This window comes from Microcaecilia unicolor, chromosome 12 (assembly GCF_901765095.1).
Source record: "Microcaecilia unicolor chromosome 12, aMicUni1.1, whole genome shotgun sequence".
Lineage (NCBI taxonomy): Eukaryota > Metazoa > Chordata > Amphibia > Gymnophiona > Siphonopidae > Microcaecilia > Microcaecilia unicolor.
In genome coordinates, this window is record NC_044042.1 from 71817377 (window position 1) to 71889465 (window position 72089).

General features: G+C 44.0%; 1 protein-coding gene across 1 annotated transcript; it reads left to right on the forward strand.

The window, feature by feature from the left end:
* The first annotated feature begins 13079 nt into the window (after positions 1 to 13079).
* Positions 13080 to 39763, forward strand: CASC3 (CASC3 exon junction complex subunit). The gene is made up of 13 exons (XM_030220842.1): positions 13080 to 13279; positions 16973 to 17000; positions 17116 to 17156; positions 18073 to 18237; positions 19866 to 20017; positions 20112 to 20288; positions 21125 to 21855; positions 31363 to 31424; positions 31948 to 32056; positions 32141 to 32239; positions 36661 to 36881; positions 37242 to 37364; positions 38045 to 39763. The coding sequence occupies exons 1-13, from the start codon at positions 13121 to 13123 to the stop codon at positions 38072 to 38074; spliced, it is 2097 nt and encodes a 698-aa protein (XP_030076702.1). The 5' UTR covers positions 13080 to 13120; the 3' UTR covers positions 38075 to 39763.
* Positions 39764 to 72089: the final 32326 nt, after the last annotated feature.

Consider the following 72089-nt stretch of genomic DNA (forward strand, 5'->3'; position numbering starts at 1 on the left):
GGCAAGTCACTTAACCCTCCATTGCCCCTGGTACAAAATAAGTACCTGAATATATGTAAACCGCTTTGAATGTAGTTGCAAAACCTCAGAAAGGTGGTATATCAAGTCTTATTTCCCTTTCTCTTTTGTTATTCTTTCTTGCAACAAAATCAATAACATGTATTTCAACAACAAAGGGGCCTCAGTGTATGTGACTCTGCCTATGTACAGTGCTTGCACATGAATGGTGCTGTGATCCTGGGGGGGGGGGGGGGGGGGGGGGGGCAATGCTTCACACTCGCCTTTCCACACTGCTCCTTATTGATGTCCATGCCCTCATGGAGACATTTGGTGGGGGCAGGTGGTGGTGGTGGACCAGTAGCTCTGACCTTGTACAAAGGAATTGGGCTCCTTACGCAGTGACTGAGGAACGTTCCTCCACGTGCAGGGGTATATATGAACATTTTGCACATGGAAGGGACGTCCTGCCATTGCCGCAGACATTTTCTTGATATGTGGAACAGTTCTGCCATTGCACATTTTGCATAGTGTATTTTCAATTGGTGGAAATGTTTATCTCCGAACTTCGATGATGTTTGCAGTGCGTCCTCTTTCTAAACGTTTTGTATTAGTTTTTCAAACTTTGGAAAACATTTAGTTCTTCCTTCCATTATGGACTTTTATATGCTTTCTGATAAACGTTTATTTCACAATTTGAACGTCATATTGAAAATGCCCCTCTTAACCTCCTATTGTCCCAGGTACCAATTTACGTTATGAGCCCTCTAGGTGAAGGGAAATACCTAGTGAACCTGAGTGTAACCTACCTTGAGTTGCTACTGAAAAGCTGTGCGTTAACTCTATATACATTTAATTTAATTTAGAACATTTATACACCATACCATTCTGGGCAATTTATAAAAACACAGTCATGTTCTAATTAAATAGACTCATACATCAGAACCTTCACTAACACCATGCATTTTATTGTTACAACATCATTGACTATATGATCCCTGAGAGCTTTTGTTATTCAGTAAATCAATTCACCACTTTCCCAGCTATCCCATCCACCCTCTGTATTATTTGTAGCTTTTTCCTCACTTTTAGCATCATTTCAATATTAATACGGGAGTCTCTGCCATATTCTTTGTTCATTAAGGGACTTTTTACAAAGGGTCGGTAGGGGTACAGTGCGTGTAGCATGCACCAAATCGACACTACCACCCGATTAGCACGCGCCCACTCAGCGGTAATTTTGAAGTTGGCAAGCGCTGTTTCCTACGGTAGAAAGTATTTTTCTATTTTCTATCACGGGGGCCCATTCCTGGCAGTAATTGGCAGCACGGCCACATTGGCAAGCGCTGAATGAGTACTGTGCGTGTAGCACGTGAGCCCATATTGCTAGGTCAATGAGTGGCGGTAAGGGCTCATACAATAAATAGCTGTTTATAACTACTAATATGAGTTTTACATGAATCCTCAGACTGCCCTTAAGCATGAATTCACTCAAAATGCTTTAGGAGTCACCGTCCCACAGGTCTACACACACAACCCCTCCCCCTTCACTCGTCCCATCCATGCACATCTTGTTGGATTATTTGTAGTAAATAATTAGCAGATTTTAGTACACACAGCTTCAGCTTTAGAAATGTTAATTTCTTTCTTCATCTCTCTCTCATTCACCCCTGAATAATTCACTGCTGAGTCACTTTAAAGTTGAAGTAACAAAACATCTGTTTACTCACAGTTTGTAGTTAGATTATAATCAGACAGGCTTATATATACATATTACTATACATTTGTATTATCAGCTCCTTCCATGTGCTTAGATGGTAATGGATGCTCACACCACCATAGATCCTCTCAGGTTAGGAGAGATCATGAGCTCCATGTGCTCCATGTGCTGCATGTGCTGCATCTAACCCCCAACAGGAAGTTGCATAGCTATGTGACCTCTCTAAGTAATTCACATCAGAGGTCACAGAGTAATCACAGAGAAATAATAGGTGACAGGCAATGCATGTAAAAATACAATTACATTCCAACAAACCCCTTCTCATGCATAACTGTCATGCAATTATTTATTCATACAAAGTCCAAGCTTTATACGCAGATTCACAAAATGTTCTCTGGGTAACGGTTTGGTCATGATGTCAGCTGTCATCTCACTGGTGTGACAATAGTGTAGACTGATGACCCCTTCTTTCACCAACTCTCGCACGTTGTGGTATTTCGTTGCGATGTGCTTGGTGCGTGACTGAACCTTGTCATTCTGTGACAGTCGGATGCAGCTCTGATTATCTTCCATTATCTGGATTGGTCTCTTTTCAGCTATTCCGAAATCCAGCAAAAGTTTTTCAATCCACATCAGTTCTCTGCACGCTTCCGATACGGCCACATATTCAGCTTCTATAGAAGACAAACTCACAATACTTTGTTTATGACTGGCCCATGAAATTTGTACATTTCCATACATAAACACATATCCACTTGTGGATTTATAATCAGAATGATCCCCTGCCCAATCTGAATCACAGTAACATATTAGTTTTGGATTACTATTGGCTGAAATCTTTAATTTACAATCAATGGTACCCTTTAAATACCTTACCATCCTTTTAACTGCAGTCCAATCTGATTTGGTAGGTGAGCTGACCCTTCTGCTCAAAATTCCTACTGCATTTGCTATATCAGCCCTGTATGTGGTAGCTAGATATAAAAGCTTACCTATGGCTGATCTATATTGGATGTTATCTGGTAAAGGTTCTCTTACTGTTTCATCCTTCAGAAAATCAGTGATCATGGGAGTGCTTACAACTTGGGCATCTTGCATACCTAAACTTTCAATAAGCTCATTTATTTTCTGCTTCTGGCTTAGAAGATAAGAACCATCATTTTGTTTCTCAATTTCTATACCAAGATAGTATGACACATTACCCAGTTCTTTTATCTCAACATTGAGGTTTAAACACTTTACAATGTCCTTGTACTCTTGCTCACTTTTGCTTGCAATGAGCAGATCATCAACAAAAGCTAAAATGTATGCATATTGTCCATTTGTGCACCTAGTGTACAAGCATTTATCTGCTTCACCTTGCTTAAATCCTAAATTTGTCAATATTTCATGCAATTTATCATTCCAACATTTTGCACTTTGCTTTAATCCATAAAGACCTTTGTTTAATTTACACACTAGCTGTCTTTGTTTTGTATTTATGAAACCTGTTGGTTGTTCCATGTACAAGTCTTCAGTTATATCTCCGTGAAGAAACGCTGTTTTCACATCAATGTGTTTGACTTGCATGCCTTTTGAGACTGCAATGCTCAGAAGTGTTCTTATTGTCGTGTGTTTCACTACAGGTGCAAACACTTCATCAAAATCTTCTCCATATTTTTGAAGATATCCCTTTGCCACTAATCTGGCTTTATACCTTTCCACTTTTCCTTGTGCATTCCTTTTTAACTTGAATACCCATTTGCATCCTATAGCTTTCTTGCCAGGAGGTAATTTTGTAAGAATCCAAGTATTATTTTTATCCAATGCATCAATTTCTTCTTGTGCAGCTTTATGCCATTCAGCAGCTTCTTCTGCTGGCATTTTCTCAATCTCATCCCATGTTAAGGGCTCTTGAGCTTCTGCTGACTTTGTTAAGTAAGACAGTCTTAGGGGTGGAACACCTTTGTTTTCCCTGGATGAGCGTCTGACAACAGGTTGGTCTGACCTTTCCGCATCCTCTAAATCTGAGAGTCCTTCTCCAATTGATTCCCCTTCTCCAACTGTACTGTCTTCTTCAATGATCCTTTCTGTGTCTGTTTCCTCTGCCTGTTCCTCGTTAGATACAGATGAGTTGCTTTCAGACATCTGCCTTGGTATGGCATTTATATACACTGGCATGTCTATTATGGTTCTAGTTTCATATTCTGGATGATAAGGCTCATCTGGGATAATCCAGCCTTTATCAACCCTTTTGTTTTCATCAAAATATGTAACATGTCTTATGCCAACAATGCCAGTTTTCAGATTCAAAATTCTATATCCTTTGTGTCCTGGAGCATAGCCAACTAAAATGCCCCTTTTTGTTGTGGAATCCAGCTTATGCCTTCTTTGCTTTGGTACATGAGCATATGCTGTACTTCCAAATGTTCTTATGTGTGACAGGTTTGGCTTCCTACCATGCCATGTCTCATGTGGTGTGCGCTCAGCGCCTTTAGTTGGCATTCTGTTTTGTAGGTACACTGCTGTGAGAATGGCTTCCCCCCATAGTCTTTTAGGGAGATTGCTATCTGACAGCATACATCTGGTCATTTCCACAAGTGACCTAAATTTTCTCTCTGCAACAGAATTTTGTTCTGGTGTATAAGCTACTGTTGTGATATGCTGAATGCCTTCTTGTTCTAGAAATGTGCGCATGCTTTGTGAAGTGAACTCACCACCATTGTCGGTCTGAAGAACCTTTGGTTTTCTTTCAAATTTATTGCTCACCATGGCTACGTATTTCTTCAGCATGTCTGTGACTTGACTTTTCTCTTTCAGCAAATAGGCCACACAATATCTAGAGAAATCATCCAAGAATATTAGCACAAATCTGTTATTTCCCAATGATGGGATATTAAACGGTCCACATAAGTCACTGTGTATTAAGTCCAGCACTTTATTACTCCTATTTCCTGTGTATGCAGGAAATGAGGGTCTCACACCTTTTTGAGTAACACAGTCTATGCATTTCTCCATTTTACCAGCATCTGCACTTATCTGAATGCCGGTGGCTAGTTGCTTACTGTAAAGATCCTGGATCACCTTAGAATCACGATGTCCCAGGCGGCGGTGCCAGATTTCCAGACTACATTTACCATCATTCTTCCTTACTTGCGCCATATGTGAGGCTTCACCTGAAATGTTCAGCTTATAAACATCATTATGCATAAAAGCTTCAGCATACACTTCATCATTTTTAGAGATTGTGCACTTACTGTTTTCAAAATGAATCGCAAATCCCTTCTTATCTAATGTAGATACACTAAGCATATTGCAAACTGCTTGGGGAATATACAAGACATCACTTACAGGAATTTCTTTAACTTCATTAGACACTTTGCATTTTAAGAATCCAATACCCTTTGCTTGGATCTTAGCAGTCCCTGCGTTTGCAGTTTTAAGAATACCTTCCTCTGGACACATTTCCTGAAAGAAATTCTTACAATTGGTTAAATGGCATGTGCTCCCCGAATCCAAAATCCAAGTACTTTCATTTGAATTATTATTTACCATAGTCAAAGATTTTTCTGCCATTAGAAAGCCCTTGTGTTTATCTTTGTCCTTCATACATTTCCTGGTTTGAAAATTCTTTAGTTCCATTGGCTTAGGTGAGCTAGAGGGAGTGTTTTGTGTTTCCTTACACCATTTAGATACATGTCCCTCCTTTCCACATAAGTAGCAAATCAGCTTGCCCTTGGGTGGAGTTTTCCCATAGCTCCGCCTTCCTCTGTTCTTTGCCAAGAAATTTGTTTCATTTCTCTCTGACTTGCTTTGAGAACACATCTCCTCAGAATCATTTATTATGCATTCCTGCCTTAGTTTTGATGTTGCCTGTTCAAAAGATTGCCCTTCAATGGCCTCATTTACAGACCTAAAAACATCAAACTTTTTTGATAGTGAGGTAAAAAGAAATGCTCTTTTCAATGCATCACACATGGGAATTCCAGAAAGTTCTAGCTTTTGAAATGAAGACATAAGATGCATAATGTGATCATTACATTTACTTTTATCCCTTAATTTGGTTTCATTCAACTCTGCTAACCAAATTGGTTGCTGCTTTGCATATGTAGTTGCATACATAGTTCTCAGCTTACATAAAATGTCCTTTGGTGTATCTTTTCCCTCCACTAATATGGCTTGTTTTTCAGAGAGAGCTTCCAAAAGCATGCACTTCACATAATAGTTTGCATTGTCCCATTCAGCCATATTTTCAGCTGTTCTGTCTTGGTCTAAGCATATATCTAATCTTTTTGCTCGAAGGAAACATATGAATCTTAGTTCCCACTGCCGATAATTAAACTCAGTTAATTTAGGCACCTTGAGAGAATAGAACAATGGTGAATTTCTTCCCTCAGCCATTTTCTTAGCCTTCTGTCTGCTGTGTGGGGGGAGAGAGAGACAGACTGAATCTTTCCTTTAAAACTTAAGAGAAAAATGTGGCCTTTTTTTTTCTGCCTGGTAATATTTCTCTTCTTTTTCAATTCCTGGACCCTGGGCCCATAACCCTTTTGTTGGATTATTTGTAGTAAATAATTAGCAGATTTTAGTACACACAGCTTCAGCTTTAGAAATGTTAATTTCTTTCTTCATCTCTCTCTCATTCACCCCTGAATAATTCACTGCTGAGTCACTTTAAAGTTGAAGTAACAAAACATCTGTTTACTCACAGTTTGTAGTTAGATTATAATCAGACAGGCTTATATATACATATTACTATACATTTGTATTATCAGCTCCTTCCATGTGCTTAGATGGTAATGGATGCTCACACCACCATAGATCCTCTCAGGTTAGGAGAGATCATGAGCTCCATGAGCTCCATGTGCTCCATGTGCTGCATGTGCTGCATCTAACCCCCAACAGGAAGTTGCATAGCTATGTGACCTCTCTAAGTAATTCACATCAGAGGTCACAGAGTAATCACAGAGAAATAATAGGTGACAGGCAATGCATGTAAAAATACAATTACATTCCAACACATCCATCCTGAGAAAAAAGGCCATGAAAATTCCCCAGCACTGAACACTCCACACCTCTCTCAAATGGCAACTTTATAACCCCAAATTTTTTAAATATGGAGTGCCACAAGATGCTCTGTTATCATCACTGCTTTTTCATCTTTATATGCTCCCAGTCATCAATATTACATTAAAACACGGAAATCAGATCCATTCGTTTACTGATGATATTCAGTTACATGTTTCATTGGGATCAGCCCGAGAAGGTCTATTGGTGGATCTGTCTGACTGAAATAAAGAATTGGATGATATTGAATTAGTAGCAACTGAATGCGTCTAAAACAGAGTTCTTGTAGATTTGTCAGTTTCCACGTCCATCTTTATTTTGGGAACTGCTCATTTAAATCCAATTGTAATTGAGATATTAAGAAGCTAAGAGTGCAAAAGACCTGAAGCAAAGTGTGCAAAAGACCCGAAGGCTAAGCACATGGGTTTTCATAGCTGAGACTATACTGCATGATCTCAGAAGAAGTAAATAGCCCATTCTTCTGCAGATAGCATTAGTGAGAATTTTATGCATGAAGGACTTAGAACTTTCTTTTAGCTTTTTAAAGGACATGGGTCAATGAAAAAAAAAAAAACTGATGTGATTGTGTCCCTGAAAACAGAATTAAGGGGGAAGTGCTGTGGCTGTGAAAGGAGAGTAATGTGCTTAACTGTAGAAATGTAAATAACACTATACCAACAATATTTACATGCAGAATATCATTCCAGACATGCAACTCCAGGTGCCAATATAATGTTTTGTCCATGGACAAGAAGGGCCACACATAGGTGATGTCACTGCCTGATGTGGCTAGCAGACATGCTGTAGCAGAGCCCAGAAAAGCTAGAAGCCAAGGTGCCCCCCCTCCCATGGTTAATGATCCATTTACCACCTTAGTATTCAGATTATATAATCTGCTTCCAGCACTCACACATGGATCTGCTACACCTTGGGACTCATTTTCAAAGATCTTAGACTTACAAAGTTCCATAGGTTACATATATGGGACTCATTTTTGTCTGCAATGCATCCAAATCACAAAGGGGCATGTTGGGGCTGTTTGAAGGTGGGATTAGGGTGTGCTGAACACTTGGACATTTTACAGGTATAATGGAACAAAACAAAAATGTCCAGGACTAAAACCTGGTCTAGACCTGTTTTCAGAGCGAATAAGGCACAAAAAGATACCCTAAATGACCAGATGACCCCTGGAGAGAATCAGGGGTGACACCCCCCAATATCCCCCCTGTGGTCACTAACTCCCTCCCACCCCCAAAAAATGTAAATAAAAATATGACTTACCAGTCTCTATGACAGCCTCAGATGTTAAAGGCAGGTCTATTAGCGCAGCATACAGTGGTTAGTGCAATACACAGTGGGGGACCCAGGTACTGTCACATTTGTAGTGGAAACTGTGACCCCATCCCAAAGTCACCCAAGCCCTACTGTACCCAAATATAGGTGCCCCCTTCACCCAGAAGGGTTATTGTAGTGGTGTGCAGTGGGGGCAGTGGGTTTTGGGTGGGTTTTAGAGGGCTCAGGGGACAAGATAAAGAAGCAAAGGTGAGATGTGTACTTGTGAGCATTTTTATGAAATGCACAGAAGTGCCCTCTAGGGTGCCCCACTGCTCTCCTGGGATGTCTAGGGGACCAGTCTGCTAAAAATGCTGCTGGCTCCTCCTACATCCCAATGGCATGAATTTCTACATTTTTCACTTATTTGGGGGTGTTTGTTTTTTCCAAAAATGGACAAAAAAACAGAAAATGTCCAAAGCACAAAACCTTGTTCAAAACAGTATTTTCGAAAAAAAAAGATGACATTTTTCTTGTTCAAAAATTACCTTCTTTCTTATTATTTATTTGTATTTTGGACGTTTTGTGCAAAACGTCCAAAATCGAACTTAAACATTATATCAAAAATGTCCCTCCACAGGGCTCATTTTCAAAAGAGAAAAACATCCAAAAAGTGGCATAAATCTGGTCTTGGATGTTTTTCTCATAAAAATGTCCAAATTGGTATTTTCAAAACCAATTTTTAGATGTTTTTCTATGAAGTCCGTCAGAACTGCGTTCAAATCACAAGGGGGTATGCTAAGGGATGGATCTGGGCATTCCTAACAATGTTTTTTTTTTCTGGAACAAAACAAAAACATGCAGGGCTATAAGTTGAATGTTTTGGTGTAGACCTGTTTTATTAATGAACTAGTAAAAAAGCCCCGTTTCTGATGCAAATGAAACGGGGGCTAGCAAGCTTTTCTTCAGAGTGTGCATGTGGGAGTGTGTGTGTCCCTGCCCTCTCTCCCTTCCCCTGTGCTGTCTGTCCCCTCTGCTCTCTGTCCCCTCCCAGTCGAGTCCTTCAGTGTTAAGTTTCCTGCTGTGCTGTGTTTGTGTTACAGAGAGAGTGCGGGCGTCTGCCCTCTCTCCCCTCCCCCCTTCACTGTTACAGAGAGAGCGATTTCGTGCTGTGCTGTGTTTTCCTTCACTGTGTTACAGAGAGAGCGAGGGCGGGGCAGACACTCATGGGGAAACCGGATATCTCTGCTGCTTCACACTTCCGGCTGGAGGCTTCATTTAGAACGTTGGTGGTGCCTTTTATATAGAGAGATAAGCCACAAAAAGTGCCCTAATGACCAGATGACCACTGCAGGAATAAAGGAATGACATCCCCTTACTTCTTCAGTGGTCAGTGACCTCCTCCCACTCTTCAAAGATGTAAATGAAACAGTGCATACCGACCTCTATGACAGCTTCTGATGTTATGGTCAATCCTATTAGGGCAGCAAGCTGGTTCCTGGAATAGCCTAATGATGTATGCAGTTAGTTCACTGTAGTGAAGGTGACCCAGGCCCATAATCCTCTCTATTACACTTGTGGTGGAAAGTGTCAGTTTCCCCCTCCCCCCAAAACAAACCTATTGTACCCATACATTGTATTACCTCTTTGATACTTTGTACCCATACATTGTGTTATTTCTGTGATACTTTGTACCCATACCTTGTAAGCCGCACTGAACCTGCTATTGAGCGGGAAAGAGCAGGGTATAAATGCTATAAATAAATAAATATAGGTGACACCTGCAGCCATAAGGGCTATTGTAGTGGTGTATAATTGGGTACAGTAGGTTTTTCATGGGTTTTGAAGGGCTCACCATACAATATAAGAGGGTACTGGTGGTGAGATGTATACCTAGGACTTTTTATGAGAAGTCCGCTGCAGTGCCCCCTATGGCGGTGGTGGCGAACCTATGGCACGCGTGCCAGAGAGGGCACGCAGAGCCCTCTCCCTTGGCACGTGCGCCTGTCACTGGTCCGCCCACGCTCCCACCCTCCCTCCAACCCAACAAGTATCAGGCCGCCCGCCCGTCCTCCCTCCCTCCCAGCACCAGGAACCCCCCCTCCTCCTGTGATTTTAAAAGCCTACCGTTCCTCGGGGTTAAAGCAGCGTGCAGCGCCGGCAGCGAAGGAGCGCGTGTTCTTCGCTCGGCGTGCCTTCGGCCTTCCCTTTGGTTTCTCAAGCTCTGGTCCCGCCCCCTCATAGGCGGGACCAGAGCTTGAGAAAGCGAAGGGAAGGCCGAAGGCATGCTGAGCAAAGAACACGCGCTTCGCTGCACGCTGCTTTAACCCCGAGGAACGGTAGGCTTTTAAAATTTCACAGGAGGAGGGGGGTTCCTGGTGCTGGGAGGGAGGGAGGACGGGCAGGCGGCCTGATACTTGTTGGGTTGGAGGGAGGGCGGGAGGCAGGCCTGGTGCTGGGTGGGAGGGAGGCCTGCTGCTCTGCTGCTGCTGCTGCTGGGTGGGAGGGCGGCCTGATGCCTGGTGCTGGGTGGGAGGGCGGCCTGATGTTGGGTGCTGGGTGGGAGGGCGGCAGGCCTGGTGCTGGGTGCTGGGAGGCCGGCAGGCCTGGTGCTGGGTGGGAGGGAGGCCTGCTACTGGGTGCTGCTGCTGGGTGCTGGGTGGCAGGGAGGCCTGATGTTGGGTGCTGGGTGGGAGGGAGGCTGCCTGCCTGCCTGGTGCTGGGTGCTGGGAGGGCGGCAGGCCTGGTGCTGGGTGGTGCTGGGTGGGAGGGAGGCCTGCTACTGGGTGCTTCTGCTGGGTGAGTGGGAGGCCTGATGTTGGGTGCTGGGTGGGTGGGCGGGAGGGAGGCTGGGTGCTGCTGGGTGCTGGGAGGGAGGGCAGCCTGGTGCTGGGAGGGAGGGCAGGGGGCAGAGGAGGGTGGCTGGACATGGGTGGCTGGAGGGAAGAGGAGGGTGGCTGGACATGGGTGGCTAGAGGGGAGAGGAGGGTTGCTGGACATGGATGGAGGGCAAGAAATGAAGAAGAAAGGAGGAAAGTAAAGAAATAAATGGAAAGGAAGACCTGGAAACGGAGTTAAGAGAACAGATAGCAGCAGAATCAGAGACTGGACCAATATGGATAGAAAAACAAAATCACCAGACAACAAAGGTAGGAAATAATCATTTTATTTTCATTTTAGTGTTTAGAATATGTCCAATTTGAGAATTTACATCTGCTGTCTTATTTTGCACTGGGTATACTGGAGCTGTAACAGCTTACAGAAATGATTTATAATGAAAAAAAATCATGTTATTTTTTCCTCCTATACTAGTATAATATTTTCAGTGATGTCTGTTTATATGCGCCATGGCTGGTGTAGGGGGTGTGGCTATCATAGGGGTGGAGTCATATGTGGTAACCCCGCCCATAATGAGTATCGGCACTTTGCGATAAATAATTCGATTTTGGGTTGCTGTTTGGGCACTCGGTCTCTGAAAAGTTCGCCATCACTGCCCTAGGGTGTTCCACTGCTCTGCTGGTATGTCTGTACCAAACAACATGTAGGAAATGGTAATTCTCAAAGAAAAAAAGATGAATGTCTTTCTGGCCTTAGCAATTGCAGGGTCCTTTGCAGACCAGTTTAGTGCCCCCCCCCCCCCTCCACCAAGACTTAAGATTTTAAATGGCCAGCTGGTGAGAGGAGCATCAGTGTTTAAAACCAAGACTACCCCAAAATCTCCAGCCTGGAACTGGGTAACTTGGCATCTCTGACAATTACCAAGGGGAAGAGGAAGAAATGGTGGAGATGGAAATGGAAAATAAGCTTTAACTTTTGGTCAGCTGCCAGTTGCAAAGCTGACTCAGTTAATCATTGGGCCCTACGCAGTTGCTCCTTACTTGGCCAGTCCTGCCCTTGTAAGGATCCTCAAGTCTAGCCAGCTGAAGACATTATTATAAACATTTGTATAGCGCTACCAGACGCACACAGCGCTGAACACCTGACACAGAGAGACAGTTCCTGCTCGATAGAGCTTACAATCTAAAAATACAGACAAGACAATTAAGGGCGAGGAAATTACTGGGTGAGAAGGAACAAGGATAGGGGAACTGAGTAGTGGTTAGGAGCCAAAAGACATCCTCCAAAGATGCTCAGAACTCTCTGCTGCAGTTGGTGGCAGCATTCCTGTGTTGTTAATACAGAATAGCCAAGTTACCCAGTTCCAGACTGGCCAGTCCTGGTCTTGAACTTGCATCCCAAAAGAAGTGCTGCAAGACCCATAATGCATGACCAGGATAGGATGGTCAGAAATCCAGGAGTACCCAAAATCTCAAGCTTCGAACTGGGTAACTTGGCATCTCTGCTAATGACAGCAACCGTGCATGGCCAGTTTTTGTGCCGAGCTTGGCAGCAAGGAGCTCTTAGTGCCTCCGGAGGATGTAAATTTCAGCTATCTAGCCTTGGGGATCTCGGCCAGCTCAGGTAGGTATTTTGTAGATTTTCAGCAGGTAGGGTATGGGGTGGAGCCAGGAGGAGGGGTGGAGTCAGAGGACATTTCGGGCCTACCCATTTTCCCCCTAGGCCCCATGTATAATGTGCTGTCTGGCGACGACGCTAACTGGCTAGTGCAAACCTATGTGCATGTTTCCATGGCAACTGTTGCGCTCTCCTCTGTTTATACGCTTCTTTTTCATGCAAATTATTTGCATAATTGTTTTTCCAAACGGAAGCCCTGCTCGTCCATCCTATAATAACGGTTCGAGGCTGTCACCACTTTCAGATAAACTTTACATTGTTAAACCTCTCTTCACTCCAGCTTAACCGAAGAATATAATCTAGTCCTACATTTGCTTCAGTACATGCACAAACTTGTAGTTCTGAATTTTTGCCACTGAACACCACCCCAAACACATCAGAACTACAAATCCCGGTACGCACTGCGATGAAGAGGGCGTGCAGAAACGCAGCAAATCTGCGGACCAGACTAAGGTGGGAGGGGCGTGGCTTCCGCTGCTGCTTTCGCTCTACCCTGGGATGTGTAGTTCTCTTTCTGGGGGTACCGCCTCCCGAGTCCCTTCCCAGCTTGCCCCGCGCTGAGGCGGGAAGATGGCGGATAGGCGAAGGCGGAGGCGGCAGCGCGCTTCCCAGGATAGCGAAGAGTCCGGCACCGAGAGTTCAGGCTCCGGAGGTGGGCCTGTGGTACCGGTAGTAGCCTTAGCGACCGAAACCCCCGCAAGGAAGGAGGAGGGGGCCGAGTCTGAGTGTGTGAGTATCAGCGCCTAAGAGCCGAGTTCAAATCGAGCCTCGGGCATGACTCTTGTGCCCGCGCGCCGCGGAGGTCAATGGTGCTAAGATGTCTCTGATCCACCAACTAACTGTTCGGTTGAATCATTTCTGGGCAAGATCACCACCTCACCCTAAGGAAATCAGACAGTGAAGCACACTGATCCACTCTTGTGTTTCTCTCCCCGAACAGCAAGAAATGGATCTACTTGTGACCCGGCCTGCCCACTGTTTCAGACAGGATTCTGCCTGGATCTTTGGTGTGATTCAGTGGCGCGTCTTATCTTGTTTCATGCATGGATATAATAGTATGGTATGGTAAATGAGGACATAAAAACTGAAATGGCCCATCCACTCTGCCTATTAAGGTGGTTAGGGTTGTTACTGTTGTGCTTTGCAGATTACCCCATGTTATCATTTAGGGTTATAGGAACGTGGTTTATGTTTAAAATAAAATCAAAACCAAGATGGGGACAGCCTGTTTGGCTTGAATTAAGAGTAGGTAGCAGCCCAGTTTCTGATGCAGGCTAATATTTTATAATAAGGGTAAAGAACACTCTTAAAATCAGCAATGACATAAATCCTATTTCAATTGCTTATCAATGTTTTTGTGGGTGTGGCCATATAAAATTGAGTGATACAGGCCTTTTACCCCCAGAGGTGCAAAATAACTATGCACCTATGTCCATCCAGGTTGCTACCCCAAATATGGGTTTTGTGACCTCCGTTTGGAGTTACAGTCCACAGTTTGGGAAGCTTTGGTTTATGCAATCTATTTTCATTTTGTAAAAAATTGGTTTTAAAGCAGGGGTTAGTGAGTGCTATTTCTCCAGGATTATATGCTTGTACCAATATTTAGAACCTGCCAGCATTTCTACGACCCCTGAGGCAAGCGGGTTTGTCTCACCGAAACACGACCCCCATGTCGGGTCTATATGGTACCAATAAAGGTGTTTCATCCTGGATATTCCTTACATATACTCCCAGAGCTGCTACTTCTGTTGTCTTCTCTACTCTTTATGTCCTTGGATTTTCATAGCCCTGTCATCTCTCCCTTCCGCTGGTCCGATGGACGCTCACGTTGTTTATTTGAGTCAGCCTGCCTTTTTTTTCTGTCCTGGAGCTGGCACTGAGTCAACCAGGGAAAGTTTGCCCATTTCTCCCTCGATCAGCGAAATATCTCTGACTTGGGAGCAGCGGTCTCGGTCAGTTCAGCCAGGGCAGCTGAGTCATTAAGGGGTCCTTCCTGAGCATGGTGCTGTTGGAAGGCATCAACACCGAGCTTAATGTGGGGGGATGAAGCTGCTAAACTAGCACCATAAGATCTACAGCAGCAGGGAGATGCTTTAAAGCTACTACTTCAATAAATTTGTGCTGTTTCTAGTAAAACAGTTTCTCTGGAAATGGATTTAATGCAGATGTATAAGTGGGTAGATGCTTTGGAGACTAAAATGAATTTTTGTGGTAGAAAAATTAATATTAATGTAAGATTCTTTGAATATTAGAAGAAGAGTTGAGAACTTGGAAAATGTCCAGAGGAGACATTCTCTGAGATTTATAAATAGTAGCATAGTAGATGACGACAGAGAAAGACCTATATGGTCCTTCCAGTCTGCCCAACAAAATGTTTCTAAGTCTCTTATATTTAATCCAGCTAATATGTTAAAGAAGTACTTTTTTGAAGTACTTAAGATTCCTGAAACAGCATGTCCACCTATATCTCAAGCTTATCTTCCTCCCTTTGAGAAGACATCATTGGTCAGCCTGAAGAAGGATTACAGCTTTATTTTGATTCTTTAAATCCTATAGAAGTATTAGAGGCGCCAACTGATTTGGTGGAACAATCAGCATCACTAATAGTAGCCTTTGTTTTAGATCCCGCTGAGATTGAGTTTTGAAGGGTTTTTGGGTTTTTTTAAATGACGGAAAAAACGTATTGGTGGGATTATAAATATTTTTCTTGATGTTGTTAGAACAACCCAAAAGAAAAGGAAACAGATTTTATTAATAAGACGGGGTATTGCAACTGGGGGCTCGCTTTTGACTAATTTTCCATGTAAGTGTTTTTTGAAATGGCAAGGGTTTAAGTACATCTTTGACCCACAGCAATTGACTATCTCCTCCTAGGTCTTCTTCCCCTCCTACCTCTCCTCCAGAATAAGGAGATAGGACATATAGTCCATATATAATTTGAACAGGTAACTTCATCACTTTGTCCTTTGAAACTTGTTTATTCTTGAACTGACTGGGTTACACTCTCACTTTAGAGGACTTGGTGGTAGTTCTTGTAAATTTGATGTATTTTCTTTCTATTTTCTTGACAAGTAAAATTGCTTGATTTGTAATTTGATGTATTTTTCCAATTAAAAAAAAAATAGTTTATGCTTAAAATCGCATTTTATCACAAGCCCATAATGGATGTGCATGCAGCTCCCTGTTCAATGATAAATAATGTTGGAAATGCAAAAATTATTTGCACAGAATAGCAGATGTGGTGCAAATCCAGGTGCTGATACAGATTTTTGTATACAAGATATAGGTACTTCTAGCTCTGACTTATGTGTGCAGCCTGTTTGCACACCATTTGTTTACTGCATTGTGGAGCAAACTTTTTTTTTCTTCTTTACACTTGCGTTAGAACATAGTAACATAGTAGATGACGGCAGAAAAAGACCTGCACGGTCCATCCAGTCTGCCCAAGAAGATAAATTCATATGTGCTACTTTTTTTATTTGTACTGTCCTCTTCAGTGCACAGATCGTATAAGTCTGGCCAGCCCTATCCCTGCTTCCCAACCACCAGCTCTGGCACAGACCGTATAAGTCTGCCCACCCACCACCGGCTCTGGCACAGACCGTATAAGTCTGCCCAGGACTAGAAAGCCATGTTCTTTGTCATAAAGCATATGGAATAGACTTAAAGATCTCAATATGTATACTTTGGAGGAAAAGCAGGCTCATGGAAATATGATAGGCATTTAAATACCTTCATGGCATAGATACACAGGAGGTGAGTCTCTTTCAGTTGAAAGGAAGCTCTGCAATAAGGGGACATAGGAAGTAACCTAAAGAAATACTTTTTCACAGAAAGGGTGGCGGATGCATGGCACGGCCTCCTGGTAGAGGTTGCAGAGACAGATTGCATCTGAATTCTGGAAAGCTTGGGACGATTACATAGGATCTCTAAAGGAGAGGAAGGGATAGTAGATGTCATGGATGGGCAGACTGGATAAACCGTATTGTCTTAACATGTCTTTATTTTTCTGTGTTACTGTGTTGGACCCTTAGTATGTTTGAGGGCAGAGGAAATTGTTTACTACAAATAAAGGTTCATGGCACCAGGTGCCAGCCTGATTCTAGCTAAGCAAAGACCTGCCAAGTTCAAAACCAGTTAAGTAAAAATTTGTTGTGCATTAAAAATCTTTATCTCCATTTCAGAATCTTGCTTTACAAAATTCACTTCTTGTCAAAGAAGGTTAGTAGTGACAGCCTGTGACTCAAACAGATATTTTGCAAAAGTGGAAAACAAGGGTCCAAATCAGATGAAAAGATTGATTTATTAAGGCTGAAAAGGGAAAATAAGGAAAAGCTATAGTAAGACTTGTAAGAAATGTGCATGAACAGTACTCAAAGTAAATGGCGAAGTTCTTCAGTCCTTGTTCTCTCTCTCTTCTAGGAAAGTGAAGATGGTATAGCAGAGGATGGTAAGGAGCTCTCTTAGCAATACTTAATTTGGGAGTGTCCTGTCTCAGCTTTTGAAGAGACTTAACTGGCGTTTTCTTGTCAGAGCTGACTCTTTATTTTTGTCTCCATTTTTAGCTGTTCTCTCAGATTATGAAAGTGCAGAAGATGACTCTGAAGTGAGTATAAAATGTCTTTCTCATCTGCATAGCATTGCTGCTCAGGCTCCCTGAGGAGCCCGTGCCCCAGTGCTGTTTAACAAGCTCAGCGCAGAAGAGTGAATTGGGCTATGAATTCTTGGTGGTATTGTATATTAGCTCAGCATCTCTTAAGTATATTAGAGGTTGACTGTTAAAAGTATTCGGAGATTAAGGCAGGCTCTGTCTAAAAGCACATTTTGCAGAAATGATAATTTATTTTTAAAGGGGGTGCATCTTGCAGTGTGCAAGCAAGGTTATTGTTCTCTGCTGCTACACAGTGCATCATACTGAAATGGTTGTTTCTCAAACAAAGTATCTCCTTAAACACCCCTGATTATCAGTATTCCAGTGGGGGACTTAGAGGACATAAGGTTTTAAGGGGAGATAGGAATAAATGTCCATCCCCCAGTCATTTAAAACTTAATATATCACTTGAGTAGGCCAAAGTGGTTTACAATACTATACAAACATGTCCAAACAATAAAAAAATAAATGCATAAGTAAATACAAGGAACTCCATAATGTGATAGGAAAGACCTGTATACATTCATATAGAAATCATTTGCTCTGAAACCTCAAGTACATGGTACTGAGCCCTGGCTTTGGGGAAGGATAGTGAACTGAGGAATGTATCCTCACACATTCAGCATTAAGGCAAGGAAGAAAGCGGGGATGGTGTCAGGCTCCCAAAAATAGTTGTCTAGGATCGGACGTTTTTCTCAAGGTGTTTTCATACTCCCAACTGTTCCTTCCTCATTTTGGAAATTGTTATAATGTTTTACAAATGCACATCCTAAATGCAATAGCAGCCCTGATTATAAAATAGTGATCCTTGACTTGGCTCCTTCAAGTACTGTGAGGCAGTGTCAGCACGCGATGCTTTATCTTCTTTTAGGGGGAGGATGAAGAGAAGCATTCGAGCGAAGAGGAGCGCCCAAAGGTAGTGCTGAAGCGAGAGGGCCAAGCCGCTCAAGAGCCTGCCTCAAAAGAAGATGGAAGGGAAGCAAAAACGGAGCCGAAAGGAGCTGTCACTGGGGAGAGACAGAGCGGTGATGGACAGGTAGCTTTTAGCAACTTGTTTTGTCTAAGATTCGCATGTTTCATGATCTCATTGTTTCCAGTGCAGCCATTTCTTTGGCAGACCTGGGTTGGTGGTGTGGGTTGGCAGTAATCTGACCCGCCACTCTGCCTTTTATTTTCTGTGCCTGTGTTTATGAATTCTCTTCCTTGTGAATTGAGATTGGAACCAATATTCATTAAGTTTAAGGCTCAACTTAAGGCCTATTTGTTTACACAAGCTTTTTGCTTTATAAGTTTTGTGTTGGGTATGGGTGAATTACCTTAAGTGAAATAGATATTTGATATCATGGAATGATTATGTCATAACCAAACTCTGTAAGCCACATTGAGCCTGCAAATAGGTGGGAAAATGTGGGATACAAATGCAATAAATAAATAAAATAAAGATTTAATATGTTTCCCCTGTCTGTTTGGAATTCTTTTCTGTTTGTTTTAATTTTATTAATTGTATTTAATGTTTTAACATGTTCACTGCTCTTGTTATTCACCATATTAAGAGTGGTATAAAGCTCTAAATAAACCATAAACCTTGAAGTATGAGGGTATGAATCTTGGGGCTTACATAAGTAACAGAGATAAAAGACATCTGAATGTGACATATGAATGTCACACTTAATTACAGTCTGTCCAGTTTTTTTTTCACTGTGGCAGCCCAAAGGGTTTCAGATTCATCATGTCAAGTCTGTTTGCTGTTCTAGATTTGTTATTTAAGAATGCAGAGGGCAACATCCATAATCTGAGAGTGGGCAGTGTGACCAGCCTGTGTTTAATACTTGAGAGAAACCTGCCTTTGATCTTATAAAAAGATGTTCTTAGTATATGAGGTGTGTGATAACCTTAAATAGGAAATGAACCAAGATCCAAAGTCTTTGAGAAGATAGAGAGAAAATGCAGAAGGCCTTTACTATTCTGTGTTGAGAATGGAGAAGTAACCTACTGGTTAGAGCAGCAGGCTGACAACCAGGGAAGCCCAATTCAAATTCCTTGTGATCTTGGACAAGTCAGGGAGGGTAATGGATTTGATATATTGCCTTTCTCAAGTACAACCAAAGCAGTTTTATCATAGGCAGGTACCTTCTCTGTTCCTAGTGGGCTCGCAATCTAAGTTTTTGTAGTTGGGGCAATGGAGGGTTAAGTGACTTGCTCAGAGTCACAAGGAGCCACAATGGGAATTGAACCCAGTTCTCCAGGTTCTCAGCCCACTGACTAACCATTAGGTTACTGATCCACTGCCTCAGGTACAAAATTAGGGGCCCTTTTACTAAAGCTTGGTGCGTGCTAATGGATGATAGCATGCTCTAAGTGCCACATGGAGCCCTTAGGTATAAAATAGGAGGTGCAGTATTTAATGCACTCATGTGCATTAGCACATGCTAAGCTTTTAATAAAAGGGCCCCTTAGATTGTAATCCCTCTGGGCACAGGGAAAATATACCTAGAGGCATATTTTCAAAGCACTTTGGGAGGCTAAGTTCCATAGGTTTCTATGGAACTTTGGGAGGCTAAGTGCTTTGAAAATATGCCTCCTAGTGTACCTGAATGTAACTCACCTTAAGCTACTGCTGAAAAAGGTGTGAGCCAAATCAAAAATAAAATTATCTTTACTCAGGAGAGCACAGAGCCTGCTGAGAACAAGGTCAGTAAAAAGTCCCAGAAGCCCCTGGACGATGACGAGGACAGAAAAAATCCTGCTTACATTCCTCGTAAAGGGCTCTTCTTTGAGCACGACCTTCGGGGGCAAATCCAAGAGGAAGAGACCAGGTAATGCTTTAGGAATAGAATTTCTCTTGCCTGTCTTTAGGGGAAGGGCTGCAGACCCAGTAGTATCTCACTGTTCCACCTGACTTCTTTTCAGGCCAAAAGGCCGCCAGCGGAAGCTTTGGAAAGATGAAGGCCGTTGGGAGCATGACAGGTTCCGTGAAGATGAGCAGGCGCCCAAATCTAGGGAGGAGCTGATTTCCATGTATGGTTATGACATCCGGTCAGTGAACAGCACCGAGGACATCCGGCCCAGGAGAATGCGGAAACCACGGTGAGCTAAAGTGAGGTTGTGCGTGACCTCTCGGGATTCCTTCAGAATCTTAGGTTACTTGGTAGCCGTAACCACAATGCAGAACTTCAGCTGTTCATTTCATTTTGTATTTATAGGCCAACTTCCCACTCCTGAAAAGGAGGAATTAGTCCCTTTTAGAGATTTTTGTGTTATGTTTTTGTCTAAATCCATCTCCCACGTACTACCACTACTTAACATTTCTAAAGCGCTACTAGGGTTATGCAGCGCTGTACAGTTTAACATAGAAGGACAGTCCCTGCTCAAGGAGCTTACAATCTAAAGGACAAATGTACAGTCAGTCAAATAGGGGCAGTCTAGATTTAATGAATAGGTATAAAGGTTAGGTGCCGAAGGCAACATTGAAGAGGTGGGCTTTGAGCACTGAGAATGGCCGAATCCAGCTCACATAAATTCAAACAAAAGAAAAATACATATCCTTTGAATAACTCTCCTTGTCCAAGAAACTTTTAATGAACTTCTTTGACAAAGAAGTTGGCTGTAATTTTGGGAGTAGTGTCAAAAGCTGGATACGACTGCTCTCTGAAAGCCGTCTCCTATTCACAGCATGGAATTGTCCTGTCCTGTTGGAGCTGGGGTAATCTGTGACATAACTTCAGGCTTTGATGCTCTGAAGTCTCAGCAGTGGGACTTTTGAAAGCATCTCGGTTACAACAGCTTAATTAGTACAAGGAAGGGCACTGGTGCTTGTCATATGGGCTTGAGGTTTGTGTGCCGGAGAAACTGGCTGAAAATGCTAGAACTTGGTACCAACAATCTGATACCGTGAACTGGACATTTATTTGTGTTTTCTTTAGATTTGGAAGCCCGCCAAGACGGGAGCAGAACTGGTCCAGTGAAAAGCCAAACCGACCCCCTCCTCGATATCAGGGCCCCAGCAGTGAGCAACCCCCACGTAATTTCAATACCAGGAACTCCGGGGGATCTGGAAGAGCTTCCCAGCCCAGCAGCTTTCCACGGGCAGGAGGCTACAAAGAGAACCGGTCCAACTTCCGAACCTCAGAATCCAACGAGCATCGTGGCGTTTACCCCAGTGAACGTGTAAAGTCAGAGCACAGTTCCCATCGGACATGGAGCAGTGAGCAAAATATAACAAGGGCACCTTCCCCAGATCCAGACACTCTGCCTTCCAGTCAGAGCGACTCTGCTAAGAAAGAAGAGATCACTTGTGAAAACCAAACAGCGGCCCCGGTGGAAACTATACAACAGCCACCTCAGGACAAGCCCATAGAAAAGAAATCCTATTCCCGAGTGAGGAGGAGTAGAATCAAAGGCAGTGATGCTGTGAAACCACCTGAGGAACCACCTCCAGCAGAGGAACCACCTCCAGCGGAGGCACCAACCCCAGTGCCGCAGAAACAGGTTCAAATGGTGCCGCCACCAGCTGTGAAGAGTAACAGCTGGGAGGCGCCGGCAGATCACAGCATAGGTGCACTTGAGCAAGAAGTGGCTGAAATGACTGTTGGTGAGCAGAGCTGGAGCCCTTCTGTGGGACAGCCGCAGTTCATCCAGCCTCGGGAGCTGCAGGGTAGGCTGTGGCTTGTGCATTAGCGGGGGTGGGGTGTAAGTTGGGTCAGAGAGGGTCAGCATGTACACTCTGAAATGCTCTATTTTCTGCACTGACCGTTGCTATAGTTTTGGTAGAGACCAACTAAATTTTTGTTTCAGATTTGGGTTTCAGTCCGGTTTCGGTGCCGAAACTCCCCCACCCACGCATCTCTCCCATAGCCACTCCCCAGGCCTGTTCCTGCCCCCTGCCATTGCTCCATCGCAGTGGCTGCTGGGACCTCCCATGGCAATCTCGACATCCATTGTGATGGAGCAGCAACACTGGTCAGGAACGGGTGGGATTCCTTTCTGCTCCCAAAAATGCCACTAGACCACCAGGCCCTTCCCAAGGCAGGCCCGTGGAGGGCCTTATGGGGTGGAGGGCAGATAGGGAGGCTGCCATGGGGTGGGGTCAGCTTATGAAGGGGACATTTTTGGTTCGGTTTGGGAGAGGAAGAAGTGGGTGAGTTTTATTTACGGGTTTGGTTTCTGCTGAAACTGAACGGTCAGCTTCAGTTGCAGATTCGACTTCAGTAGAAATCAAAGATCCTGGGTTTGGTCAGGCTCTAATTTTTGGGTGGTATTGTTACCATTTCTTGCAAAGCTTTCACCATTGCTCAGGTGCACATCTGTTCAGATGTCTTGTCTCAGATCTCCAGCTGCGTGATCACCTTGAGCTGGCTGTGCTACCTTGTCCATCCTGGTTTTGTTACTCCTGATTTCAGAAGTGTTTTCAGTCTGTAGTCTGTTAACGACATTTCATCCTGTAGAATAGAATGATTCACAAAGCCAGATTATTCCATAGCCTCCCTCTAGACCGTCAAAGATGATTGTGCACTCCTACCAGCAGGTGGAGACTGAGAACCACTGAGTTTCAGATATAGGTATAAGTGAGCTATGCAGTCTGTTCTCACTCAGTCTGGGCAGATGATAGTAGTGGTAAGCTGCAGTCCTGTTTGGTGTTTTGGTCCCTGGGGGCAGTAGGGGTTGTTTTCCCTTTTCGGGGTTTTTAATGCCTTTTTGGGCCTCTGAGGAGATAAAAGAACTATTATTCCAAAACAAAGTTGATCCCAACTCTCTCCCACTCTCTGCTTCTGAACTGGGGTTGAGGCCCTTGGGCACCTGTGTTCCCTGGGAGTGTCGCACATGGGTGACTGAGTCCCTCCCCCTCTTTCGGGTGTAAGAACCTCAGCTGTGCTTTCAATACCAGTGGACAGGTAGTCTTGGGTGCCTGAGGGGTCTGCCCTTGGCCTTTGGCCATGCTTGTTGGAGATCTTTTCCACAACTTGATGTAACAAACAAACAAACCATAGCCTGTTTTGGGGCTTGTTTGAGCTATCTGGCTTTGATTTAAAAAAAAAAAAAAAAGAAATACCAGCAGAGACCGACCCGCTAGCGTGAGCAGTGCAAGGAGTCGGTCTCCTGCCTTTCCCGGGCCATTTCAGTTTTGCGCCACTTGGGTGTCCTGGCAGCAGTGTGGCCTTGTGCTCAACAGGTTTTGCTGAGGGCGCCATGAGTTCACAGCGCCTGAAGCAATGTGTGGCCTGTTAGCTGCGTGCTGTAGATTCGGTGGGACACTGTTCGGCCTGGGCTGGCAAGGGCTTGTCGAGGTCAGCAACAGAGTCGTAGGCGGGTGGTTCTGGTACAGTTGCTGCTGCATCGGGCATACCAGGGGAGCACTCGATGGCAGCAGTTTTGATTTTGGTGGGAACTGCTGCCATTTTGCCCTCTGTGTCAGCTGCCTCTGGCTGCTTCGGTTTATGACTCGGAGTCTGCAACGGTCCCTCAGGCTTCTGGGGTGGATTTTTCTCCATACTTTGTGTTGGCCATGCCCAAGGCCTTTTGCCTATGTTGAGGAGTGGCCAGTTTCTGCAGGGTCTTCAGATGCTGTCCCAGGGGACCTGTTCCTCCCCACTTCTCTCTCCTGCCAAAAAGCAGCAGGTGGACGCGAGTGTGGAGGAGCTGTTTGAGGCTTATATCCTGGTATTAGTTGAGTGTCTTGTTTGGCTCTAGCTCCTGTTACAAATACAATTTTTTTTTTAAAGGGAGCAGAAGTACTTTTCAGAGGTATCTGATTCCCTGTCTCTCCCCACCCAGATCATTGAAGCCTCCTTTAGTAGACAGCATGGTGTTTGTGCCATGTTCTATTCTGGCATTTTTGCTTCCCCCTCCCCCATTAAACTCTGGAATTCATTGCCTGAAAATGTGGTAAAGGAGGTTAGCTTAGCGGAGTTTTAAAAAGGTTTGGATGGCTTCCTAAAGGAAAAGACTTAAATGGTCTTGGGGACAATCCACTATTTCTGGGATAAGCAGTATAAAATGTTTTGTACTTTTTTGGGATCTTGCCAGGTACTTGTGACCTGGACTGGCCACTGTTGGAAACAGGATGCTGGGCTCAATGGAGTGAGTACCTTATAACCTGATTGTCTCAGGTTTAGCACTTGCTTGTGCATGATTGTCTTAGCACCAAAGGAATTAGTGTTTCCTTAGCATTCCTCCGGACTGGCCCAAAATTCAACTGATGGGTTGTGTACATCTTCCAGCAGGTGGAGACACTGACTCTGGAGAGAGCCAATAAGAGCCCTGGCTAATTGTAACTAGACTTAGTATTATCAGGCTCCAGCAGGTGGAGGGTGATGTCTCTCTTTCTTCTGTATTTAACATAATAATCTTTTCTTTTGATTCTGGAATTGAGAGTGACTTAGTTATTCTGTATGCTTAGCACCAGAGGAATTGGTGTTTAGAGACACTACAGTTGGAATTCAGCCTCTATGTATGTCTTCTCAGGTGAAATTCGGTGTGAGTTTACTCCTTTGATTTTCAGAGGTGCCTTTGTTTCCAGTGCACGCCTCATAAGAACATAAGCACTGTTATACTGGGACAGACTGAAGGGCCATCAAGCCCATTATCCTGTTTCCAACAGTGACCAACCCAGGTCACAAATGTGTGGCAAAAAGATCTCAGAACAGCAAAACAGATTTTATGCTAGAATATCCTAGAATATACTGTGGATTTTCCAAAGTCCATCTTAATAATGGCTTATGGGCTTTTAGGAAATTATACAAACCTGTTTTAAACCCTGCTAAGCTAACTGCTTTTACCACATTCTCCGACAACGAAGTCCAGAGTTTAATTACTCATTGAGTGAAGAAATATTTTCTCCGATTCGTTTTAAATGTACTACTTAATAGCTTCTTTGCGTGCCCCCTAGTCCTAGTATTTTTGGAAAGAGTCAACAAGCGATTCACATCTACCTGTTCTACTCCATTCAGTATTTTATAAATGTCTATCATATCTTCCCTTCAGCGTCCAAGCTGAAGAGCCCTAGCCACTTTAGCCTGTCTTCATAGAGCTGAAGGTTTCCACGTATCATCAACGATGACACCTAGATCTTTTTCCTGGGCGGGGACTCCTAATGTGGGACCTTGCATCACATAACTATGGTTTGGGTTCCTCTTTCTCACATGCATCATTTTGCACTTGCTCACATTACATTTCTGCTATTTGGATGCCCAGTCTCGTAACGTCCTCTTGCAATTTTTCACAATCCTCTTGTGATTTAACAACTTTGAATAACTTTGTGCCATCAGCAAATTTAATTACCTCACTAGTTATTCTCATCTCTAGATCATTTATAAATATGTTAAAAAGCAGCAGTCCTAGCACAGACCTCTGGCGAACCCCCCTATCCTCCCTTCTCTGTTGAGAATACTGACCACTTAACCCTACTCTTTCTATCTTTTTTTTTTTTTTTTTCAAAACTTTATTGTAGAACATGGCAGAAATACAAAACTGAAAAGACAGCACAACAATATGCACTCAAATCTTCTATCACAACCAGCCCCTACCCCAACCCCCTCTTGTTCTTTCCCCCCTAACTATATCCCATCTCCACTCTTCCCCCTCCCCCACCTTTCCCATGAAGGACCATGTTCTCTTCGCAGAACCTTTCTCCCCTGCACCCTCTAGCAAGATATAATATTCATGTTAAGATCATTGTGGTGGGCCTGATGCTCCCTTCGAGCGCCATTGCTGATAAATGTCACATGGAAGGAAAGCATTTGGTTGGTTCACAAAGCAGTCAATTCATCTAATAAACATAGTCCATCTTCTTTAGAACCTGGGCAACCGAGGGTAGAAATGGCTTCTTCCAGGCTGCTGCAAGATCCAACTTAATTGCCATGAAAAAGCACTCCTTCTTGATGCCCACTGGCTTGAAATGAAGCAAACAATATTCCACGCTAACCGGGTAAGCATTTGTTGTAAAGTCTGCAGTAGAGAAGTCCAAAAGGGCTGTACCTGTGAGCAAGACCACCATATATGATACATAGTCCCCGTTGCCCACAATGTCTCCAGCAGATTCCAGAGCTGATTTTAAAAATTTGAGCAAGGCGGGTGGGGTACCAGCGATACATTATTTTATAACTATCCTCCATGAAGCTACTAGCAAGTGAAACCTTCAGTAAATACCGAAAGGTAATCTCCCACTGTTTGAATTCCCAGTGCCTACACAAATCCTTTTCCCACTTTTGTATACTACTATATAGGGTCATTTGAGTTAGCAAGGCCTGATATAATTGTGTAATATTTAAGTATTTCTGGATATTGAATGCAGTGGGGTCAATATCAGGTGTATAAAGCTGTGAATAATAGTGTAGGAACACACCCTGTGAATGGATGCACTGTCTGGAGAGTTCCCGTTTCATCCTGAATGCTAGTGATATAATTTTTAGTTTTTTGTTTCTGCAACTTATGTGCTAATAAGCGGCTGGCCTTATTGCCAAATTCAAAATGGGATTGATGTACTCTCTGAAGAGTATCTGCGATCTCTGCCATATGGAACGTCTGAAGGTCCATCTGAATGGCATGAATTGATTGCCCTAGGGCTGAAGTCAATCCCTGTTGCTTCGCTTGTTGTTCCAGTCCCTGTAGTTGAGCCAACAAAGCAGTTTCCTGACATTGTCTGGTTTTAAGAAGGTAAGATTGCAAAACAATGCGTTTAACCTGGATCACCATCTTAAGGTCCTCCCAGAGAACATCCGGAGTGATTTCCCCCATGTCAATAAATTGTAGATATTCCAATATATCTCTATTTGTTGCACATTTTCAGGCATCCTTAAAAGGGCATCACTAAGTTGCCAGTATGTGGTTCGTACTTTTGCAGGTTAATATATCTAGTCCAAGTATCAATGGGGCATGACCAGACCAAGTATATTATGAGATATCAGAAAATTTTGCCCTACGCACCATAGACAGATATCCAAACCAATAGTCTATCCTAGAGTAGGATCTATGTACTGAAGAAAAATAAGTATAGTCTTGCTGAGATGGATGAAAATGGCTCCAGATATCTACAAAATTCCAGCGTGCCAAAAAGCTCTAAAAATGTACTATCACTTTGAGCATATTGCGTCCCCCTGCTGAATTATCTATATGTGGGAGTAATGTAAGATTGATGTCCCCACCCATGAGAAGAAGCTCAACCTCAAGATGAGCAAGTAGCAATGTGGAGACATCTTCCCAGAAGACCTGTGGAGAATTGTTGGGAGCATAAACATTCAAGAGTGTAAAAGTGGTAGACCCCAACTGTAAGATAATGAAAATAGATCTCCTGCCTCTATCCCTTTATAACCTTTTTTATCTCCCACATGTGCGTGAATGAAAAGCCACCAGCACTCCTCTGGTCTTAGTGTTTTTCTTATTAGAGGAAAAATAAATCCGAAGATATTTCTTAGAAACACAAAGATGCTCATGCCTTGTAATCAAATGTGTCTCCTGAATCAGAACCACATCTGCTTTTAAATGTGTTAATTCCTTGAACGTCAGCAGGTGCTTCTGTGATGAGTTCAGCCCTCACACATTCAGGGTCACACAAATTAAACAGACCATACAGTCAGCCTATGGGAACAGAGATGAGGATAGAGGTACTGAACATCAATGAATATCTTACAGACCAAGCCAACCCATCCTGTACGGTGCACACGCCCCTCCCACATCCCATCCATCAACTTATCCATCCTTCCCCTTCACCCCACGTCCTTTAGAAACCACACTCATTCAGCATGAAGGAGGAATCATGTCATCTTACATTGCCCTATATTTTTATTATTTATATAATTTGCTTCATGGAATAAACCTCTTAATCGAAACCAGTACTATTGTTCTGGCAATGGCCTCAAATATAATAACGGTGAACAGGTTTGCTGAAAGCTCATAAAACCTGTGCACGTTCTCATCGCGTTGCAGTCTACTGCAGAATAGGTCAGGCTTCCAATCCCCTCTGATAATTCCACTTAGTAGATTGTTAATATCCAGCAGAAAAACTGTATGGTTGAGAAAATACAAGGGAAAGTCAGCCCTCATGTTTTCTGCTGTGTGTGGGGAGCAGTTCCCAAACTCTGCCTCTTCAGCTGTTTATTATTAGGGACCCTCTGCCACTTAGGGGTCGCTTTGGGGCCTCCGGTATCCTTGGATGTCGCCATGGGGGCCTGAGCAGCCTCTGCTGATCCTGGGAAAAGTGCTTCCCCTCCTGCAAGGAATGCACTTGTTGAAGCTTTCTTTCATAATAAAACAATAAAGTGAGTGGATGCTTACACTTATATCAAACGTCTAAAGACCTCAAGAACTGTTTGAAGGGGCACAGTTCCATGTGCCGTTGGAGTGTGGCTCCTGCCAAATCCTGGTATGCTTCCACCTGGTACGTATTCCATAGTATTTTATCATTGGAGCTTGCTACTTGCAGCACCTGCTCTTTCAGTTTATAATCCTTGAAACAAACAATAATATCCTTGGGCCAATTATTGCGTGGCACCCCCAGCGTTCTGTGAGCTTGGTCAAGGTGTACTTGTTCTGGGGGCAGCTCTTGTTGGCTGCCAGTAAGCATAATGCTAACAATTGTTTGTACCACCTTCTTACTGCTATTATATTCTGGAGTCTCTGGGACGCTGCAGAATCACAGGTTACAATGGCAGCTCCAATTCTCCAAGTCTTCTTGCTTAGCATAGATATTCTGTGCATCAGTTTGGGCCTCCCTTATCTTTTATCTAACATTCCCAAGGCCTCTTCGTGCTCATCCTACTTTTGCTCAACGTCTTCCATTCTGTGGTCTGTTTCTTTAATTTCGCCACATAGGTCAGTTCCATGGCTGCCAGTTCCTCCTGCAGTGCTTTTTTTTTGTTGTTACATTTGTACCCCGCGCTTTCCCACTCATGGCAGGCTCAATGCGGCTTACATGGGGCAATGGAGGGTTAAGTGACTTGCCCAGAGTCACAAGGAGCTGCCTGTGCCTGAAGTGGGAATCGAACTCAGTTCCTCAGGACCAAAGTCCACCACCCTAACCACTAGGCCACTCCTCTACTTGGATTTAATTTCCTTCAACCAGTTAGGTTAGTTTGGTGACCCCTTTTTGCACTGGGTTCCTTCCAGCGCTGGACAGCAGAAGGTGTTGGGCCGTGTTGGCCATGCTCCAGTTGTGGTTCTGCTAGGGGGTTTGGCGGTATGTTATTTCTTTTCTCTCCTCTTTGCTAGTTCTGCTTGGCTGTTCGTACACTGATTTTCAGGGGACTGCACAGCTCACGTATACCTATATCTGAAACTCTGTGGTTCTCAGTCTCCATCTGCTGGTAGGAGTGCATGAAACCCTGTTGATATTCTGCCCTAGTGTGAGGTTCCATTTTAACGTATCAACTGACCCAAATGGAAGTGAGAACAAATAATTCCTGTTCACACAGATAATCAGTTTTTTTGACCTGGCAGTTTTATTTTTACTTCTTTTATACCTTCAGCTCACTTGTAACTAGGGCTGTGATCTAACACTGTAAATCGTTAATTTTATACTCCATCCCATAAAAAGCATCCATAAGCTTTTCATTGTAGCAGCAATCCCAGCCATTGGGTGTCACCTTTGAGTAATGACCAAAACTCCTTCCCCTCCAGAGGCTGTAAATGGCCTGCAAGCAGAAGATCCAGTATGTAGAGAATGACACGGGGGCAAAGTTTGTCTCTGTCCCCGTGGGCTCTGTCCTCGTGTGCAGAAGCCTTGAACAATTATGATTTTATATTTAAATCTTTTTATGAAAGTATAAAAAGGAACAACATGCTGTGTGGCTGTTGTGTATAAATTACAAATAGAAAACAATAACAATGAGCAGCTATAATAACCCTCCTCACCACCACCCTCCCAACCCCAACAGTAGCTGATTTCTACTACCCCAAGGAATCCTAATCCACCATGTTAAACTGTCCAGAGGTACAAAATACAACCCATTCTGTATGCCCTAGAGGGGACAAATATGTCCTATGAAGCACTGTTATGATTTTTTAATCTGTGGATGAATAAGTCATCAACAATCTCAGGATTCAGTCTAGCTCTCCTGTCTTCCACAGTCCCTCCTGCAATAGAAGATGTCTTCTTAGAAGATGTGCTGGTAGCAGGATGTACAGGATCCCTCCCATGCAAATTTTGCTCGTTGTGGCCAGCATGTTTGCTTGTTTTTCCAAAAAATCAAAATACCGTTGTCTGCATCACTCAAACATAAGTAACAGTCCAGTTCATTAACAGGCTTCAAAGTAGAAAATGACACAGGGACAAAATTTGTCCCCGTCCTCGTGGGCTCTGTCCCCATCCCTGTGAGTTCTGTCCCTGCCCTGTCCCCGCAAGCTCTGTCCCCATCCCTGCGGTTACTGCGGGTTCCCTCCCTGTGTCATTCTCTACCAATGTGTTTATTGAACTGGGGATCTTTTGCATGGCCGTGCACGGCATTACCACCAAGTCACTAGGCCAGTCTTTTGGCTTTGTTTTGCATTGCCTAAACAAGTGGTGATGACGTCTGATACTCAAGGGCCACACATGGGTCAGGGTTTCAGGATAACCCAAATGAATGCATATGAGAGAGATTCTCGTGCATACTACCTTCCACCGTATGCAGTGGCGTTCCTGGGGGGGGGGGGGGGGGGGTAGATGCGGTCCGCCCCGGGTGCACGCCGCTGGGAGGAGTGCCGCGCGCGCCTGTCCTCCGTTGTTCCATGCTTCTTCTCTGCCCCGGAACAGGCAGAGAAGAAGCATGGAACAACGGAGGACAGGTGTGCACGGCACCCCCCCCCCCCCCAAGCGGCGTGCACCCGGGGGGGGGGGGGGTTCCCTCCCGGGGGGTGTCCTTTCACCGGGGGGGGTCCGCGCTGCATGCAGGGGGGGCGCTGCACCTGGGGGTGGGGTGGGGTGCATCGCCGATCCGCCCCGGGTGTCAGCCCCCCTAGGAACGCCACTGACCCTGTGCAGATCTCTCTCATGGATATTCATTGGGAATATCCTAGAAAATGGACTTGTGTGTGGCTCTCGAAGGCAAGAACTGAATGCCACTGGACTAAACCAAGATCAAATTCTTCTTAATTTAGAAATGAAAGTTTACATGACTGGTGATTTTCTTGGCAGTTCAGTTTCTGGTCAGTAGTGGCTGTCAGGTGTAATTAGTGCTGTGCTGTGTTGCAGGTATCCCAAATCATATGCATATGGGAAGTGGGCCACCACGGTTTAACCGAATGGAGGAGATGGTATGTATGAGTTACTGATTCTAAAACTCTGCCCCAAAGAGTGTGCACTCAAATAACCATTTGCAAAAGGCAAGTGAAATCACCTTGACTGGTATCTTGATGAGAGCTCTTTGAGGAGGTTAACCTCTGTCAGTCTTCTGAGTGCTGTGAATGGACATGAGGAACATAAAAGATGAGGCAAGGGAACTTAATGCTAAGCCCAGTTCACCATCAGAGGATCCTCCAGGAGAAATAAAAGCTTTTAAGGAAGAAAAACTGTGTTTTCTCTGTTCTTGCTAGAGAGAATGATAGTATCGCCTGTGGAAAGTTAGTGGCTCATCAGCGTGTGTTCGCATGTTTTATGCTGTGTGTCTCACAGTCTCACTGTTGCACAGTATTGAACATAACATACTCTGATTGGTGTTGCTGTGCCTGCCAGGGCCCACCAGTTCTATGATGCATTTGAGTAGAGAACATCTTAATTTTAGACATTGATGTTTGGAGAATAGGAAGGAACTTATTTCTGTTTCTTTTGCCACCTCAGGGGGTACAGGGTGGCCGTGCAAAGCGCTACTCTTCCCAGCGGCAGAGGCCTGTACCTGAGCCTGCCCCCATGCACATCAGCATCATGGAAGGGCACTATTACGATCCCTGTGAGTCTCTTCCCCTCGTTTGTTTGACAGTTGCTTTCTCGCTTCCCTCTGGGCTTCTGCTGAATTATTTTTTCTTTCTTCCAGTGCAATTCCAGGGCCCAATTTATGCACACAGCGAGAGTCCGGCACCTCTGCCTCCCCAGGGTATGATCGTTCAGCCAGAAATGCACCTCCCCCACCCAGGTAGGTATAGGAGGGAAGGCTCCTTCATTGTTGATTACTGACTGTTGGTTAGCATGTGTTGTGCTGATTTCAGGTAAAATCTTGCGCAGGTTGGTTGTAACAGTGTGTCTTTTTTTTTTTCTGGGTGGGAGTTGGGTACTGATGATTATTTGGATCCTTTCCTCTTGCTGCCACTTTACTGTTTTTAATTTAATTTAAATGTGTTTATTCTTGTTCGCTTAACCATGCACATATTAAATGCAGATTACAGTAAAAGTAAAATAGTATATCACAATAGCCGTAACTAAACTACAGTATAAAATAAAAAAAATGATACAGTTCAAAAAAAAAAAAGACAAAACAGGATTAACCCATACTAGCAAGACTGGCTTCTCATCCAGGGTGCTTTTGAAATAGCCACATCTTCAGAGAATGACTAAGTCATATATTTATATAGAAGGTAATTTTATAGTAATTTTTGCACATATGTGGTCTGTTATAAAATTCCAGCTAGCTTAAAAGTACATGCGTTGACAGGATGGCATATATTTTTGCCAGAAGGCTTGTACATCTGCAGGATTGGCAGAAGTGGGCAGATATTTGATTATACAGTAACACAGTAAATGATGGCAGATAAAGACCTCCATGGTCCATCCAGTCTGCCCAGCAAGGTGGCCAGAACTATACCCGGCACTTTGTGCAGGCTCCGGTAACCCCTGCTTAAACGTTAATTGTCAAGTCTCCACCATGCCAGCCATATAAGCAGCCAAACATGATGGAGTCTTGGTTATAACCACATAGTCTCTTAGCCAAATTCAAACAAGAGATTCCAACAGGCAAAAGCGTACTTCTACAATTCGACATGTCTAGTGCATTTGACACATGGTAAGTCACAACATACTACTAAGCATACTAGAATATTTCGAGATTGGTGGAAATGTACTTAGCTGGATCAAGGGTTTCCTAACCAATAGAACATATCAAGTGAAATCAAATTCAAACATATCACCACCATGGAAAGCAGACTGTGGAGTACCTCAAGGATCACCACTCCTTTTCAACCTAATGATGACCCCACTAGCCATGTCCTTATCCAATCAAGGCCTCAACCCTTTCATATATGCAGACGATGTCACAATTTACATTCCATACAAACATGACCTTACAGAAATCACCAAAGAAATCAATCTCAGCCTAAACATCATGAACTCATGGGCAAATTTATTTCAGCTAAAACTTAATGCAGAAAAAACACACAGTCTCATCCTCTCATTCCAATATAACACGAAGAAACCCACCAACATAACCATCTCAGACAGGCTGAAAATTCTCAGAGTCATAATCAACCAAAACCTCACACTAGAGAGCCAAGTGAAAACTACAACGAAGAAAATGTTCCACTCAATGTGGAAGCTCAAACGAGTAAAACCTTTTTTCCCGAGAGAAATATTTCGCGACTTGGTACAATCTATGGTACTAAAGCCATCTAGACTACTGTAACGGTATCTATGTGGGATACAAAGAACAAATCGTAAAGAAACTCCAAACTGCTCAAAACACAGCAGCCAGACTTATATTTGGAAAAACGAAATTCGAAAGCGCCAAACCCCTACGAGAAAAACTACACTGGTTCCCAATCAAAGAACGCATCGTGTTCAAAATCTGCACCCTGGTTCACAAAATCATCTATGGAAAAGCCCCGGGATACATGACAGACCTCATAGACCTACCAACCAGAAACACATCAAAATCAACACGAACATACCTAAATCTCCATCACCCAAGCTGCAAAGGACTCAAATACAAATCAACCTACGCATCCAGCTTCTCCTATATAAGCACACAACTATGGAACGCATTACCAAAAGCCGTGAAAACAACATATAACCACCTGAAATTCCAGAAATTACTAAAAACTAACTTGTTCAAAAAGGCATACCCTAACGATACAACTTAAATGCTTTAACCCAGCAACACAACAAAACCAAAGCTCATACTGGACATAACTTAACTCTTCTTCTTACAATTCCCCAATGTGTCTGTCACACATGAACTTTACCACAAGCTCACTTTGTATTTGTTTTAACCGGTATTGGCGATCGCCTCTGCGGTACTATGTAAGCCACCTTGAGCCTGCAAATAGGTGGGGAAATGTGGGATACAAATGTAATAATTAAATATCATCCAAGAATTGCTGACAGTATTCAGTTTACCTGTCAAGATATCTTCCACTCCCCCCTGAGCTGCACAGCACCATCACTCGCAGCACATGACAATAAAGTGATCTACAACACTGGAGTTGCCCAAGCTTCACCTGTCTTTTGCCATTTGTGGGACACAAATCATAGAAGGGTGTCCAGCATTGGCTTCAGTTCCCACTACTCTTTCCCAAGATAACACCTCAACAGCCATGTTGGGTTTTTTTGTTTTGTTTTTTAATTAGCTTTTTATTATTTATTTATGAACATTTATACCCCACTTTTTTCCACATCAAGCAGACTCAAAGTGGCTTACAATCAGGGGTGTGCTGGTAAATTGTTAACAGGGGGCTCTCTCTCGCCAGCAAAGTAAAAGAGAATTCAGGAGGGGCCCAAGCCCACATGTTGGGATCCATTTGTTAAAGTAGCCATGGAGAACCGGCTCCCAAAATTCTTAAAAACTTAACAAACGGCTCTCGAGAGCCTGTGAGAGCCTGCTCCAGCACACCACTGCTTACAATGTACAGGAATCAAATACAATTACATTAGATAGGGTAAAAGGAACAGGGTAGGAAGTAAAAGGGAAAGGGTAAGAGAGTCTAAAATGGACTGTGGAAGACCAGATGCTGAGATGGATCAGGGTGGCTTGAACATCTCTTGGCAAGATAATCCATAATTGGGAACTGTAGTAATACCCAGGAAGGAAAAAACCATTGGAATCTTGCTTTGCTGGAATGCTGGAGCTTGCAATTAACAACATTGACTGCGTTTGTATTTCCCGCAAATGCCTGAGGTAGATTCCCGATGCTGAGATGTTGTGGAATGATGTGAGCAGCTTTCAGCGGGGTAATACATTTAAATAGAAAAACAGTGATCAACTTAAAACTAGTCCAGTGAAGCATGGCTACACCTATAAACAAGTAAACCCCAATTCCCTCCCCTCTCCTAACCTACCCTATTATGTGGTGGAGTCCAAAAACCTCAACAGCAACGTTGTGATTAGTATTTTGATAATGGAAAATGCCCATATATAGATGATACATGACCCCCTTTAAAGCGCAAAACCTGTTATCTAGGTGCTGAAGGGTCTGTTCGGGGGTGGGGTCTCTTCTGCACATTTGGTGGTTGTGTCCCAAAGTAGTAGAGTATTGGAAGGCGGGAGTGAAGGTAGCAGAGAAAGATTTGAGGATAGACCCAAAGGTTCTGTTACTGGGAATGATAACTAAAAATCTAGGAAGAGGGAGCAGGAGCTTAATAAAAATGGGAATGGTAGCAGCAAGAAATGAAATAGTGGAACACTGGAGGAGTAGATTGGGGCAAATAGTTGGAAAAGCCTATGGACATGTGAAATGAAGAGGAATGGAAAAGGCTAGTAGCTTATCTAGGGAGAGGGCCTATCTGTTAAGGTTAAGAGGGAAGTGAAAGGAAAGGAGGTGTAGGGAGTTGGAAGAAAGGTATAGGTTGGGGTTCTGGATAAGTGTTTAAAAGGACAGAAATGTACATTAAAAATAAAATTAAAACATAAGTGGGGAAAGCATGAAGAACATGGCTCATGGTAACTCTTTCCAACCTGTGTGTGTGTATATGTATTTTTTGTGTGTGTTTGCGCTACATGTTTGGTGATATACGTTTGGGGGCTCAGGCAGTTTACGAGGTGGTGGGGCAGTTGCATGGGGTTGCTTTTGGGAATGAGGTAGTTGGCAGGAGAGTATATTTTTGGATGTACGTCAGCAGAGTGTGGGTCAGTTGGAGGTCATTTTCATAGGTGGTAATTCTTGTGATGGGGTAATTGCAGGTTGTTTTTGAGGGTAGGGCAGTTTGCAGAGTAGTGGTGCAGTTGAGGAAGGGTAATCTTGGGATGGGCAGTTTCTCGGATGGTGGTGCTTTAGTGGTTGGGGCAGTTACATGGGATTTTTGGGATGTGGAACAGTTACAGGGACTACATTTTGGGGGTGAAGCAGGTTTCAGTGTGCTGGGGCTTTTTGCAGCATAGGGTAGGGAAGGGGGTATTTGTTTTGGTGGGTGGGTAATTTGCAAGGTGGTGGGATGGTTATTTTTGTGGGTATTTTTTAGGTATGGGCAGTTTGCAGGGTATTGCAACATAGCTTTTGGGGGTTGGTGCAGTTTGTGGGATAGTAAAGTTGATGGGAGCGGGGGCAGTTCTGAGGATTGGGGCAATTGTTGGAAAGTAAATTTGGGGGATTGGGCAGCTTGGAAGACTATGCTAACATGCACATTTTTCAGTTCCAGGTTTACATCCGCACCAGTCACCGGCTCCTATGACAAACCCCAGCTTATACCCTCCTCCAGTCTCCCTTCCTCCTGGACAGCCCCCACCACAACAGCTGCTACCACCACCTTATTTTTCTCCGGCTGGGGTCATGAACTTCGGGAACCCTAGCTATCCGTACGCTCCAGGAGCCCTGCCACCACCTGCACCACCTCACCTGTACTCAAACACACAGGTAGTTGGGGGTGGAGGGGAGGGTGCAACTCAGTTACTGCCCTTTTACTCATTTGGATGAGAGAGTTTCCTGCTATAAAGTTTAATTGGCTATTCTTATTCTCTCTTCCAGATGCGCTGTTTTTAGTTCAGTTTTCTTTAGTGGTTCACAGTGTGGGGAATGGGAGACTGGTTGCTCCCATAGCACCTCTTTCTTCTGAGAGCATCCTGTTGATTGCATCCAGCCTGTTGGGCGAGTTTGGATAGATCTAGTGCCTGTTCTTGCATTGCTGTTCATGACGGGAACCAAAGATTCTGATGTTTGGGTCTCACTGCCTGTAGCACTGGATTGATGGCCTATCTTCTTTGTTTTTAACCCCAGGCTCAATCTCAGGTGTATGGAGGAGTGACATATTACAATACAGTACATCAGCAAGTGCAGCCTAAACCCTCCCCCCCACGAAGATCATCTCACCCAGTCACTATCAAGCCACCACCTCCCGAGGTACCCTGCACAACTAGCTTCTGATCTATGGATGTCTGGGTTTGGTAATTCCTTTGGTAAATTAATACTTAGAACCTCTAGAGCACCTTGAGGCTGAGCAGGTTACCAGAGTTTCACAGCCCAAACCTGCCAGCTACTTCAGGGTGGCTGTGGTCTTACAGCCTGGGGTAGAGCTAGGACTGAAGCCCGGTGGCTAGAACATAAGAAGCCACAATGGTCCTTCAACTGTGGCCAATCTGGTCTCTTGAAAGTGTAGATCCCTCCCATACTATTCACTGTCAAAAGTAAGACCTGATAGCTTCTGATGGACCTGTTCTCCAGAAACTGGTCCAAAACCTTTTATTAAACACAGCCATTCTACTCACAGGTTGGGATGACATTTTCTCATTTTGTAAACTACATAGAGATTCTAGGTGGACGATGGCAGTTAATCGCTTGTGTAACTTCTGAGTGTTGGAATGCAGTACCGTGCTTACCATTCAGAGCAGTTGCAGATTCCCTCACCTACCTGAACAATATATTTTTAGACCAGCAGAGACTGAGAGATCTAGGGACAGCAGTAATCAGGCTTTCCTGTTTCACTTCTCTACAGCAGCCTTACAAACATGATTGTAATAACATTTAGCACACATGTTTTATATCTAGTAGTTTAATGATGTGCGGCCTTTTTCTGTTCTCAGGAGAATCACAAGGAGAAGGCAAGTACATAGAGGCTGGCTGCTCAAGGACATACCCTGCAGAGAGCTGTGAGCACATCCCTTCTTCCTTCCAGCCTGACACCACCAAGGCACAGTTACCCGTTTCCCATGCACTCGGCATAGCACGTTATGTTTCTCCCATGCTGTTTGGGGGGGGGGGGGGGGAGTAGAATTCAGAATCCCTCACAGTGAGGGTACCAACACTTCTGAGGGATGGACTTTGTCCCTTGTACAGATCTGTGTTCAGTGATGAGTGTAGATGGTGCAGGCTGTAGAGTAACATCGTCTGTTCAGCCAGCCAGCCACTTCCCTCTTACTATCCAGTTCCTAGATGTAGTGGCCAAGGGTGAGCAGGATTCGATCAGAGTGTCACAAACTGCAGCCACATGGGTTCATTGTTAAAAAGCGACTGCCCGCATTTCAGAGGTTGGATTAAATGGTCTGCCTGATTAGAAGATTCTTTTTTTATTTAACTTGTGCATGGGAGTTGGGGTTTGCCTGTTTATTTTTTTTCCTCTTTAGAACGTTACTTCTGTGAAAGGAAACCTACACATTAGGAAAGCAACATCTTTACTGTCTTGGTTCAAAGTTATCTTCCTGACTTGTTTGCTCTTAAATCTGATTGGAGCAAGGCACTGCTGTACTGTTACCACCACTAGAAATGTTGCTTGCTCGATCTTTTTTTTTTTTTTTTTTTGCAGTCTCACCTTTTCTGCCGAAACCTCCTCCCCTTATATCAGGGGTGCCTGAGCCCAGTGTTGACATGTGTTAACACAGTGTGCTGGGTGAAAGAGAGGTGGTGGGGTGATGAGGAGCCTGAACATTCCATTTCTGTATGGTGCAGCATCCGTGAGCTCTTTCACACTATACTGAACAGTAACATGTTTAGAAATCCCTTTTCCCTTGTGCTGTTCTCTGTTGTGCTTCAGGCTTCTTTCCTGTGGCTGTCATTTAATTTCCTTGTGTTACTTGAGTTGTCAGGCAAGTGGCTGTACCGTTTGGTCCTAACCTCCTCTATCACCCCATAATCTGTACACATGTCTTGTGATCAGCCTTCATACTAGTTAGGTTCTACTGTATGCACTGAAAGGCTGTGGGGCTCCCTTCCTCCCATCAGTGGTCATTAACTTTATGCTCAGTGTTGCTGGTGTGCATCTTGCAGCCAAAATCTAGGCAGGCCATCTCCAAACACACCCTCCCTACATGGCTTTCGAGCCAGCAGTGCCATAGCCAAGCATTTGGGTCTGAAAACTAATGGGAGCAGAGCCACCAGCAGTGGAATGAAGCTTCCTGCAGTCTGAAACCCTGCTGCAGGAGTGAAGGACAAAAGAGGAACCTTGGTGCTTTTTATTTCTACTGAGTTATTAGTTGTCTCCCCCTGCTTGTCATTCAGGATTTTTGGGACAGCCTCCGGTTTATCTTTCCATGCACCTGACAGATTTGGGTACACAACTTTTTGTTTGCAGTTGATAACTTGTCTGTTTTGAATTTGAAAAGTCAAATACATTAAATAAACCCTTAAACTTTTGTTTTGTTTGTCTGCCTTAAGGCTTCATAATGTATTTAACACATCGATCTGTTTACTCCTCTGACCTAACAACACTGTGATGGTTCCTTCATTTGAATTCAAGGTCTATATAGTTGTTACCTGTATTTTGTGGTGAGTCAGTGGAAATAAGAATAAAATTTTAGAAAGGTGAATGTCGTCTTTATTTTCATGGCGTCCTGTTTCTGATTTTTATTTATATTTTGAAACCTTGAGCCACAGGTTTCTTTCCTTTTCTCATTGCTGAAAATTGCTTTTCAGTTTACGGATGAACTTGGAAAGTGGAGTGGAGTAGCCGCCTAGTGGTCAGGCCACTGGGCTGACATCCAGGAGAGCCAAGTTCAAATGTGATCTTGGCAAGTCACTTAACCCTCCATTGCCTCAGATACAGAATTAGATTATAAGCCCTCTGAGGACAGCAAAATACCTGAATGTAACTCACCTTGAGCTAAATGTAAATACATTTGGTTTGTGGATGTTCAGGGTGCCTGAGGCCCCAGCACTAAAGATTTACAATCCTTTACCTCATTCTCTTTCTGGGAGTGATTATCCCTAATCTTTACCTGTAGCATTGGCTTGTTTCCTTGATGCAAAAACATGTTAAATGATTGTTCTGGTTACATTCTAAGAAACTAGTGTGAGGTTATTGTCAAAAGCTTGGGAAGGGGTGTCTTCTCATCTTTCTACAGGAGACAGAAAAACTTAATTAGGGATGTAAAAATAAACCAATATTATCTTCTTTATATTTCTATGTAGCACTGTACTTTGAATCCAGGGCTGGTTCATATATCAGTGCTCACAGAGAAGGAAGTCATGCAGTAAACCTCTCTCTCCCCCTTCCCAAGCACCATGAAATGTAACAGCAGGGTCTTAGTGGGGTGCAGAGAAGGGAAACTGCAAGTATCTGCACTGCCTGGGAGTGTGGCAGGATCTGCTTTGGGACCAAGAAAGATGGCAGAGATGGTCCAGAAGAGAAGGAAGACAGCCAGGGTTTCACAAACAGACTTTTATTGAAGAATGACCCTACTCGGCCAAGCTTTGGCATTAGCTTTCCTCAGGGGTCATCACAATCTTCAATATGAGCCCAATTTCTACATCTTGGAATAAACGTTACTACCTCAGTGTCATGTGATAAAATGATACCTTTTTATTGGACTGACAATACATTTTTCACTAGCTTTTGAAGGCAATGCTTTCTTCTTCATGTCAGAAATTAAAAGTGTAGAGGTCCATTGTGACTCACTGCTGTCCGTACAGTGTTCTTTTTGGTACCATCGGCTGTTCTGTGTGTTTAATACAACTGGAGAGGGGGAGACTTTCTTACACAGCCCCCAAATGTGGTGATAGCAGGTTTAACTAGCATCTATTTCCACCTCTATAACCATCAGCCTCTCTGTAGACCAGAGATTTTCAACCTAGTCTTTGGGGCACACTCAGCTAGTTGGCATTTTCAGGATATCCCCCAACTGACTGGATGTTCCCAAAGGACTGGGTTGAAACCCTCTGCTCTAGACTCTGGTCTGATTTCAGGCATTTCCCAGCCCATGATTACCCTTGGGTTCTTGAGCAGCCAGCAGGTGGTGGTGCATAGCAGGCAGAGGCACTTGATTAGCAATGTTTATGTCTCAGATCTTGATCCTTTGATTGAGAAAATCATTTTCCTTCCCACTAGCTAAGGCCTAAGCAGATGCAACCACAGAACTTCTGTGTCCAGAGTTCACTGCCTCGTTTTCCTAGATGAGCAAAGGTACAGACCTGAGAATGCCTGTGGGCATGTTTTAAAGGAACTGGAACCTGTCTGTTTTTAATGTGCTAGAATAACTGGGCCAATTCGCTGGGTTATTGACCTTTATCTGCCCTCGGCTGCTGAATCACTGTATGCAAAAGGCTTGTGCCCTGTTATGTAGAGCTGCTTGCTTATTCCTAGTGCCTGTGAAACTCATCTGAGACCTGAGCTGCTTTGATTTCAGGGTACTGTCTATAATTTAATGTGAGGTGAATTCTTTGGCTTCCTGGAAGTTTTGGTTACAATGATGCTGTTGCAGAGATCCCTTTTAGACATTTGACCCCTTGACTTGGAGAAGAAATGGCTGAAGTCTATAAAATCTTGAATGGAGTGCAATGGGTTAACAATTTGATTGTTTACACTTTTTCAGGAAGTACAAAGACTAGAAACACTCCATAAAATTACATAGTGGCATATTAAAACAAATAGAGAATATTTTTTTCACTCATCGTATAACCTCTGGAGCTCTTTGCCATAGCAAATGGTAAAAGCAGTTAATGTAGCTGGGTTTAAAAAAGGTTTTGGACAAATTCCCGGAGGAAGAGTTTGTAACCTTTATTAAGGTGGACCTGGTTTAAAGCACTGCTTATCCTTGGAATTATGTAGCATGGAGACATGCTGCTTTTTTGGACTGTGCCAGGTACTTGTAACCTGGACTGGCTACTACTGTAAACAGGATTCTGAGCTAGATGGACTCTTGCTTTGACCCAGTACATCGAATCCTATGACGGGGCCTCGGTGCCTTATTTGTTAAAAAATGAAACCATTGCTTCCAGAGACCCAGCAATGGTTAGTGGGTCTCTTGAAGCATTCTTTCTGTATAAACCCCCTTATTTCTTTGCCCTTTCCCTCTTTTTATATTTTACAGTAGACTGGGTCCATGAAACTGAGCCTTTGTTAAGCTTTCTTTTGTTTTTTATATGCCCTTGGCTCCTGCTATCTAGACTCTGCCCACTGATGGGGTTGCCTGGCAACCAACTTTAGCATGGCAACATCCATCAGAAAGCCTGGGCCTCCTGCTCCTTCCCACTCTGGCTCTCGCACATCCTTCCTTGTTGCTGAGATGAAATATAGTGTTTAACGGTTCAGGGATGGGGGAGGCTCCTAGGACTCTGTAATTAGGCTGACTTGATTCCCTGGTCACAAACTCTGTTAAGGCAGACCGTGTGCAAGCAGCAGTGAGATCCCTCGGTTGCAAAGTCACCTTATAACTATTATATGTTTGTGGCTTTGCCTATGACAAATTGTGTGGTTATGGGGTCCCTTACCTCTGGGCTGTGGACAGGGGGGAGGTTAAGTGACATGCTGAACGTCAGACAGTATGTTTGGTGGCAGTAGGATTCGATCTTAACTTCAAAGATATCCTTGCTATGTACTCTGACACAGTTTGGATTCTAGGGTCTGCTTTTGCAAGTACCTTTCAGATATTTTATGCCAGTAACCTGGCCTCTGTCTAGGGCATTCTCTGCATTTGGTGACTTCAAGCCATTAGTTATTGATTCTCACTGTCACAGTGTAGGCTGCAGTTAAAAAGAATCCAGCCTCTGTTGCCTGCCTTCTGTCTGCCATGTGATTAGAAAAGGTGAGTTTAATATTGTACCCAGAGCAGAGTCCCCACCCTGGATTAGCTCACAAACATTACAAGTTCCAACCTGACAATTTACTACCAGGAATTCAGTTGCTAGACAAGGTAACAGCAGCCAGGGAGCTGCTCCAGCCCCGCCTCTGCTGTCCTAGATATGAGGGTCCCTTAAGTACAGCATTTCAGTCCTTATCATAGCTTAGTGGGAGCAAATCTTTAACAAACCAGACAGCATGTGTTTTGTTTTTCTTCCTGTTGTTGCACTAGAACACCATTCTAGTATTTACAATCTTCTTGTCTGCTCACAGCAGGTGGGGTCCCTCTACATCTCCCTAATAACAACAGAGGCTGTGTATCAAGTACCTGGCTTCTTTGATATACTGCCTTTCTAGTCAAATCATTTGAATGATTTACATTTTAAAATAAAATGACATAAAAACATGCACTAGCAGTTGACAAATCCAATATAGTAGAATATGTACCAAAAATAAATTATGATATCCAATTGACATGGTAGGAGGGGACAGGAGTGGATTGGGATTCAGGTAGGTAGGCAGTGATATTTGGCTGAAGATGCTGCTAATTGTTGTAGGGGGAAATGAGTTTTGGGTGTTTAACAAAAAGTTCATAATAAAGATGTAAAGTTTTAAAAATGCATGTTAAGAAATAAAACAATTTAGTCCATTTATAAAAGTTACTAGATATGTGAACTTCTTCCCTTTAGCCACAGTCAGTTTATACATTCAATTTTAGTGTACAGCCCCCATTTAGTGGGAGCTAAGCTAAAATCACACCAGAATGACCTGCCTAAAAAAAGGCCTTTCCATTTCTTTACAAGAAAATTCCAAACTCACATTCCAGAGCTAGGGAGTTACTACCATGAAAGCAGTGTGTTGAGTTGTCTCCAACCATTTCTTCATGGCTTGGCCACTGTTGGAAGCAGGATACTGGGTTAGGTGGACTATTGGTCTGACCCAGTATGGCTATTCTTATGACAAGATTTAATCAGCCACACACATGGGTGACCAAATCGATGCAAGGCTTGTTTATCCTACTGTTCACCAAAAACCTATGTTACAGGTAAGTAACCCCACTATTTTCATATATGAGGGTATCATGTTTTGTTGTAAAGAACAGAGTGAGTGATGTTGTTTGTGTAGGGTGGGGCTTCCCACCCCAAACCTGTCCTGGAGACCCCACAGCCAGTTGGAGGTTTTCAGGATAGATACAACTAATATGCATGAGATAGATTTGCATACATTGGATACTCACTATATATGCAAATGTATCTTATTCCAGGGGAGTAGCCAGACACCCAATTTTGGGTGGGCCTGAGTCCAAGATGGGTGGGCAGAACTCCATTTGTCCCACAGGTGATTTGGCCTCTCCCTCTCACGCCTGCATGCCATATGATCTCTCAAACATCCCTCCCTCTCCTGCATACCTTTTAAATAGCAGATTTTCACCAGCAGCAAGCAGCAACTAATACACACTGTTCATGTTGGCCCCAGAGCCTTCCCTCTGATGCAACTTCCTGTTTCCACATAGGTGGGAATACATCAGAGGGAAAGCAGTGGGGCTGGTGCGAGCAGTATGTATCAGTCGCTGCTCAATGCAGGCTGAGATCTGCTATTTGCAAGGTATGCAGGAGGGACAGTTGTTGAGAGTTTTCGGCTGGTATGGTTTGCAGATCACTGCCAGCCACATCATAGGGGTACTGCTACTGGTGGGCCTGAGCTCAAAGTGGGTGGCCCAGGTCCACCCATGGCTACGCCACTGTCTTATACATATTCATTGTGGATAATCTAAAAATATGGCTGGGGTCTCCAGGACAGGTTTGGGAAGCCCTGGTGTAGGGAATGAGAAAATCTGTAGGATAGGTTGGGAAGCAAGTGCACAATGCTCAAGTGTGCTAATAATTTTAAAGCAATTCGCTGGGTTACTGGTGAATGCTTCATTGACGAGAAAGGGAGTGACATGATTGTATCGCTTGGCTCCATGTATCAAGTTTACAGCCAGGTTCTGAATTAGTTGAAGACGACTGCTTGTGGAAGTTTTAACACCTTGTAAAAGAGAGCTGCAGTAGTGAGGTCTGTTGATTAGAAGTGCATGTACTGAGCTACAAATCACTAGCTTTCCTAAAAGACTATGGGGCTCAAAAGTGCTTTGAAAATGTGCCTCACTATCGGTCTTAACAACATGTTATTGTATTTAACATATGTGATTGAAACGTGATTTTGTTGTCTATAATACCTCCTGAGATCTTAATGGATGTTTGAACAGATATTTGAAATCCAGAAATAGTTAAGTTGCCAATTTATGGTAAATTGGCAGTTCTTGGAAAGATCAATGCCTCATATTTCTCAGGGTTTAACATTAACTTATTGTTAATGAGCCAGTCAGCAATAATAGCAAATCTTGCAATATTGTTGAGTGTGGTTAGATCATCAAGGTTAACAATAGTGAATAGTTCTGCATCGTTCTCATGTAAGAATGCCGTGAAACTGACTGTACCAGACATGAAAATGTTGAGGACTGCTGCTAATATTGAATCCTGTGGAGCACCTTCCAAGAATGAGTACCAATTCCGTTTTCCACCCACTGCCACTAAAAAGTGGCCACTCGGCTAAGAAGTAAGCCAGCTAAGTAGTTCCCTGTAGATCAATATCAGAAAGCCTTCACAGGAGAATATTATGATCAATACAGTTTAATGTGGATGATAAATCTGATGCTATGAATAGTACGCCCCGTGTCTTGATATAAATGACTAAACTTAAATGGTTTCTATGCTGTTGTTAGCATGAAATCCAGTTTGGGATAAAAGCCTTTGTCCTACCCCTATTTTCTCTTTCACCTTAGAAACAACAGAGATTTGATGATGGGCCCTCAGGTAGTCACAGAGGGATCAGCTTTAACATTTTCAAAGATTGGTGAACATTCTTGTAGACAGAAGGTACTTACCCTTGAACTAGGCTGTTACAGACCTTCTTGGATATGAAAGGAGGGACATATTCCTTCATCTCTTCCACAAGGATCAAGTCTAGATGTAAAGGATTTTATGGCAATCAAGGTTTAGTCATCTCCAGTAGATGGTAAATTAAAAGCGTGTAGTGTGCTACAAGGAGCTTTTATAGAGGTGCATCTGTAACAGTTGTGGTTGGAGATTCCTGCAGTCTCGACTACTTAGTTGCAGGTGGATTGATAGCAGGGGAGAGATGTGGAAAAGAGTTCTGAACAGGAAGTATTTTATCCAGGAATGCTGATGCCGATAGATCTGCGGAAAGGTTAATATCAGAGAATGCAGTCAACGGTGGAGAATCAGTAAGATCCCAAACTGCTGCAGAGCCTTGCAGAAGATGAATCAGCTTCAATGAGGGACTTAGCCTACTGCATCTTACTTTGCCTAACAGAGATTATACTTATGCTCCTATGGAACTTGACATGCTCAAGAAACCTATGTTTGTGCCATTGGTGTTCTGCATGTTTCACCAGACCTAAGCCTTCATACCAGGGTGAAAGTGTGTTTGAGCTAGAGAATGACATGGGTTCTGTCTCCGTCCCTCCCCACCCCATCCCCGCAGGTTCTGTCTCCGTCCCTGCCCTGTCCCCGCAGGTTCTGTACCTGTCCTCATCTGCAGAAGCCTCGCACAATTATGATTTTATATTTAAATCTTTTTATTAAAGTATAAAAAGCAACAATATGCTGTGCAACTATTGTGTAGAAATTACACAAATAGAAACAATAATAACAGTGAGCAGCTGTAATAACCCTCCTTACCACCACCCTCTACACTTCCAGCCCCAACAGTAGCTGATTTCTACTACCTCAAGGAATCCAAATCCACCATGTTAAAATGTCCAGAGGTACAAAATACAACCCATTCTGTATGCCCTAGAGGGGACAAATATGCCCTATGAAGCACTGTTATGAGTTTTTAATCTGTGGATGAATAAGAAATCATCAACAATCTCAGGATTCAGTCTAGCTCTCCTGTCTTCCACAGTCCTTCCTGCAATAGAAGATATCTTCTTAGAAGATGTGCTGGTAGCAGGATGTACAAGATCCCCCATGCAAAGTTTGCTAATTGTGGCCAGCATGTTTGCTTGTTTTTTCCAAAAAAATAAACTATCATTGTCTGCATCACTCAAATATAAATAACAGTCCAGTTCATTAACAGTCTTCAAAGTAGAAAATGACACAGGGACAAAGTTTGTCCCTGTCCTCATGGGCTCTGTCCCCATCCCGTCCTCGTGGGCTCTGTCCCCATCCCGTCCCCGCAAGCTCTGTTCCCGTCCCCATCCCCACGGTTACTGTGGCTCCCCATCCCCTTCTCTAGTTTGAGCTGTGAAGCTCATTTCTGCAACGATGCACTTTTTTAGAGGGCAACTGAGAAAGGAGTATGCCATAAACTAGATTGCTCCTGCAGGTCTAGTGAAGAGAAATCATCTAATTGAAGATCAATGCCTCTAGAGAGGTGTCTCTATCCACACTTTGTAATTTCCTAAAACTTCCACAAGCTGAGGAGCGCAAACAAGAATAGATAATCCTAAGGAATGATAATGAGATGCAAGATAGAAAGTTAAGATAAATTGGTAAGGAGCATGAGTCAGTGTATTAACTAATTGAAATAGTCACAAATCATCAATGAAAGTGAGAAAATCCCTTTTAAGGTATGTGGTAGGTCTGTCTTGTAAGCCCTGCCCTGAATTACTGCACAGTCTTCTCTGCTGGAGATAACTAGCTAAACAAAATCGTGAAGGGCAAGAAACAAAAGTAAAAAATGGTTTATGATTGCACTCTTGGAGGACAGACAGACATTCTGGACTCCTCTCTCTGATTCATGGAGCGGCAGTCCATGCAGAGGGGCCTAAAGCCCGTGCCAGGTTTGCCCATGCACTGCGTGACTCTCCTGGCCCGTCTGTGGATGAAGTTGTGGTGATAATATCCTGGAGAATGAGGAATGAAGATTGGAGTCTGGTCTCCTCGGTTTGAAGCTGGACTGGCCACTGGTGTTTGACCTTGGGTATGTCAATGAGCCTCATTATATTGAATTCAAGCTGCACAGAGAAGTACAATATGTTCCTGCACCAAAGAGGTGTGTATCTGAGGAATGGGAAATAAAATAACTTGCACCAGGTTACAAAAGGTGGCAGAAGCAGGAGCTGAATCCTGGTTTCTTGATTTTCAGCCCATTGCTCTGACCATTAGGTCCCCTCCATATGGTGATTTCTGGTGGGCCTCTCCTGTGCTATCAGGGGTTTAGCCGCTTACACACTCTACCCTCCTGCTGTTCAGGGTGGTGTAAGGAACCACCTGTCCTTTAGTAATCAGTGCTCTGGCCACATCCTCATGGTGATTTTCTAGTGGAGACTACTGGACAACCTCTATGCAAATCAGAAACCATTTTATTTTGCAGTTTCTTCATAGAAAGAGGCAGAGCACAGATTTGTGTCTAACCTGCTTCAATATGTTGTATTCAGCAGCCTATCTGTTCAGTGTGCCTCTCCCATTTATTTTAGCCCAGATTATTAAGGGAATATGTCCTCTCCTGATAGGCTGAACATTTTACTTTTGCCAAGGGGGATATAATGAAAATTGTTATTTCTATGTCTTTCTTGTCCAGTGGTTTAATTTTACTCAACAGAGATTATTAAACCAGCAAGATTGGTATATCAAGTTTTAGATAAACAAGATTCCCTTTCAGATTTTTGATTTGTATTTAATTCCTGAGGATATTATTGGTATTTACAACTTCTGATAGCTCCTTGTACTCTCCTCTCCATTCCCACTATAATGAATAAACTAAAGTGCTGTTATTCTGATCATCATCAGAGCCCCCCAACTTCACCCTATCCTACCCCCCTCCACCTGCAGATAGCACTCCGATACATGTCATGCATGAATACAGCATGAATAGCTGAGGAACAGATCTTAATCAGAGCCTCATGCAGGTATGATACTGAAACATATATAAAATGAATACAGCACGGACAACCAAACAGCCCCTGCTCATTCAGATGTCATATATGTAAAGCATTAATAGTGCATGAACTAGCAGTAGAGGGGGGCCAAATTTCTAAAGTGGGGGAAAGTGCTGGGACTATCCATGGACCAGAATGCTAGAAAAGCCAATTGGTGGCAGTTTATCAGTGAATATGGGCCCAAGCCTTGCATTTTATTACCGTACCAGGCCCCACTTCAACCTAAAGATGGCCTTGTATCCAGGGCACATAAGTACATAAGTAATGCCACACTGGGAAAAGACCAAGGGTCCATGAAGCCCAGCATCCTGTCCACGACAGCGGCCAATCCAGGCCAAGGGCACCTGGCGAGCTTCCCAAACGTATAAACATTCTATACATGTTATTCCTGGAATTGTGGATTTTTCCCAAGCCCATTTAGCAATGGTTTATGGACTTGTCCTTTAGGAAACTGTCTAACCCCTTTTTAAACTCTGCCAAGCTAACCGCCGTCACCACATTCTCCGGCAACGAATTCCATAGTTTAATTAAGCGTTGGGTGAAGAAATATTTTCTCCGATTTGTTTTAAATTTACTACACTGTAGTTTCATCGCATTCCCCTAGTCCTAGTATTTTTTGGAAAGCGTGAACCGACGCTTCACATCCACCTGTTCCACTCAACTCATTATTTTATATACCTCTATCATGTCTCCCCTCAGCCCTCTCTTCTCCAAGCTTCTTCCCTCCTCTTAGGACAAGGCCTCCTGCAGCAGTAGCTGCAGTTTCTGCATAAACACCTCAGAACCATGTAACAGTGTGGCTAACAACTGTAATTATAGCCAATTTTAATCTAAACATGAAAGAACCTGCCAAGCGTGCCTGGGGTGGCTCCATCCTTATGTAAGAGCTGTGCAGCACCACCTTCACCAGGAGCAGCACCCAAAGGGCCCTGGGTACTGGTGAGCCGGCATCTTGCCATGTGTTGTTCCAGGGTAGGGTGCACTAGCCTGGAGCAAAGACCCCTCATTCCACCTCTCACCTCAGTCATCACTTCTCAACTCAGAGAACTCGAAAAGGAGGATACTCACCTCCAAAAATGAGAAAGAGTTCTCCAAAAGGACATTCACCTCCAAAATGAGGGACAAAATGAAGGACGAAAATCAGCATGGCAGGTAGATATGATGTAATTTGTGTGGGTGGGAGAGAGGTGTCTGGGATTTCATGCCTGGAGAAGGACAAAGAAAACAGAAGAAAGCCTGCACTTACACAAAAAAAAATCAAACCAAAAACAGCAAAAAGAGGGTGGAAATTACCACAAATAATATTCCAGGGTATCAATTAGAGAGAAAAGTTTATTCTTGAACATATAGCCACTCACAGTGTAGTCTTGTCACAACATATGCTATATGGAAAAATGCATATAGTCATACAATTATCCAATAAAAGTCCAATGTAAATGTAGTCTCAACTCGTGAAAACAGATGCTATATAGATGGACCCTACATAGGCCATGTTTCGGCAGACAAGCCTTCCTCAGGAGACCTTTGCATTATATATCATAAAGTGCAGTCAAAAAGACTTCCACATTGAGATCAACAATTACATAAAAACTAATCCCTTCTTGTGATGTACAAATCGTGTGTAAAAACCATACACATGATTAGAATGCCATAAGAAGACATTAGTTTTCATGTAATTGTTGATCTCAATGTGGAAGTCTTTTTGACTGCACTTTATGGTATATAATGCAAAGGTCTCCTGAGGAAGGCTTGTCTGCTGAAACATGGCCTATGTAGGGTCCATCTATATAGCATATGTTTTTACAAGTTGAGACTACATTTACATTGGACTTTTATTGGATAATTGTATGACAATATGCATTTTTCCATATAGCATATGTTGTGACAAGTTGAGACTACATTTTTATTGAACTGCTGTATGGATGTTTTTGTTTTGTTCTATTATAGCAGAAAAAATGTCCAAGTGTTAGGAACACCCAGATTCCAACCTTATCACGTCCCCTTATGATTTTAACACACTTCTGACGGACTTCATAGAAAGACATCTAAAAATTGGTTTTGAAAATACCAATGTGTACATTTTTGTGAGAAAAACTGTCACGGTTGTGCCCATATTTCGTGCTCTCCTTCCTCTCGCCACCTAGTGGCTAGACCTGGTGGCTGCAATGGACTGTCTGGTTACTGTCACCCGTTCCAGATTTCAGCCTATTCCGGTCCGGATCTTTCAGACTGCCAGACTTGCTCTTTCTGTTTGATCCTACACAGCACCTGTAGTTTCCTGGTAATTGCTTGACCCCACCTGTCCCTCCAACTACCGCCCCATCTCTCTTCTACCCTTCCTCTCCAAATTACTTGAACGCGCTGTCCACAGCCGCTGCCTTGATTTCCTCTCCTCTCAGGCCGTCCTCGATCCGCTTCAATCCGGCTTTCACCCACTACACTCGACAGAAACAGCACTCTCTAAAGTCTGCAATGACCTGTTCCTTGCCAAATCCAAAGGTCACTATTCCATCCTCATCCTCCTCGACCTATCTGCCGCCTTTGACACCGTCAATTATAATTTACTTCTTGACACACTGTCCTCATTCGGGTTCCAGGGCTCCGTCCTCTCCTGGTTCTCTTCGTATCTTTCCCAACGCACCTTCAGAGTATTTTCTAATGGCTCTTCTTCCACCCCCGTCCCGCTCTCTGTTGGGGTTCCTCAAGGATCTGCCCTTGGACCGCTTCTTTTCTCGATCTACACCTCTTCCCTGGGCTCGCTGATCTCATCACATGGTTTCCAGTACCATCTCTATGCTGATGACACCCAGCTTTACCTCTCCACTCCCGACATCACAGTCGAAACCCAGGCCAAAGTTTCGGACTGCCTTTCAGACATTGCTGCCTGGATGTCCAACCAGCATCTGAAACTGAACATGGCAAAGACTGAGCTCCTTGTCTTTCCACCCAAACCCTCTTCTCCTCTTCCCTCACTTTCCGTCTCTGTTGACAATGCTCTCATCCTCCCCGTCTCTTCAGCCCGCAATCTCGGAGTCATTTTCGACTCCTCCCTCTCCTTCTCTGCCCATATCCAGCAGACAGCTAAGACCTGTCGCTTCTTCCTCTATAATATTAGCAAAATTCGCCCATTCCTCTCTGAACAGACCACCCGAACCCTTGTCCACTCGCTCGTTACCTCTCGTCTTGACTATTGCAACCTTCTCCTCACTGGCCTCCCGCTTAGCCACCTATTCCCCCTTCAATCTGTCCAAAATTCCGCCGCACGTCTTATCTACCGCGTGAACCGATACTCTCATATCACCCCTCTCCTCAAGTCGCTTCACTGGCTCCCGATCCGCTACCGTATACAGTTCAAGCTTCTCCTATTGACCTTCAAGTGCACTCAATCTGCAGCCCCCCATTACCTCTCTACCCTCCTCTCCCCGTATGTTCCCACCTGTAACCTCCGCTCTCAGGACAAATCACACCTATCTGTACCCTTCTCCACCACCGCTAACTCCAGACTCCGCCCCTTCTGCCTCGCATCACCTTATGCCTGGAACAGACTTCCCGAGCCCATACGCCATGCGCCCTCCCAGCCCATTTTCAAGTCCTTACTCAAAGCCCATCTCTTCTCCCTTGCTTTTGGCGCCTAACCACCTTCCCCATTCATGATACCAACACTGACTACATAGTTTGTTACCTTTAGATTGTAAGCTCTCTTGAGCAGGGACTGTCCTTCCCCATGTTTAAACTTGTACAGCGCTGCGTAACCCTGGCAGCGCTATAGAAATGCTAAGTAGTAGTAGTAGTAGTAGTAATTGCTGCAGCTGAGCTTCAGCTGCTGCTGGGCTTATTAGCTAGTTTGAAACCTTTCTGCTGTGCCTTTGCATCGCCTAAGGTCCTGAGATTTGTTGGGGTGCTGTGTGCACTTCAGCTCAGTCTGGTTTTCTTGCCTTGATTCTTGTCTGTTTTAGTTAGTCTGTGGGTAGTTAGATTAGGTTGTTGTTTGTGTGCTAGTCCTGTCTCTGGGTTATAGTTTTGTGTTTAGTCTTTGTCTGTTTGTGTCTTTGTGGCTGCTCTGCAGCTTTCAGTTCTATGCAGTGGCATAGCCAGACAACCAATTTTGGGTGGACCTGAGCACAAAGTGGGTGGGCACAAACTTTTCTCTCTCCCCCCTCTCCCCCAGCACTTCCCAACTCAAAATATAAATACTTTAGCTGACGAGGATCCCCAATCTCCGACAGCTGGAGACCTCCATCAGAGATGGCCAGAACTCCTCCCCGCCAAGCCCAGCAGGCAGTAGCAACTCCTCGAGCCACTGATGCCAGCATCCCATACATGCTTAGTTGTCAGTGGCTAAAGGATGCTGCCCCCATCTGCAAAGCCCAGGCCCATCCGTGGCTACACCCCTGGTTCTGTGGTTTGTTCCCTGTTTTAGTGGCTGCTTGCAGCTTTCAGTCCTGCCCTTTAGTTTTCCCTTCCTTGCCCTGCTGCCCTTGTATGTCTCCTTTCCCCTCTGACCCTCAGTCCCTGTACTGCCTTGTTGGGATCCTGTTCCTGCCCTGTCCTATAAGTCCTGCCACCTGCAGCCAGGGGCTCAACTCCTAGTGAAAAGTGGCCATGTGCAGGTGAAGTCTCACTGTTTGTCTGAGTTCTGCCCTGTCTATGGTGTAGGGTGGTTTTGCCTGCCGCTGCCGCTCCTCAGCAGTGGCCCAAGGCTCACAAACCTAGTTCCTGCTTGGAATACGTAACAAAAACGTCCAAATGCAGATTTATGCTACTTTTTGGACGTTTTTCTCTTTTGAAAATGAGCCCCTATACGTTCAAGAATAAACTTTTCTCTCTAAGCGACTCCCTGGAATATTCTTCATGGTCATTTCCACCCTTTTTTAGCTCTTTTTGGTATGTCTGTAGAAGTAGTCAGGCCTTACGATGGAGGAATTGCACACAAACATTAAAAATAAAAGGCCCTGTTTACTAAGGTGCGCTAGTGTTTTTAGCGCACGCAGTATGCAGAATTTTGAAGAATTTTCCAATACTGCAGGGGTGGGGGTTCATGCCTGTGGGAGGAGTCAGGCTTTATGATGGGGGAATTCTGTATAAGAATACAAATAAAGTATGCAGAATTTTCAAACATTGTGTGCAGATTTCTTTTTTTTTTTTTTTTTACATAGAATTCCCCCAGGAGTGGCATTTGTTCCAAATGCACTATTCCAGCCAGAGACCCCTGATCAAGATGAGCCTTATGCTTTATGACTCTGACCGGCATGTATATGTCTTGAAGTTGCTTGTGGATGGATGTTTATGTGAAGACAGGGCTGTTGGGTGGGGGAGGGGATGCTGGAAAAAGGAGGCATTATAGTATATCCCACATTCTCCTGTGCTCTGTCCACACTACCTAAGCTCTATACACTGTCCCTCTTTCTCACCCCTCCTCACACTCTCCCAGAAGCTCTTTCAGCCACATCTTTCACCATTCCAGTCCCACTCACTCATCCCTCCTCTGTACCCACTCACTCCACACTGTGCCATCCTCTCACTGCAGTCATCCCACATTTCCTCTCTCTCCATCTCATAGGCCTTCTGACTTCCTCTCCCCCCCCCCCCCACCAGTCCCCCTTTCGACCTCATAGCTCCCTTCATTTACTCAATCCTCCTGTGGGCCATGTGGCTCCTCCCCACTCACCCACCGACCTCCAAAGATATCCGAGTTCCTTCTTCCCATGTCCCCACCCCATTAATTTTAGGGCTTCCTCTCCCCACTCACTCACACTCCATGGACATCATGGCATCCTCTCCCCACCCATCCTGGAAGATCTCATCAAGGTTCCCCCAGACCTCAGTGCAAAGTCTTCCTGTCAACCTACTGCTGACCCTAGGGCTCTCATCCCCAGTCTCTGGGGACCTTGAAGATCCCCACTTAGCCCTCATTAATGACAAGGTGTCCTTTCACTGCTCTCACTCCATCAACCTCTTGATTTCCTCTTTTTCCATCACATTGCTTTTCATCTCCTTTCCTTTCTCTTGCAGAGGCCACTCTCCATGTCTGGGCCTTGGCCCTTGTAAAGTCCATCTTCACTTTGCAAGCTGTTGTTTATTGTGATTTTCTCTTGCAGCCCATGTGGTCAGAACAACAGGTGTGGGAACTAAGCAGGTGGCAAAAAGTAGGGATGATAAGCTACGCACTGCAAAAAGAAGAGAGAGTTTGCAAGCACCAGGGCCTGGACACGAAGAGGAGGGTGAAAAAGGAAAGGAAAGGCAGGACGGGCAGGTGTAGCAGCAACAGTAGCAGCAGCAGCAGACATACATAAGAGTATTATAAAGAGAGAGTGGTCATCAGTTTACAGAACAGGAGATTGAAGAAGTCTGGTTCTCAGGGAGTGGGTGGAAAAATAGGATGATCTGGTTCAAATGTCGTAGGATTGAACATAGTTGGTGAAAATCTAAGGATGAATCAGTGAGGGCTAGTTGGAAACAAGTTTTGAAAACATATAAAGCTGAATTGAATTTGGCAAGAAGAACATATTACTCTACTTTAGAAGGACTTGAACGACCAAATTTGAGGAACTATTTGGTTTATTACAACATAATTTGAAATGTCCTTTATCATCTAATTCAACTTGGCCTTCTGCAGAGGCATTAGCTGCTTATTTTGCCTCCAAGGTTAGTCATAATCCATCAATCTTTTCAGTCAACCCTGGAATTTGGATACTGTCCTGTAGATTTATTGATTGACCAAATAGATCTAGAAGGTATTCCGACAGATAGGATTTGGTCCAGATTTAAGCTAGTATCTCCATTGACTCTGGGCCCTCTGGTAAATAGACTTTCTAGATTGGGATGTCCATTGGACAGTCTGTCTTCTTATCTGTTGAAAGATCCTTCGTCTGATCTTTTAAATTGGCTTGCTGTGTTTGTTAACATCATTTTAGGCCCATGATGGTTTTCCCAAGAGATGGGTAGTATTATTCTGACTCCAGCAACTAAACAGCCTGACAGAGACTTATTTCACGTCTCCAATTTCAGGCTGATAGCAAATGCTCTTGTCCTCACAAAATTAGTAGAATTTGTGGTTGGGTTCAAATTGTCTGAATATTTGGATAGATGCACCTTACTGCTTAGTTCACAACATGGGTTTCACTGTTTCCACAGCACCAAGACCTTGCTGCTGTCACGAACTACCGAAAGTTAAGAAGGTGCTGTGTAGAGATGGTATTGTTATAGTTTGATATCTCTGCAGCCTTCAATACTGTCAATCATGATATTTTATTAAGATTACTCTCTGAAGCTGGACTAGTGGGTCCTGTTTTTTTTTTTTTTGTTACATTTGTACCCCACGCTTTCCCACTCATGGCAGGCTCAATGCGGCTTACATATTATATACAGGTACTTATTTGCACCTGGGGCAATGGAGGGTTAAGTGACTTGCCCAGAGTCACAAGGAGCTGCCTGTGCCTGAAGTGGGAATCGAACTCAGTTCCCCAGGACCAAAGTCCACCACCCTAACCACTAGGCCACTCCTCCACTGTTGCTACTATTTGAGATTCTACATGGAATGTTGCTATTCCACTAGCAACATCGGCCCTTGCAGATCACCAATGTGGCCGCGCAGGCTTCTGCTTCTGTGCAGGACGTCAGACTCACAGAAACAGAAGCCTGCGCAGCCTTCTACATGGAATGTTGCTAGTGGAATAGCAACATTCCATGTAGAATCTCCAAAAGTAGCAACATTCCATGTGGAATCTCCAATAGTAGCAACATTCCATTAAGAATCTCCAATAGTATCTATTTTATTTTTGTTACATTTGTACCCTGCGCTTTCCCACTCATGGCAGGCTCAATGTGGCTTACATGGGGGCAATGGAGGGTTAAGTGACTTGCCCAGAGTCACAAGGAGCTGCCTGTGCCTGAAGTGGGAATCCAACTCAGTTCCTCAGTTCCCCAGGACCAAAGTCCACCACCCTAACCACTAGGCCACTCCTCCACTCAGTTGGTTTGTGTCTTTTACAAAAAATAGACAGTACTTGGTATTAAGGGATATTTTCATGGGTACCTTAAGGTTGTCCCATCTTCCCTCTCTTATACAACTCATATATGAGCTTGCTTAGACAAGTTTTACTGAACCCAGGTGAGTTTATGCTGTCGTATGCTGACAATATCTTTGTGTTGGTCCCTATCAGCAGTGGCATAGTTGCGGTGGGCCTCGGGGGCCCGGGGCCCCCCATTCCTCTCTAAGGCCCCTTCTACTCTGGTGGCCAGTCAGGTACCTGATTTTAGGCAGCACTTACCATCCATGATAGTCTGCTCAGGATACTGCAGCTGTTTGTGTCTGCCTTGTGTGGCTCAAGTCCCGAATCGTGTTCCCATTTCCCACCGAAGCTGGCGCCTGCCCCTGCAGCCCTTCTGCACCAGCTCCTGCCCATATGACTCAGTGTCACAGCTATGCTGAGCCCATCATAGCGTAAGCCCACTGTGCCAGTCTGAAGAGCCACGAAGAGTCCACCACAGCGTGAGCTGATCTGAAAAGCCACAAAGAGGTCAGCCTGCCAATCTGAAGAGCCATTAAGAGAAGATCTGTAGCATGAAGAGCCCATGAAATCAGCAGCTGCTGCACCAGATCATTAAAAAAAAAGTGCTGCTGAGGTGAAGGAAGGCCTGCAGGCTTTGCTAGTGCCTGTATTCAACTTGGGCCTCCTCCACCACTGCAAGGGCCTGCCTGCTTTGCACTGGCTTTTCCTTCTTCACATTAAAGTTGGATCCAGAGGTCTCCAGATCCTGCTTAAGGCTGCCTCTGAACAATCCCCTGGTAGATTGATTCTTAGCAATGAAGTCAGATCTGGAGGAGACCTTCAGATCCACCTTTAATGTGAAGAAAAACAAATACCAAGGTTCCTGGGCAGGATAAGCCAAGGCATAGCAGGGCCTTGCTGAGGCAGCAAAGGATCTGGGGATGTGACTGACTGGGTAAAAGCCTGATCCTTTATTAACAAGTGATTTAAGTTGGTATAGACTGTATCTGACGGATCTGGGGTATCCAGATTTTATCTATGTCCTTATATTCATGTTTCATTGCTATTAGTGCTAAGGGAAGGGGGATGGGGTAATATTGATCAGCACAGTTGTGTTCCCCCACCCGCCCCTGATTTACTCAGATTCATATTGATGGATCTGGTTGGGCAAGAGGTGCTTTATTTTTCTTACAGGTGTAAATGTTTGGAATATTAGCATAAAAATGCGGACATGTCCACTTACTTGCGTATATGCTAGTATGTTGTCTAACTGGCAAATACCTGCTTAACTTACATGGCATGTCTTTTCAGAATATCTGTATTTCCCTCTTTGCTTCTTTGAGTTTAATCCGATAATCTTTTCCGTGATCCTCTCGTTGCGTTCTTGTGTATTTCTTGAACAAAGCCTCTTTTGCTCTTATTTTTTCAGCTACTTGTTTGGTGAACCATATAGGCTTCCTGCTTCTCTTGTTTTTGTTTACTTTCCTCACAAAAAGATCAGTCACCATATTTATAGAAGCCTTTAGCTTGGACCACTGTTTTTCCACTTCTCCTATGCCTTCCCACGCCAACAGCTCCTTCTTCAGGTATTCCCCCATTTTATCAAAATCAGTATGTCTGAAATCCAGTACTTTGAGTTTTGTGCGTCCGCACTCCACCTTCGCCCTTATATCAAACCATACCGTGCGATGATCACTATTAGATAGGTGGGCACCCACCCGGATATCGGAAACACTACCTCTGTTTGTGAGCACTAGATCCAGCATTGACCCTTCCCTCGTGGGTTCCATCACATTTGTCTGAGCAAGACACTTTGACAGGCATCCACAATCTACCTACTTCTTTCTGATTCCACAGATGGGACGTTCCAATCCATGTCAGACTTCAATCTCCCAACAGTAGCACCTCCCCTTTCATACCAATCTTTTGAATATCTTCCATCAGATCCTTGTCTAACTTCTCCATTTGCACAGGAGGTCTGTAGATAACCCCCGTGTGGATAGAGGTTCTGTCTTCTCTTTCCAGGATGATCCATAAAGCTTCTTCCTTTCCTCAGGGTCCCCGCATTTCAGCCGTGCTGATATTGTCTCTCACATACATCACCACTCCTCCACCTCTTCGGCCTTCTCTATCCTTCCTAAAAAGATTATAGCCCGGTACGGTCACATCCCATTCATGGGAATCGTTGAACCACGTCTCCGTAATAGCAACAATATCCAAGTTTTCTTCAAACATCAGGGCTTGCAAGTCTTGAACCTTTTTACTTAGTCTACGAGCATTTGTGCATATAGCTTTCTATGTGCTTAGTGAGTTTAGGTGGTTTTCTATATTTACATGACCTTTCCCTCTGCCATCATGTTTATGCAGGGGGTGACTTTCTGAATTTCTATGTTTCCTTTTGTCACCCCCATCCTCTAGTTTAAATGTCTAGAAACATACTGTCTGAATTTCTCCCCAAGGATCCTTTTTCCCATCACAGAAAGATGTAGCCCATCATTACAGTACAGCCTGTTATTTTTCCACATATTACCCCATTCTCCTATGTATCTAAAGCCTTCTTCTTTACACCAAGACTCAAGTCACTTATTGAATGCCTCTGTTTTGCGTAGTCTTTCCTCTCCCCTCCCCCATGTAGGAATTACTTCAGAAAAAGCCACAGTCCGACCAAAGATTTCAGTCCCTCCCCAAGCTTCTGGAAAGCTCTCTGTGCTGTAAACTTGCTATTGGTGGCCAGGTCAGTTGTCCTCAGGTGAATTACAACATCAGCGTTTGAAGCCTCGCTCTTTCTCGGATCACTTTCAGTATTTGGTCTGTACATCTTGTAGCTGAAGATCCTGGAAGACATTTTATTAGGTTGGAACCCCTGAACTGTGTTCCTAAGTTAATGCCTCTGATAATGGAGTCTCCAAGCAGTAAGAATTTTCTGCATTTCACCATTCTGTCATTATTTGGGGGATGTAAACCCTGTTGCTGGAGAGACTGTGTCCCACAAGTTTTTTTTACATTTCATGGATATCCAGATAATTTATTTATGGGTTTTATTTTGGGTAGAAAGTGTTCTTGCATTTTGCTCCCTACAGTAGATAGTGCATTTTTATTTTTATTTCTCCTGTGCGGTGGCGGAGTAAAGAGAAGAGGTGGGTGCCGCCGGCGGCAGGGCAGCGTATGGGAATCGCTGCCGCTTCAGGGTTTGGAGCATGACAAAACAGGTAAATGCCACGAACAGGATGGAGGAAGGAAGGGGGAGATGCTGCTCCCTGAAGAGTGGGGAGATGCTGCTCCCTGAAGAGTGCCGCCTGGGCCCCTTCCTCAGGTGGCCTCCTAATGGTTGGGCTGCCCCTGGATAAAAGAATTACTCAAGGTGGGAATGATAAAACATACATGGGTACTGAACAAGTGAACAGGGTTTAGGAGTTAAAAGCACCCTCAAAAAAGGTGGGTGTTTAGCTTAGATTTGAAGATGGCCAGAGCTGGAGCTTGATGTACTGATTCAGGCACCCAACTTTGGACGCCATACATAGAATCCAGTGGAAAGTGGCTGCAAAGAGGAAGACTGGCAGTAACAAGTCTCCAATAATAACAATTTTTTAAAAAGGGTTCTTTGTTTAAAAAAAATAGTGATTGCATCATTTTCTCTCCCTAAATCAGAGACTTATCAGCCTCATTGGGATTACTTCTCTCTATATGCTACTATATATTCGTCCCAGAGTTGTATTCTCTTTTCCGGAACCTTATCAGCTTCCTCGCACCTACTGTTACTCTATTTTCCACTCTGAATATATTCCCGGAGTTGGTACTCTCCTCTCCGGAACCTGTAAGCCACATTGAGCCTACTGCTATGCGGGAAAAAGTGGGATAAAAATATAATAAATAAATAAATACATGGAAATGGTTTATGTTTATTACGGTCTTGATATACTGCCGTTACTTAAAAAAAGATCAAAGCGGTGTACAATAAAAGAAAATAAAACAGAAAGGAACTCCATTAGGGTAGTAAAGAAGCAGTCACACATAGACAAGAGGGATGGGAGAGGGGGAGGGGGACAGGATTTGATTAGATTACAGTGCTTTTGCCTAAAGAGCTAGTATTTAATTAGACCAAAGCCAGGTCCTTCTGAAAAGAAAGTTTGTTTTAAGTCTGGACAGGGAAAGTTCAAATCTAATATCTGCAACATATGCGATGAGCTCAAATTGTACCTTATTATTAGGTGATGTTAATCTGCATTGAAATAATAGAATAGATCCTAGAATAAGATCTTTGTATTCATCTTTAGAAAAGATTTAGGTTTTTCTTTCTCAACTCATGAAAGGGTCATCAGTTAGATCTACTTACATCCGTTACTTCTCTATCAAAAGACATTTCAAGAACCCATTCAGGTGCCATGGTCCGATCATTTCTTACTTCACTTATCGCTATTATGGCTTGAGAAAGCAAAAGATTAATCTAAAATCACTATTACCAGACAATATAGGAGTAAGGTTGAATCCTCACTATTTTGGGCTGAAGTGGATTGTCAAATTTTAAAACTTCAGAATGTGGAGAATTTTTTGAATGATTGGAAACAATTGGGCACTGTAATTTTGGATAAATTAGCCCCTATTAAGACCAAAGTCAAAAACGGGAAATCAGAAAAATGGTTCAACTCCGAACTGCTTGAATTAAAACATAGATGTAGAAAATTAGCGAGGAAGTGGAGGAAAAATCCATCAGTAGATAATAAAACAAATTGGCGGGAGCAAGTTCATATTTATAAATATATCTTGACTGTCAAGAAAAGATAATTTTATTTTAAATTGATAGGAACAGATCATCCAGACATTGAGAAATAATTTTCAGTCTTGGAAAATCTAACCAACATGAATAATGTTGTAAACTGTACAGTCTCGCCTACTCCACCAGCTTCAGATTTAGCATCCCATTTTGATAATAAGATTCTTCTGATTAGAAATCAACTGCCTGACAAACCAGTGTAGGCCTTAAAAGAATCTTGTATTGACTCGGGTATTCCTGCAAACAGACTGCTTGATCGATTTCAGGATATTGAATCTACAACCACATTAAGGCTGATGTTGAAATATGCTAAATCATTTTGTAGTCTAAATAGCTATCCTCTATGTTTATGTAAAACACCATCCTCAAAATTTGTGTCTACATTAACAGATTGGTTACATTTTCATTTGGAGAGAGGATATTTTTTTTTTTTACTCCAATACAGGATAATCCAAAGGGTAAACTTTCTGAGGTCAGTAACTATCGGCCTCTGGCATCTATCCTCTCAATTATTAAGACAATGGAAGGGTATGTCATGGAGACACTTTGGTGGCCCTCAGAAAGCCCATACCGAGTAAAGAACAGAATGTTATTATTTTACAATTCGATCTCTCTTGTATGTTTGATTCAGTGGACTGGCAGATTTTAACTGACATTTGCCAACAATGTGGTATTCAAGATAAAGCTTTATCTTGGCTGCAGGTCTTTCTAATGACCCGTTGTTGAGTCTTATTCGCCAAATGGAAAGCATTAAGTGGTGTCCCCCAGGGGTCACCACTCTCCCTGATGCTGTTTAATCTGTCAATGTCTCTTGATAAATCTAAATTTTTACATTTTATTTATGCGGATGGCATCACCATTTACCTACCGTGTTCTTTATTCTGGGCTGAAACTTTGTCTTGCATACAGTTATGTATGTCAGTTATTGACTCTTGGATCTCTTTACATTGCTTGAAACTAAACAGAGAGAAAACTAAATTTCTCTGGATAGATTCAAGCGATGATGGGCAATATGCACTGTACTTTACAGTTGATGGTACTAGTATTGGGAATTGAATTTGACAATCTCATAACATTATAACAACATGAAGAAGATCTATATTGTTCTTAGAAAGCTTATGGCTGTTAAAAAATATTTTTCAGTTGAGACATTTAGATTACTCGTCCACTCGCTGGTTCTAGCCAGATTTGATTACTACAGTTTGGTTCTTATTGGTTGCTCCTCAAAATTAATTGACCGAATGCAAGTCATGCCAGTGGCGTTCCTAGCCAGGATGGCACCCGGGGCGGATCGCCGATGTGCCCCCCCCCGGGTGCAGCGCCCCCCCCCCGGCAAAATGACACCCCCCGGGTGCACGCTGCTGGGGGGTGCTGTGGCGCGCGCCTGTCAGCTCTGAAAAGTTCGCTAACTTCGTTCGTTCGCTGCAGCTCCCTCTGCCCCGGAACAGGTTACTTCCTGTTCCGGGGCAGAGGGAGCTGCAGCAAACGAGCGAAGATAGCGAACTCAGAGCTAGGCGCATGCCGCAGCACCCCCCAGTGGCGTGCACCCGGGGCCGACCGCCCCCACCGCCCCCCCCTTGGTACGCCACTGAGTCATGCAAAATATGGCAATCAGGTTCATTTTTGTCTCAGTAAGGGCTTCTTTTACAAAGCCGCGCTAGCAATTCCCGTGTGGCAAATGAGAGGAAGCCCATAGGAATTGAATGGGTTTCCTCTCATTTGCCGCACTGAGACGTGGTAATGCGGCTATGTAAAAGAGGTCCTAAGAGAATGTTATTTACAATTACGTTGGTTACCAATTAAGGAACATATTTATTGTAAGATACGCATAATGTTGTTTAAGATTTTGTTTGGTAAAGCTCCTCCCTATATGGCAAACTTGGGGGGTCTTTTACAAAGCATTGGTAAGCCCAACGTGGGTTTACTGAACGCTAAATCGAGACTACCACTGGCCCAACGTGGCCACCAGCGGAATGGGAGAAAAAGAAAACCCCTGGAAATGGTTTGCATGGTGGTAACCCGACGGTAATTGGGCATCGCTGTGCACTGCCCGGTTACCACAGGAGCCCTTATCACTACCCTTCAATAGGTGGCAGTAAGGGCTCCCCGCCTCATGGCCACGCGGTAAAGTTCTCTTACGTCATGGCCATGTTTGTCTGGGGGCTTTTTACCTGCTGTGGTAAAAAGGGCCCTGGCATGTGGGGAAAATGGCCCCTGCCGCTAGCGCAGGGCTCTTTTTCCCGCAGCTTGGTAAAGGGACACCTCGGTGACCCCACTACACAAATCTAATACACGTACAATGTCCAACTGTTAATGGCCTAAAATCGGTTAGACACGTTTCATTATCTCTTTACTATCAAATGGCTTCTATATGGAACTCGTGGTCTTTCACTTTACAGTGTTGTCATCATTATTTGACATTTAGGAAATGTTTGAACACTTTTTTTATTCCCTCAAAGAAGATCTTAGACTTATTGCACTGGTAGGAAATATTTATATTAGGATAACTTTGTTTGTTATGTTATGCCCAGATATACTAGATCTGGTTTCTTTGTACTTTGTAATCCGCCTCAAACTGAGTAGGTGTTTGGCGGGCTATAAGACATGTTATAACATAACATAAAATAAGCTGTACCAGAGAAAAGGGGCCAAGAAAGAGAATGTAGAATGGTGTGTAGATTCATAGTGGGCTCACTTGGGGGAGGGTAATGCTAGTGTGTTAACATCCAGTGATCTAAGGGCACGAGAGGGAGTATACAGAATAATTAGTGAAGCCAAGTAAGGGTTTTATGAGCAAGGGAAAAGACTTCAAATTGAATGTGGCATGTGAGTGTGAGCCAGTGTACCTTAGATAGTAGCAGAGTGATTGAATCAAAAGGTTTAGCCCAAAACAGAAAGCGGACAGCAGAATTTTGCAGAGTCTGGAGTCGGCGGATTTGAGACTGAGGAAGCTACATTACAATAATCTATTCGTGATATGATGAATGCGTGAATTGAGGTATGCAATGATGAAAAGTCCAGAAAATGTCTAATTGAGCGCAGTCACTTCCAAAATGTAACTTTGTATTTTTTTAACTGCATCCTTCCCCCATAATTAATTAAACTTTGTCACCATTGCAGTGGTGCCGGCCATAAGGGAGATGATGAAGAAGAGCAATGGGTAACCCTAGTGCAGGCTCCCACTGCCATACCTAGCCATGGTGGGGCTTGGGGATCACCACCAGCTATGCTGTCTACCTGGCCGGATCCATTGGCTGTTTTGTCAACTCCAAATTTTGGCAGTCTAGGTGACAGTCTATTTTACTCATTGACTTCAAATAATTTCTAACTCGTATCGCCAGCACTGGCTAATAACAGCTTCATGGCTACTTCCTCTGACGGGGTGGGTCTGTCTTCCGTGGCACTGCTTTCCCTCTTTTGCTTCCTCTTTCTCCCACTCTTTTTAGGCCAATCTGAACTGGATTCTGCAAACCCTTTTGGAAAACAACTCTTTCCTGACCCTCCATGCACACACACGCTAATTAAATATGTGAACGTGTAGGTAGTGTCTCCAAATAGATTTGTTTTGCATATACTGCATACATACTATGACAGGACTGAATCTCACGCCTAAACCAGGATATGTCGGATCTGCTCTCAAATGCATTGCTAATGCTCACCTTAATACTTGCATTGTGCCTGTGAGAGCCTCCTTCCAGACCACAGGCAACATAGCAAGGTGAGCTTGGAAGTTCTTTCAATCAAACCAGTGATGCCCGAAATCCGTGTGGCAATTTTTAAATCTTGACACACAACTCACAGGCTGGGGGTTGCAGATAAAACCACTTTATTAGAGCACCGCCAATAAAAACCCGGCACGCATTCGTGTTTTGGCGGGTGAACCATCTGCTTCAAGGTTCAGGTACAAACACTCTGCAAACGCGATAGTGTATTGTACTTGGTGCAATAAGTAGTTGGACCATCCAAATAATTTGTCCAAACAAAAATCAGAACAGCTGTAGTGCAAAAACAAACACTGCCGTCATTTGGCCATGTTGGGTCTTGGGATATACATAATGCTGAATCGTCACAGCATCAAAATACTCAGCTAGAAATTAACCAGTTAGCATATAGCACTTTTATTGTGCCGGTACGCACTGGTACAGTTTGAAAGGTATTAATCCGCAAACAAACCTTTTCCGGAGACAGGAAGGTGGTAGAACTAAGGACATGAATTGAGGTCGAAGGGGGGCAGACTCAGGAGTAATGTCAGGAAGTATTTTCTCACGGAAAGGGTGGTAGATACAAGGAATGCCCTCCTGCGGGAGGTGGTGGAGATGAAAATGGTAACAGAATTCAAACATGCATGGGATAAACACAAAGGAATCATGTTGAGAAGGAATGGACCCACGGAATCTTAGGGGAGAATGGGTGGCAACACCGGTAATTGGGAACAAAACCAGTGCTGGGAAGACTTCTACGGTCTGTGCCCTGATCGTAAATGAATAGATATGGATGGGCTGGAGTGTAAATTTTAAGGGGCTTTGACGTTAGCTTCAGAACTTTTAGTACAAGAACAGTGCTGGGCAGACATCTACGGTCTGTGCCCTGAGAATGGCAAGGACAAATCAAACTCTGGTATACATATAAAGTATCACATGCCATGTAAAATGAGTTTATCTTGTTAGGCAGACTAGATTGACTGTTCGTGCCCTCCCGCGAGAGGTGGTGGAGATGAAAATGGTAACGGAATTAAAAAATGCGTGGGATAAACATAAAGGAATCCTGTTCAGAAGGAATGGATCCTCAGAAGCTTAGCAGAGATTGTGTGGCAGCGCCTGTGGTTGGAGGCGGGGCTAGTGGTTGGGAGGCAGAGCTAGTGGTTGGGAAGTGGAGCTAGTGCTGGGTAGACTTCTACGGTCTTTGCCCTGAAAATGACAGATACAAATCAAGGTCAGGTATACATATAAAGTAGCACTTATGAGTTTATCTTGTTGGGCAGACTGGATGGACCATACAGATCTTTTTCTGCAGTCATAGACCATTATTAAAAGGACTTGGGGAAAATCCACTATTTCTGGGATAAGCAGTATAAAATGTTTTGTACATTTTTGGGATCTTGCCGGGTATTTGTGACCTGGATTGGCCACTGTTGGAAACAGGATGCTGGGCTCGATGGACCTTTGGTCTTTCCCAGTATGGCAATACTTATGTTATCTACTATGTTACTATATTTACTATGTTACTATATGTTATTGCTGGTACTCTAATAAAGTGGTTTTATCTGCAACTCCCAGCCTGTGAGTCGTGTGTCATCCTCTATTTCCTTTGGATTTGTCGTAAAGGAACTTTCTGTCTTTTGTTCCTTTGGATGCCAATTTTTAAATCTTTTCACCGCATTTTTGTGGTTTCTGATTGCATTTGTTGGTACCTGAAGGATCTCTTTCTCTCCCTCCCCCTTCTCCCCCTCCCCCACCGCCCCGTATGTTGCAAAAATAGTCACTTGGCATAGACACTTCAATTGTATGGAATAGTACTGACACATTTATTAGCAATGCTGTTCTTGTTTTTTTCTCCTTTACCACAGTGCCCGGATTCTAGTATCTGTTTCTTAATGGGAATGGGAGTGTCCCAGGTGATCACAACTTCTTCACTCTCCACACTTCTGTTAGGATCATGCAGTGGCGTAGCTACGTGGGGCCAGGGGTGGCGTAGGGCCCCCATGGATTTGGCCCTGGACCCCCCTGTCGATGACCCTCTTGACCCCCCCTCCTGCCGCCAACCCGCCATTGCCACATCAGAAACAGAATGAAGCCTTTTGCGAGAAGAAGAGGACCTTGGCTGGCGGGGGGTTGGGGTCCCCTGCCAGCAAAGGTAGGCGACGGCAGGTTGGCGGCGGGAGGGGGGTCGAGAGGGTCATTGGCAGGGGGGCAAAGTTGGTGGTGGCGGAGGTGGCGGGGTTAGCAATGGCGGGGGGGGGGTGTTAGTGGCACCGGGGGGGGGGGGCTAAAATGTGCCCCCTCACCTCAGTCTCTGGACCCCCCTCCCGCTGAAGTCTGGCTACGCCCCTGGGATCATGATCCCAGCGTTGTTCTGGTACAAATATATTAATGGGTTTATGCAGGTTCCATGTTTTATTGGGTGAAGTAGTATATCTAAGGGGGGAAGTTATCAATGTGTGCTACCGTTAAGATGGGTTATGTTACCACAACTCATGCTATTTTAGCACAGGTCCCATGTTATACATTGAGACCTAGTTACTAATAACAGTAAAATAAGCTGTCTTAATGCTAGAAATCAAAATCACTGCTATATGTAATAAAAGTGAGGCAAGTATAGGGCAATCAAGCCATTGTGACATCACTGATGAGGCTGGCTCTTAGGCATTGGTAGAATGAGGCATTATGACATCACAATATCAGCTGTGGTTACCAGAGACTGAAACTCTTCACACTAAGGGGGGAAGTTATTAATTACCGTTAACATGGGTTATTTTATTATAACTTGTGATATTTTAGCACAGGTCCCATTTCATGCAATCAGACCTAGTTACTAATAACTGGAGATAACAATAACTTCCCCCCTAAATTGGTTAATTTTGTGCTTACCATGAGAGGAAAGAACTCCAGGTGCAATCACAGCCTTGTAGATGTACTGCCAAAGCTTCTTTTAATACCAGCATTGTGCCAAAAGCTTCCTTCTGGAGTTGAGGACTTGAAACAGTGCATGTGCTTGAATGAAGCTTTTATAGAAATAAGGGAGATTCACTGATCCACGTACAAAGTGCTGGAGCCATGCATTGGTTAATGACTGGTTGCAGTCCATGGAGGTTAGTGTAGCTCTGTCTCCTTAGGAGGGATGAGGATGGATTTCAGCTTTAAAGATAGTTCAGAACCTCTACTTAATGAACAAGTTTTACGTAATGAAAGCTACAGCAGCTTTCAGAGGATCTTCAGTATGCGTTCTTGACACCCCTGAGAAATCAGCTGAGCCTTAATAATAGGATGCTGTCCTAAGGGGGATTGAGAAGCAGATGGGGAAGTCTTAAAGGCAGCTCAGGAGAGGTGCTAAGCAGTGGATGCATTTCATGCGAACAGTCAGAGAGCACTCTTCAGTACTCTCTCTATACAGATAACATTTATACATGCAGTACGTTTGGCTGCAAGAAGACCAAGTGATTGAGCAACAGCTTCTTTCTTCATGAGAACGAGTGTTAGGATCCAGATTTCTTCTGAGAGCCCTGGTCCGAGGCACTGTTAAGCTAGGAAGGGACAAGGGAGCCCCTGGGCTCGTGCCCAGGAAGGTGATGGTAACCTGGTGCCATTGCCCCCTCCTCTGGAGGGGAAAAACCTCCCCCTCTCTTCCCCTCCTCCACCCGGGTTTATTCCGACAAAGGGGTGGATACCCGTCACCACTGGACAATTGGACCGGGGGGGGGGGGAGTCAAGGGTAGACTTGAACGGCCAGGAGGTGGGCAGCTAGAAAAGGTTAAAAGGGGGGTGGCCATGCCTCTCTTCTGTTCCTGCTCCCGCTCACCCACCCTCAATCTGGCAAGGACAGGCTCAGGGTTTCTGAGCCAGTGAGATGGATTCCCAAGAGGTCACACTGCAGAGCACGGAGCAGGGTCAGTCCTGTCCCAAGATGCCAAGTGGATGCACAGTGGGTGCGGGGCTGGTGGGTGGATGGCTGCACCGATCATGGCATCAGCCTGGCTGGCACAGGACAGTGGGCTGACAGCTGGGATTCCTAGTCAGACATGGTACAATGCACCTGTCTCAAAATTGATTTAGTTGGAATTAGTTTTATTACTGAATAAAACTGCAACCTTGTAAGCACACATAGTAAAGATATGACTACTGCTAGACATTTTGTAAAGATCCTGGGTGCTGATGTGAGGCCAAAGGCCAGTATACTGTCTGTATACAATGTCTGTGTGCTTAATAATGTATCAGGGGTGGAGAGGGTGCATCTGGCTACCGGAGTTAGTAGGATGTCTCCTTGACTTGCATCTTAAAACATGTAATATCTCTGGTATTTTCTTACCCAGCTACTGTGTGGTTCTCTTTTTACCTGCTCAATATATCCCTACTGTCACTTTCCCTTCGGTGCCTGTATCCATAAAATACCATATGCTTTGTAGGAGTTTTCAGGTACTTTTTTGGTGAGGCCCCATTTAGAGTACTATGTGCAATTCTGGAGATCACACTTACAGAAAGATATACACAGGATGGAGTCGGTCCAGAGGGCGACTACAAAATTGGTAAGCAGTCTTGGTAATAAAACATATACAGACAGGCTTATGAACCTCAACATGTATACACTGGAAGAGAGGCGGGAGAGAGGGGATATGATAGAGACATTTAAATAGCTAAGTGGCGTTAATTTACAGGAGGTGAGCCTTTTTCAAGTGAAGAAAAACTCAGGAATGAGAGGGCATAGGATAAAGTTAAGAGGAAAGAGGCTTAGGAGGAATCTAAGACTCTTTCATGGAAAGGGTGGTGGATGCGAGGAATGGCCTCCCAGTGGAGGTTGTGAAGACGAGGACTGAGGCCCAGGTGCACAAAGGTTCCCATTAAAAATTCCTCTGTACTTCCAAACTGGTAAACATTACCGAATTTGGAAATATGGAGGGGATCCCAAAGAGAATCGCATGCAAATGAGTTGCTCAATGCTTTTGTGACCCAGCTCATATGGGGGAAGCCAGTCGGCCAGCAGAGCAGCCCATCGCTAATCATGGCTGCTCTGAAAATGTTACAGACGTCTCTCATACACACAGGCAAACTGTGTGTATGAAAGTCAATGTAGCTTTTTAAAAAATTTTCTTTTCAAATACTGCCGCAGTCCGCTGATGCCAGGATCCTGCAATTAGGGGCAACGGTAAAGGTTAGGATTGCAGCAGGTCTATCCTCCTGGTTCTCCTCTCACCAGAGCTCTGAGCACAGGCAGCTCTCTAGGGCTTTCTTGCTCTTATCTGCAAGACTGTGGGCTCAGCTGCTGCTTGCCACCCCAGGAGCAGTGGAGAGCTTGGAGCCGCATAGAGGATTTGAGCAAGAAAGTGCTAGACCAGCACCAGCGGCTGTGTCCTGGGAGTCCAGGAGCAAACAAGAGGTACAGACTAGAGAGTAGCTCAAAGGAATAAGGAGATCTCTGATCTGTTTGTGACCAGTTCAGAAAGCAGCAGCAGTCAGGATTAGGGGGAAAACTGGAAGATCTACTCCTAACAGCTGAAGCAGGATCCTTTCCTACCATCTGCCCTGAAGCTCACTCAAATTTAATGTGAGGTCTGGAGCTGTCAGGACCAACAGCTCCAGACCTCCTGCTAAATTTTCCATGGTAAAAGTGGGATTTGCTTCTGTGCATCGGGTCAGAAAATGGTTGTGCTTCGCTTTGCATGCACATTTGTATAGTAATTAGCTTATTATAATAGCTTTGCATTCCGTTTTTGTTAGCTACTACCGTGATAGAAAAGTAGCTCAGAGAACCCTTTTCTGCGCATCTCATTTTACTCCTTGCTTGCTAAACCAGCTAAAACTGGTATAAAAACCACTCTGCTGGCTTGTTAGGTTTAGTGCATCTGGGCCTGCGTCAGAATTTAAGAAAGGATGAGGCAGGCACGTCGGATCCCTTAGGAAAAGGAGAAGTTAGTGGCTACTGAGGATGGGCAGACTGGATGGACCATTTGGCCCTTATCTGCTGTCATGTTTCTATGTTTCTAAGTAAAGTAAACAGAGAGTTAAGGAAACCATACAGCACTTAAACACGGGGAGGTTAAGGAGCTTGGTGAAGGTCACAGGGGAAGGAGTACAGGTGGAATTTGGGATCTGACTCTCTAGGACTCTCAGCTCTAGATCATACCTCTGTAGCCCAGCTAGTAATTATAGCTATAAATTAGTGGTTCTCAACCTTTCTTCCATTGTGACACACCTGACAGACAATGTTCACATCCATGATGAGACACTGAACACTATAGTTCATTGCTGAACAAAAAAAATCCCTGATATATCTCATTATTTCTGAAAATGATTCAAAGAAAGGTGGTGACTGCTGGTGTGGAAAGAGCAGACTTGCAACATTTCCAGTTGGGGCTGCTGGCAGCAGTGAGCATTGTGGGAAATGGTGATGCAGAAAAGACCAGTTATGTGGATTTCAAGTCCCTGCTCTGCTCTCCGCAGCCTGCAGGCACACGTGGTTGTTAAGGAAAGTAAGGGCATGCTCTCTGTCACATTTTTGGTGACACACAAGTGTGTCCCGACTCCGAGTCTGACACACTTGTTGAGAACTGCTGCTATAGATTAAGCAAAGAAGGTGCACAATGGATTATTAACACTGATACAGTGGTGGAAATAAGTATTTGATCCCTTGCTGATTTTGTAAGTTTGCCCACTGACAA

What these genes read in the sequence shown, in the direction of transcription:
- CASC3 (XM_030220842.1), top strand. Translation starts at nt 13,121, where the DNA reads ATGGCGGATAGGCGAAGGCGGAGGCGGCAGCGCGCTTCCCAGGATAGC. An exon ending in AGGGGGCCGAGTCTGAGTGT is followed by an intron (nt 13,280 to 16,972) that starts GTGAGTATCAGC and finishes TCTCTCTTCTAG; the next exon opens with GAAAGTGAAGATGGTATAGC. An exon ending in GACAGAGCGGTGATGGACAG is followed by an intron (nt 18,238 to 19,865) that starts GTAGCTTTTAGC and finishes ATCTTTACTCAG; the next exon opens with GAGAGCACAGAGCCTGCTGA.